The 70079-nt window shown below is 43.3% G+C and overlaps 4 protein-coding genes and 2 pseudogenes across 14 annotated transcripts in view; 1 reads left to right on the top strand and 5 right to left on the bottom strand.

Annotated features, from left to right (window-relative positions):
* NSUN4 (NOP2/Sun RNA methyltransferase family member 4) overlaps positions 1 to 16113 on the bottom strand; it is a 26294-nt gene extending 10181 nt beyond the window's left edge. For all 3 annotated transcript variants that reach the window (XM_011367636.2, XM_011367637.2, XM_011367635.2), the window contains exons 1-4: positions 15941 to 16113; positions 11736 to 12079; positions 9157 to 9311; positions 6313 to 6473 (exon numbers count right to left, since the gene is read on the bottom strand). In XM_011367636.2, the coding sequence (XP_011365938.1) occupies positions 6313 to 6473; positions 9157 to 9311; positions 11736 to 12079; positions 15941 to 16033 (753 nt within the window). In that variant the 5' untranslated portion in view covers positions 16034 to 16113. The remainder of the gene's footprint in view (positions 1 to 6312; positions 6474 to 9156; positions 9312 to 11735; positions 12080 to 15940) is intronic.
* LOC111744492 lies at positions 3127 to 3243 on the bottom strand (annotated as a pseudogene).
* A 2072-nt stretch (positions 16114 to 18185) lies between the features above and the next one.
* LOC105297147 (cytochrome b-c1 complex subunit 6, mitochondrial) lies at positions 18186 to 26854 on the bottom strand. Of its 2 annotated transcripts, XM_023534948.1 has the most exons (5): positions 26652 to 26854; positions 23701 to 23727; positions 23066 to 23213; positions 22795 to 22956; positions 18186 to 20684 (listed from the first exon to the last, which is right to left on the bottom strand). In XM_023534948.1, the coding sequence occupies exons 3-5, from the start codon at positions 23126 to 23128 to the stop codon at positions 20652 to 20654; spliced, it is 258 nt and encodes an 85-aa protein (XP_023390716.1). In that variant the 5' UTR covers positions 23129 to 23213; positions 23701 to 23727; positions 26652 to 26854; the 3' UTR covers positions 18186 to 20651. The 2 variants fall into 2 exon arrangements, with proteins under 2 accessions (XP_023390716.1, XP_011365931.1); XM_011367629.2 differs by lacking the exon at positions 23066 to 23213.
* A 154-nt stretch (positions 26855 to 27008) lies between these two features.
* Positions 27009 to 44828, top strand: LRRC41 (leucine rich repeat containing 41). Of its 4 annotated transcripts, none has more exons than XM_011367622.2 (10): positions 27009 to 27346; positions 30998 to 31084; positions 31716 to 31786; positions 37662 to 38805; positions 41841 to 42101; positions 42659 to 42823; positions 42911 to 43009; positions 43596 to 43718; positions 43949 to 44024; positions 44146 to 44828. In XM_011367622.2, the coding sequence occupies exons 1-10, from the start codon at positions 27148 to 27150 to the stop codon at positions 44363 to 44365; spliced, it is 2445 nt and encodes an 814-aa protein (XP_011365924.1). In that variant the 5' UTR covers positions 27009 to 27147; the 3' UTR covers positions 44366 to 44828. The 4 variants fall into 4 exon arrangements, with proteins under 4 accessions (XP_011365924.1, XP_023390709.1, XP_011365927.1 ...); XM_011367625.2 differs by lacking the exon at positions 27009 to 27346 and adding an exon at positions 27747 to 28042; XM_011367623.2 differs by lacking the exon at positions 27009 to 27346 and adding an exon at positions 28204 to 28402.
* LOC111744463 lies at positions 39788 to 39906 on the bottom strand (annotated as a pseudogene).
* Positions 44739 to 67971, bottom strand: RAD54L (RAD54 like). 5 transcript variants are annotated; one of them, XM_023534942.1, is made up of 19 exons: positions 67842 to 67965; positions 67319 to 67322; positions 67149 to 67235; positions 65603 to 65722; positions 60338 to 60398; positions 59473 to 59608; positions 58972 to 59041; positions 58572 to 58860; positions 58240 to 58364; positions 53730 to 53880; positions 51567 to 51693; positions 50254 to 50328; positions 50015 to 50145; positions 49378 to 49488; positions 49102 to 49225; positions 48656 to 48734; positions 48156 to 48335; positions 45241 to 45404; positions 44739 to 45154 (listed from the first exon to the last, which is right to left on the bottom strand). In XM_023534942.1, exons 2-19 carry the CDS (start codon positions 67319 to 67321, stop codon positions 44944 to 44946), a joined length of 2244 nt encoding a protein of 747 aa, XP_023390710.1. In that variant the 5' UTR covers position 67322; positions 67842 to 67965; the 3' UTR covers positions 44739 to 44943. The 5 variants fall into 5 exon arrangements, with proteins under 5 accessions (XP_023390710.1, XP_023390711.1, XP_011365929.1 ...); XM_023534943.1 differs by having other exon boundaries at positions 67901 to 67916; XM_011367627.2 differs by having other exon boundaries at positions 49438 to 49488; positions 67319 to 67971.
* Positions 67972 to 70079: the final 2108 nt, after the last annotated feature.

Raw genomic sequence — 70079 nt, 5'->3', positions numbered from 1 at the left:
TAAAGGCATCCAAGTAGGAAATGAAGAAGTCAAACTGTCACTATTGGCAGATGACATGAGTTTCTATATAGAAAACCCTAAAGACTCCACAAGAACACTGCTAGAAACAAAAAGCAAATACAGTAAAGTCTCTGGATACAAAAATCAATGTTCAAAAATCTATAGCTTTTCTATACTCTAATAATGAAGCGTCAGAAAAAGAAGTAGAAAAAATAATTCCTTTTGCAATTGCAACAAAAAGAATAAAACACCTAGGAATAAATTTAACGAAACAAGTTAAGGACCTATATAATGAAAACTATAAGACCCTATTAAAAGAAATCAAAGAAGACACAAAGAAGTGAAAAGATATTCCATGTTCTTGGATTGGAAGAATCAACATAGTTAAAATGATCATATTACCTAAAGCATTATACAGATTTAATGCAAACCCCATTAAAAACTCATCGGCATTTTTTAAAGAAACAGAACAAAAAACCATCAGATTTGTATGGAAGCACAAAAGTCCCCGAATTGCCAAAGCTATCCTGAGAAAAAAGAATGAGGCTGGAGGCATCACTGCCCGACTTCAAATTATACTATAAAGCGATAGTAATCAAAACGGCATAGTATTGGAAGCAAAACAGACACAGACCAGTGGAACAGAATCAAGAGTCCAGAATTAAACCCATATTTATATGGGCAAATAATTTTTGACAAAGAAGCCAAAAACATAGAGTGGAGAAAGGAAAGCCTCTTCAATAAATGATGATGGGAAAACTGGAAAGCCACCTGCAAAAGAATGAAACTAGACTGTTGTCTATCACCACACACCAAAATTAACTCAAAATGGATTAAAGACCTGAATATAAGACCTAAAACAATAAAATGCACAGATGAAAACATAGGAGCTAAATTCAAGAGGAGGCAATAAGACCTTGGACTTAGAGAAGATTTTATGAATTTGACCTCAAAAGCAAGGGAAGTAAAAGCTAAAATAAATGAATGGGACTACATCAAACTAAAAAGCTTCTGCTCTGCAAAAGAAATCATCAACGAGGTAAAGAGACAACCATCCGAATGGGAAAACAGATTTGCAAGCAACACCTCTGATAAGCGCCTAATATCCAAAATATACAAAGAACTCATACAACCCAATAACAACAACAAAAAAAATGATCCAGTCAAAAAATGGGCAGAGGACCTGAACAGACACTTCTCCCTACAGGACATACAAATGGCCTACAAACATATGAAAAGATGCTCAACATCGCTAGCTATTAGGGAAATGCAAATCAAAACCACAATGAGATACCATCTCACACCTGTCAGAATAGCTATAATCAACAGGATAAGGTATAACGAATGTTGGAGAGGATGCGGAGAAAAAAGAACTCTTATATATTGCTGGTGGGACTGCAAATTGGTACAGCCACTATGTAAAACAGTATGGAGGTTCCTCAAAAAACTAAGAATTGATATACCATATGATCCAGCAATCCCTCTACTGGGTATTTACCCCAAAGACTTGAAAATATATATCCAAAAAGATATCTGCACACCGATATTCATAGCAGCACTATTCACAGTGGCCAGGACATGGAAGCAACTGATAGATGATTGGCTGTGGTACATATATACAATGGAATATTACTCAGCCATAAGAAGAGATGAAATACTGCCATTTGTGACAACATGGATGGACTTCGAGATAATCCTGCTAAGCGAAATAAGCCAGACAGAAAAAGTTGAAAATCACATGATATCACTTATATGTGGGCTATAAACCTAAAAGCAACAAATGAGCAGGACAAACAGAGACTCATGGACATGGACTACAGGCTAGTGGTTACCAGAGGACTATAACTAGTGGTTACTAGTGGGGTAGGGGAAGAAGGGGGAGGTAGATGGGGTAAAGGGGGTCAAATATAGGGTTTAGGGGGAGGGTGAAGTGGGTAAACGGATCAAATATATGGTAGCTGAAGGAAACTGGACTTTGGGTGGTAAACACACAATAGAATATACAGATGTCAAATGATAATGTACACCTGAAAAATATGTAATTGTATTAACCAATGTTACCCCAATAAACGTAAAAATTAAAAAATATATTAAAAATATATTGTATACATTTATCAAATCAATATGTTGAACACCTAAAAGTAATACAATTATGTCAATTATATCTCAATTTTTTAAAAAAGAACTCAATAGATACATTTAACAACAGCATATTAAGACAGCTAAAGAAAGGACTGGTGAATCAGATCAAAATAAAATATCAAGATTGAATAATGAGGAGAAAAAGGAGAGAAATACAGGAAATAATATAAATTATATATAGGATATGGTGAAAAAGGCTAACATACATATAATTAGAGACCTATAATTATACGTGAGAAAAAAACAAAGCAGAAAAAAAAATATGAAGAAATAATGGATGGGAATTTTCTAAAACTCATGAGAAAATCAAGACAGATTCAAAAAGCACTATGAACCCCAAGCAGGGGATATATATATCACCTTTAAAGGAGTTTTAACCCATTTCCCATTTAGAAAAAAAAAGTACAGCTCACTGCCAGTGTTAACATCATGTGTAGGAATGCTACGTTTTTCTAGGATTTGACATTTTCAGTGATGGAGAATTACTATATTTTGTAAATGGAAATACCACTACTAAAAACAGAATGCTATAAATAGAATTTCATTTGTTTCCAAAGACTATCGATATGCTAGAGTGATGCGAAAATAATAATAAAAGTGGGATATTTTGTAGCAATCTTTGGGGCTAAGATTAGGACTGTAATCCACGAGTTATCTCAGGGTAAATGCTCGCCGGTGAGTATTCTTGAGGCAAGCGGAAAATGGGTTAATAGGATTTATAACTGACTTCTCAACAGAAACAATGAACAGCAAAAGAAATGAAATACGACCTTCAAAATGCTGAAAGAAAAACTGCCAACATAGAATTCTATGACCAGTGAAATTATTTTTCAAATTTGTTCTTTAAATTAAATGTAATCTTGGCAAAAGCCCTGAAGATTTTTTTTTTTTTTTTTTTTTTAAGAAAAGGCAACCAACCCTTGGTTGACCTCACAGATTGCAAGGATCGTGTCAGTTTACAATCCCTTATTTTTTTATTTTTTACGCCTACAGCACCTGGTCTTCCTAGGTGGTCTCCCATCCAAGTACTAACCAAGCTCGACTGCTTAGCTTCCGAGATCAAACGAGATCAGGCTTGTTCAGGGTAGCATGGCCATAGACAAGCCCTGAAGATTTTGTTGTGCAAACTGACAAACTGATTCTAAAACTTATGAAAATGCAAAGGAGCAAGACTAGCCAAAAGAAACTCAAAGATAAACACAGCTGGAGGATTTACTATACCAGATATCAAGACTTATTCTAAAGCTCCAACAATTGAGACGTGTAGTTTCTTGCAAAGAAAGACAAACGGGTCAAAAAACAGAAGAGTTTAGAAACAGACCCACAAATATATGGATACTTGATTTATGACAAAGGTTACCACAGCAGGGCAGTGGAAAATGAATAATCTTTTTAATAACTGATGTTGGGTCAACCAGGGTCAAATGGATTGTAAACCTAAGTGAGAAAGGTAAAACAAAAATGTTTCTAGAAGATAAGAGAATATTTTCATTACCTTAGGGTAGGAAAAGGTACTTTAAATTAAGACCCAAAAGCGCTAACCATAGTGATAAACTGGATTACATTAAAAATAAGAACTTCTGTTTTACCATTAAGAGGATAAAAAGGTAAGTCACAGAGTGGAAGAAGATATTTAAAATACATATATGTTCAATAAAGGACTTATATGCAGAATACATCAACAACTCTTACACAATAAGATAGACAACTTGATAGAAAAAAATAGGCAAAGTACAAATGTCCACTTCAAAAAGAATGGCCAATAAACACATAAAAAGGTGTCCAAATTCATTAGTCATTGTGAAATAAAAATTACAACTGCAATGCAAATTACACCATTATCCACCAAAATGGCTAAAATGAACAAAGTACAATATATGTTGATGAGGCTATAGGACAACTAGAATTCTCATACACTGTACATAGGTATGTAAACTGGCACAATCACTTGGAAAACTGTTTGACAGGACTGACTAAAGTAGAACATACACATATTCTATGACCCAACAATTCAACAGACATGGGTACATAAGTGCACCAAAAAAGAAAATTTACAAGAATCTTCACAGCAGTGTTTTTTCTAATACCCCCAAACTGGAAACAACTCAATTGTCTATTATGAATAGAATAGACAAATAAATTATTATATATACACATTATGGGATATAATACAACAACAATGAACAAACCACTGCTACAGGCAACAATATGGATGAATTTCACAAACATAATGTTGAGAGAAAAAAGTCAGACAAGAGTACATACTACTATATAATTACATTTATATAAAGTTCAAAACATACATGGTTTTAGAAGTCAATAGTGATTACCTCTGGGAGGGTAGAAAGGGGCCTGAGATTTTCTGGAATGATGGTTAATGTATTTCTTAGTAATAATGGTAGGGTAGTAATAATGTAAGTATATTTCATATAAGACAATTCGTAAGCAATACACTTGATTTGATCACTTATGTTATGCTTCAATAGAAAAGTTATTAGAAAATTATGACAGGTTACAAAAATAACCACAAAACTTAAAAAGGAAACAAGCCTCCTTGAGCAAGAGTTAGCAGAAACTATAACCAGTAGAATTAAATCCTCAGTTTTGATAATGAAATTATTTAATGTAGAACTAAAATATAAACCTTCCTAAATAACAACAGAAATTAAAAGAAAACCAAAAGAGCAAAGAAAAGAGGTCACATAGTAAAAGAAACACAGTAAATAAACATAGTAAAATAATTTGACAGAGATGAGACTAAATTTATCAGTGGCATCAACTGTTTTAAAAGAATAAAATTTACAGATTCTCTTACAAAGCAAAACCCAACTCTATGCAGTATGTAAGAGACACATCTAAAGGGAAGTGATTCAAAGGGATGGGCAAAGGTATAACTGCAATGCATATAAAAAGAAAACTGTGAGCATGGAGGGGGATAGGTATCTAGCCATGAACTTGCAGAGCTCTGGGTTCCCGAACTCATTCTAACTCATGGCCAGGTAGAGTTGGGAGAGGGATGTACCTACAAAGAATGTGTGGAGCTCTGAGATGGTATTCATTTATGCATAACGTGCTTAACACATACCTAATGCATAGTATACTGCACACAACTATTTTTTCAACAAATAAATTAACGAACTGCTTTCAACTGTCTAAAGCACTTTCAAGTAAAATAAGAGGCAGCTCACTCTATAATCTTCCATAAAGCATAGCTGGGATCAATGAACAGAAACAATAATATAAATAATAATGATTGTGATAATAACAATATTATTAAGTAGTTTCTACATGCCAGGAACTGTGCTAAATGCATTCTTATTTAATCATCACCTATGAGATAGGCACTTATTATTGTCATTTAACAGATGAAGAAGCTGAAGTTTAACTGAAAGGTTAACTTGCCCAGACTTCTCCTGGTAACTTGCTGGTAAAGTGACGGAGTCAGAACTCCAAACAAAGCAGTAACCTCTGTCAAAATCTTAAATGCATATAACTATTATCTAGCAATTATATCTCAAAAACATAAAACTAAAAAGAAAAGGAATATAAAAAACATCATTCCTATTTTTTAAAAAATACACAGAAATTTGTATATACACAATATATTTTCAAGGATACAGAAGAAAATATAAACAATGGTCATCTGCAGGGAAAGAAAGTAGATGGCTGTGAGACAGGAGTAAGAGGGCAACGACTTTTCACTGGATACCCTTTTGTGCCTTCTTAATTTTGCACCATGTACTGTATTAATATTGAAAAATAAAATGACCTCATTCATACTTATTTTAATGAGTAAAACAGCGAAGTGAGTTGAAAAATAAAATAAGCCTAAAAAACTTTATTTCCACTGAATCAGATTCAAACTCTCACTTGTGAACAGCCAAGTGAGTTGAAAAATAAAATAAGCCTAACAAACTTTATTTCCACTGAATCAGGTTCAAACTCTTTTTGCTGCTCTCTCTATTGAAGATGGCAGCCAGCCATCTAAGCTGAACTGACAATTCTGCAAATGACTATTTTCTCCAAATCACTCACGGATTGCTGGCTAGGTCCAGAAACAGCCCTACATGCTTAAACATGTAGGGCCAGATCCTACTGCTTTAGGGCCTGGAGTCAGGATGAAGAGGCCAGATTTGCCTGGCTGGATGTCCCAGGTCAAGAATCACTCACCCGGTCATAGGTGTCCCCCTCCAGTTCTCCCCACTTCCTGCCATCCCATGAGGTGACTCGAACTTGACTCCTATCCCTAATATCTTGAGGTACATAGCTGTGAAGGATCTTCTGTAGTCTGCCTGTTCGAGAGGTGGAGAGATCATTGGCAGCAAGATTGCCTGTGGAAATATAAATTTTAGGATTTTTTTTCTACTACTGTAAAAAGTGCCATTGAAATCTTGATAGAGATTGCACTGAATCTATAGATGGCTTTGGGTGGTACAGACATTTTATGCTTGTAGGAATAAAGAAACTTCAGTGGCCATGGCCCAATGAAACATCTCACCAACAATAGTGCTAATGGAGAGTCAGACCAATTCTCAGGCATAGCCAATAAATGCAGACTCCAGGAGCAGGGGCAAGTGGAGGACAAATGTTTACCATGTGCATTGCACCATACTAGACACAATGGAGCAGGGGCTACAAAGACCAGAAAGGTTATGTAAATAAAGCAGACCAGATAAGAATATTTACTTCTAAAGAAATATGCCCTCTCCCACTGTTCTTGAAACGTGTGTCTCTCTTCATCTTTGGTAGACACTACACATTTTTTATCCAAAACTTATCCTCCTCTTATTTCTTAGTAATAGAACACCAATTTTATTTGAGGGAGTGGAGAGCAATGTGCCAGCCTCATTTTACAAGTAAATATGACTGTATGACTTAGTTTTGGTTAATGGTTGTAACAAAAATTACTGTGTGGGACTTCTGGGAAGATGTTTAAAAGAAGCCAGCAATATTAGGAGATGTGCCTCTCATCTTATCTTTTCTTCCTGCCTCGAATTTGAATGTGATGGCTGGAGTTCCAGCAGCCATCTTGGACCAGGAATTCTGAGAATGGAAGCAATAAAATAAGTTACAAAAAGAAAGAAGACGCCCAAGTCCCAGACGACTGTGGAGACTCCATACCAGCCCTGGACTGCTTATATCACAGTTTCTCTCATGTAAGAAAAAAATAAACTTTTCTTCTTTAATCCAATTAGATGGGTTTTCTATTATATATGACCAAACATAATTCTAATTGATTCATCATCTATCTTTCACTTTCCCTTTGTGACAGACACAAGTTCAAGAAATGTCTCACTTTGCTCTTAGTTCTATAAGAAGAAAAAAATTTTACTGCAAGCTTGAAGAATAGCGTCTGATACCTGGCCTCAGAGTCAAGGAGTGAAATGGAGATGGGAAGTGTGGTAAAGAACTAGAGTGCACATCCCTTATCTAATAGAAATGGTCACTATATGAACCAGGTTAGTGTTCCCACAAATAAATATAGTCCCAATTTTTGAGGACACTCAAAGAAGTAACAATTGGAATCTCTGCTCAAGAGGAATTTGCAGTTGGATTTGAATGGAGAACAGAAAAGCTGGGTTCAGTCTGGCTCTACCTCCAACTTACGTAAAAGATTTTAAGTTATTTAATCTCTCTAGGGCTCAATATCCCCCTCCATAAAGTATGAGGGCTGGACTAGGTAAAATCTAAGTTCCCTTCTTGCACTGAAATTCTCATCTCCCTGGGATCAAGAAGTCAGTGGGATAAGGTGAGGTGCTGGCAATTCAGCACACCTTAGAAGAGCAACTCTCAAGTAGTTCTCCTTGGCCCTTCTCACTCCTCTTAGTTCAAATTCCTCCTCTACCAAGAAACACTACTACTTTCATCCCTCTTCTGATGGATTCCCACAGCACTCAGTAAAATTACCACAGCTCAGCACACAGGCTGGGCTCTCTTGCATTAGACTCATTAAGTCACATCAACATCTTTTCTCCTCTCCCTCCAGACTTCAAAAGTCTGAGATCAAATGTGGCACCTCTCTAGTATCACCCATGGGGCCTATCATGAGGCTGGAAGCTAACTCAAACTATGCAAGTTGGCTGATGAGAACTGTGCAAGAAGGGTCTAAGCCCAACAAAAAGGCTAGGGCACATGGCAAGAGGAGCATGGCTGAACTCCAGGTAAGTGTGAAAACCACAGTCCCCTTGTGGGTATCTATCAGGTCCTTAAGGAGAAAATAACACCTATTTTAAGGCAGGAAGTAGGCCAGTGGATGGCTGAAGGGCACATTTACAATACAGAAGGCCCAGGCTGGGTTACACAACTGAAATGAGTAAGACTTGGGCCTGTCCCCAAGGAATTCATAAGCTTGAAGACAAGATGCACACCCAGTAAAGCTCCAACACAAGGCTAATAATGTGCTAACAGTTGAAAGGGTGATGCCCACAATTAGGTGCATAGGAGACAGAGGCATCATTTCTCAACTGGCCAGCAGAAATCATGAGGGAAGATTTCCAAGTGGTATACTTGAGGTGAGGCTTAAAAGCTAAAAGGCCAACTAGGAGTGTGTAGAGGTATTCTAGAGCGAAAACATAATATAAGCAAAGGAGGAAGCTAATTGGGGCAATAGAGAGTCATAGGATATCACTGAAGCAAACAAAGCCTGGGGAAAAAGAACATGTAAAGCTACAAAGGGTTGCTGCAGCCAGATCTTACTGCTTTAGCTGGCAGGCTAAGGAAAAGGAGCTTAATCTTAGAGAGATGCAGAAGGCTGAAAGTGTCATGTGGTAGATTCATTGGGGCCCTACTTTCATCTGCCTTCAGAGACTTTGCTCTGCTCAGCAACCTTCCTTGGCCAACTAACAAAGAAATAGAAGAAATAACCACAAACAGAAAAAAATACCCCAGCTTAGCAAGCAAACACTATCCATCCCTCCTCTGACCCTGAGACCAAAGAGCCCATCATACTCAGTGTGTACCTGACTAAGTGAGGTAGGAGCCCTCCCTGCCCAAGACACCAACCCTCTTACTTACGGCAACAGCCAGTCTGAAGCAATGCTAGTGTCTTTCCCCCAGGGGCTGCACATAGGTCAAGGACAGTGTCACCAGGCTGCAGGCCAAGGGCCAGGACAGGTAGCAAGGAGGCAGCATCCATTAAGTAGTAGTCCATGACACCCAGGCTGCCAAGCCTAGAAGAGAGAAGAGAACTTTATCATCAAATTACAAGTCAGAAGACCCACTGGGTGTCAAAGCCACCAAGCACATGCGTTTAGGGGTTACTGAGCTCTACTTAGCAAAAATTTATTTCTCAGATCCACACTCATTTATTTACTCACTCACTCATTCACTCACACTCATTCATGTACACAGCAGGCAGAGTGATCCTTTTAAAACAGATCAATTCACTCTAATCCAGCCCCATTAGCCATTTTGCTATTCCTTAATCAAGCCATGCATGCTTCTCTCATGCTACACCTTTTGCCTGCAACACTCTTCCCCCAAATATCTCTCATTTGCTTCCTTATTTCTTTCAGATCTTTCCTCACAAGTTACCTCATCAGAGAGGCACTGTCATTCCCTGACTACTCTATCTAGAAATAGAAGCCCCCTACTCTCATCACCTTCTATCTTGAATTATTTTTATTTAAAGCACTTGTTCTTCACTTTAAATGTATAGATGTGTGTGTGTGTGTGTGTGTATTTTTCCAGCTCTATTTCTCTCTGTTAGAATGAGGGCAGGGATTTTGTCTGCCTTGTTCATCGTAATAACCCCAAAACCTGAAACAGTACCTGGTATCTAGGAGGAACTGCGTTATTACAGAGTTACGTATGAGATAAAAAATGCTTTGTGAGTTCAGAGAAGAGTGCCATCAGTTGTGCCTATCAGAGTTACCTGAGTTAGGCCTGATGATGGATGGAATAGGCCATCAGGTAAAAAATAATTAAAAAAATAAAGAAAAAAGGAAGAGAAGCATACCAAGCAGAAGAAAAAAGAACAAGGAACAGAAGCATGCAAACTCATAGCTTCTTTCAGAAACAGGGATAAATCTAGTGTGGTAGAAATACAAGCTGCATGAGATTGAAGTTGGAAAGCAAACAAGGCCAGATTGCAAAAGGTCTTAAACCCTATGCTAAGGATTTTGGACTATAACCTGTAGGCAGTTACCAAAACTTTTTAAGGAAAATGACGTGATCAGCTAGACAGAGTTTTAGAAAGCTAGATGGGCTAGAACAAACAAATGAGAAATAGAGACACCAGTGAGAAGGCTATTACAAGAGTCCAAGTAAGAGCTAACCAGGCATGAAAAGAGGCAGCAATGGTATGGGGAGAGAGAGATGGATGACAGACAACAATCTGATGGTCACAGAAGGACTCCTCACTCCCAGGCCAGTTGTCACAAGAGCAACTGGTAGTACAACCATTCCCCTGAGACACAGCTCTGCTATTTGGGACAGACTCAAGGAAACAAAAACTCAGTCCTTGTTGCTCTGACAGGAAAGTTCTGAGAGGAAGATGTGACAGGACATAAGATATAGCACCACTGAGGATCAGCTACAAGAGCTACAATCCCCAGTAGTGAGGCTGTGATAGTTCCTGCATTCACAAATGGGCTCAGGTTATGACAGGATATTTTCAAAGTTAGATCATGAAACCATGTGCTTTATGCCTCACAAAGAAAAATGACAAGAAACTGAGAAATCTGAGAAAACCACAGAACTGCTATCACACCAGCACTGGCTCTCAAAACCCATTCTCCTCAAGTTCCTTCCTTTTGGAAACATCACTCTTTAACCTTTTTTTCCATTCACAGAAAGTTCTGAGAATCTGTTGAAAGCTACCGTCACTCTTTCCAAAAAAAAAAAAAAAAAGGCACAACAATTTTTCTGACAATTTCAGGAGATTCTTTAGACTTCCTGCATACATCCTTAAACTCCTAAGAGGTTAAGATCCCCTTGATTTACAGGGAGCCCATCAAGAAAAGAAAGGAAAAAAAAAACCCAAACATATAGGGGTTACTTCATATATATCTAAACACTGAATCCAAAGACTGGAAGTTCTCCTTTTTTTCCAGTCTGCTGCTAACTCTGTGACCCCAAGCAAGCTCCATTTCCCAGGCAAGTCCCAATTCTTCATTGGTACCATGTTACTGTCCTACTCACTATGATGTGTGGTTATGAGGGAAAAATGAGAAAGCAGTGTAACTAACACTGGAAAGAGTATAGTAACTGATCAAGTAAGAGGTGGTTGTTTTCTGTTGGGGGCAGTAGAGCAGATCAGGTTCAAAGTGCAGGTACTGGTGTCAGATCACTTGGGTCTAAATACTAGCTGTACCACTTACCTAAAGAACCTAAAGCAAGTACATACTTTAACTTCTCTAAACTTCAGTTTCCTCAAATATAAAGAACAATAACATTACCTACCTCCTTGGGCCACAGACAGAACAAAAGGAGATAACGTATATACAGCACTTAGAAAAATGCCTAGCATGTATGAGCACTCAGTAAATATTAGTAATATTATGATTTTAATTAAAGAAGGCAAGACCTGGACCTCTTCCTGTTTACTTTCGGCAGACACACAGAACAGCCCCAGCCATGGCTCCAGGTCCTACCTGGCAGGAGGGAAACGGCTGACATCCCCTTTGGTAAAAGTGAAGCATCGAAGGTTTGGACTACAGTCCCAGGAAGCTGGGAATGAAGCTGTAGTTTGGCCATTCTCAGGCTCCAGTTCCCCATGAGAAGGGGCTTTATTCACAAAGTCCCTGGCATTCAGTTGCTCCAGCTCAGCACTCACATGATCCCAGGAAGCAAAGTTATTGACCAGTGCACCATACTTCTGCTCTGAGAGGAGACTGACCCGGATTGATGGCCAAAGATCCCCAAACTGTACACCATAGGTCATGTCAAAATTCTGCAGAGCCAGTCGAGTGGCAGGAAATTTGGGTTCTGTGGCAGCCTGAAAGGGAAAGAACAGGCTTATTGGTCCTCTAGTCTTGTCTCTATCCCCTACTGCCTGACTCTACCAATACCAGTTAGTGTCCACTCCCACCTTTGTACCCTGCTCCTGCCTGTCAGAGAAGTGTGGGAGAGAAAAGTGGTAAGAACTGGTCTATCTCAGGGCTGTGAGAGAAAGGAAGCTGTAGCTCTCATGGTAGCATGTGGGGGTCGCCAAGAAAGGGGACCCTCCTTGAGGCCAAGGGGTAAGAGGAACTTAGAATGGGAGCTCAGGAGAGGACTTGAGGAAAATCTACAGAAGATTGGGAGAAACTGTGGAGGCCTTGTGGGAAACTTCAGACTTAAAAACAAAAAACTCTTTCTCCTGAACAGTCCTTCCATTTTCTAAAGTACTTTCATGTCTCCTAGCTTATGTGAGCACCACAATATAGTTCAGTAGGATACAAAAAACATCAACCTTCCACATTTGATGGAGATGAGGGTAACTTACGTAAGGTGATGGAGTGGCTGACACCGTAATGCAATCACAGGGTTGAGGGTCATTTGGGGAAAGTTCCCAGACCTCAGGAAAGTGGGAAAAGGAGAACTCACAGAAATCTTGAGGTATGAACCAAAATGGGATCTTCTAGGATGACTGCTATGGGGGTAGCAGAGAGGGACATCAGTCAGGCTTTGGAGAGCATAAAAGTAGATTAAAAGGAAAATGAAGACCTCGGTTGAAGAGTCCGTAAGTTAGTCCTGGTTGCCACAGCTGGGAAGCTTACTATGGCTGGCAGTCCTGTTCCTGTCCGTGAATTTTGCTCTGGCCTGGATTTCTGGTTTGTTCAGAACTCTTGTTCCATCTCTCATTTCTCATTCTGGTGGGGACTCTTACGCCAACCACGATTTCCGCTATGGTGGGGACTCTTGCTCCGGCTCCTGTGGTGGGGACTCTTGTTCTCCCTTTTGCCATGGCGGGGACTCTTGCTTTGGCTCTGACTTTTGCTATGGAGGACACTCTTGGCCAGCCCCTGACTTTTGCTATGTTGGGGACTCTCACTCTGTCCCTGATATTTGCCAAAATGAAGACTCTCACTTTGATCCTGATTTATGTCTTGGTGGGGACTACTGCTCCGGCTCTGAATAATGCCAAGATGAACACTCTTGCTTTTACTTGGACTTCTGCTAGAATGGGGACTCTCATTCTGGTTCCAACTTCTACTTTGGTGGGTATTCATGCTCTGGTTGTCACTACTCTGGTATTCACTAACAACAACTGAACTACAGCTGAGATTAGTGCTAGAGTTGGAACTCGTGGATGAAGGCACTGGACAGCTGTAGGGGATCTGGGGGGACACTTTGCGGGGGCTTTGAGAAGCCACAGAGTAGACATGGAGGCCACAGGGCATAGTATGAGGGTGACCCCAGGGTCGAGGGGCAATGGGTAAAATTTGAGGGTCAAAAGGTGTTCTCAAAGGGATAAAAGAATAGATGTGGGTAGAACATGGAGGTGCCACAGGCTGGCGATGGGGTTGGGGTGGGCCCCTGGGAGTGCCATAGGTGCCACAGGGGGGCACCACAGGCTGGTTATGACACTGAGGGGGACCTGTGGAACCAAAGAGTGGGCAGGGATCAGGTGTGGGGGGAACCACAGAATATGTATGGGTATTGCAAGGGGCTCCTGGAGAGGGTCCAAGGGGACGGCTCTGAGCATAAGGAAGGCGGAGAGGAAGGGAAGTGGGGACAACAGTTTTGAGGGTCCTAGTGACTAGGGTAGGTAAGGTAAGTTCTTTGGGGCAGAAATTTGAGCAACTTGTGATAGATGTCACCATACAAGAAGGACCAGAGAGACCAGAAGGGTGGGAAGGAAGTGGAGGAGAGATGCTGACCTTAGGGGCTCTTGGTTGGTCACGAGATGTGTTCTGGGCAGGGGTGACCAGAGAGCGACATCTGTGGGGAGCACATGGCCGTTTTAACTCTGGGGGTTTGGGGGACTTCTCTTGGGGGCAAACTGGGGTAGGGAGAGGGGGTTCATTATAGCTTCTACAGGGGGATGACTGGAGTGGAGATATAAACTGGTTGCCCAAGGGTGAAGGGAAGAAGGCAGAATAAGGACAGTGAGAGGACTGGGGAAGAGGTAGTTCCTCGGAACAGGGAGGACCAGAAACAGTGGTGTCAGAAAAAAGGTAAGAGCTCCCACCAGTCTTCCAGGGGAAAATGGACTCAAAACAAGGCTTCCTGGGAGCCTGGGACTGGGGTGAGCAAGAAGTACCAGGACTACCAGAGGGCTGGTAGATGACGCAATAAGGGCTCTCAAGGGCAGATATGTGGTTTTCTGGAGAAAGATGGGAATAGTGATATGAGCCCTCCTGAGGTGATTTGGGACAGCCAGACACACCTGCCTGAGAAGAAAGTTGGGAGTCACAATTTTTCCCAAGGAGAGGGTCAAGCTGTGGTTTAGGTTCACAAGAGTCTGCAGGCTTAAGATGGCCTTGGTAAAACCTGCCAGTGGGTGGGGAAGATGCTGAGGAAACAGGAGGATCATTATAACTTTTCCCTGAAGACCAAGAAGGATACAGAGACGAGATCTGTTTGATCTCCAAAACCCTGTGAGAAAGGGATGGAGAAGTTACAGGTCTGGTTTCCATGGGCCGGCGAGCAAGAGGAGGTGAAATCACGGGGCCAGTTTCCAAACGCACATAAGTGAGGGGAGAAGAGGTCACTGGGCTGGTTCGTGGGGGCCGACGAGTGAGGGGAGGGGAAGTCACAGGGCTTGTTACCACCACTGAAGGGTATTCAGCATTGTAACAGAAGTAAGTGCGGTGGTCGGTGTAAGGGCTTCGGGGACAGGGACGTGGTGTTCTCGGGGGACTAATCCAGCTGCAATAAGGGCTCCGAGGACGGAGAGGGGGTGACCCCAAAAGTCTCGACCGGTCAAAACAAGGACTCGGAGGGGGCGAACCCGAGGGGATTGGCTCGCGGTAGGAGAGCCTTCCGAGTGGAGAATAAGGTTCAAAAGAACTTCTCACCAGGCGCAGGGGAGGCTGTGTGGGTGGAGAGGGGGGAGGTGGGGGCGGGGAGGGAATCCGTCGGGGTAGGGAGTGGGGCGTGCCGGTTATAGAAGAAATTCCAGGGCTACAGGTGAGGCCAAAGAGAGGGCCTCTGGAGGAGTGGGGAGAACCCAGAGGGTAAGGAGAATCCGTGCACCCTTCGCCCGGGTTTGGGGAAGGGCCGGAGGTATGGGCAGGGTGGTCGCTGTAACCTTTCGTGGGCGCCAGAGGCAGATCGAGATGGAGGAAGGGGCTGAATCCTTTCCTGGAGGGTGGCGGAGACCCAGGAAGGAAGGGGAAGTTGCTATGACATTTTCCGTGGGGTGAGGGAGGCCGGGATGGAAATTCTATCAGGAAAGGAGAAGTAGAGGTCATGGGTTGGGGGGAGGGGACGGGGGGAAGGACGGGATAGGAAAGGGGGGGGACGGGGAGAGAGGGAGGAAAGGAAGTGGAATGGGTAGTGGGGGCCAAGGGGATAGTAACCACGAGCTGGGAAACAAGAGGTGGTGACATAACTGGAAGAATGAGGGCGGAGGTGATGACGTAACTTAGAGAGGCGGAGTCTGGAGCAAGCGGGTGTAACAAAGGAGAGTCAAAGACTTGCGGCGAAATAAAAGGACGGACAGAAGCGACGATGCTACAAGTGTGAGGTAGAGGAGCCTAATGTCGCTACCTGAAGGGCGGGGGAAAGAAGCCAAACACGTTGCAGAAGGACAGGAATAGAGAACTCAACTGAGAGGGTCGCGAAGTGGAAGGGCCAGAGAAGTTTCTCGAGGGGCGGCAGCCGGAGGCCGCTGTCACAATTCCCTCCTGGGCCTCCAGCTGGACCTTACCCACTTCTTCTTATATCGATATCTCCGCGGGACCGTCGCGAAGTCCGCACGCTTCAGCAGGTCCCGAACTCCTCTCACTACTAGCGCAGCCATACCGGCTTGCGCCGCCGGGTAATTCCGACCGGAACAACAACGCGAGACCTGCGGGTTCCCGAGAGGTAGTGCGCGCCACTCCGGACGAAAAGGGGAGGGATTTGCGGCTGACTCCTCTCTGAGCTCCGCCCACCTTTACATCTCTGCTGCAAACCCCGCCCCTTTAGAGATCTTATGAAGGTGCTGGAAAAGAGCAACCATTCGCACAGAACGGTGGATTCGTCTGGATGCTTGGAGTTTTGGGAGAGAATCCGTAAAAGTCCCTAACCCAGTTGAAGGAATCAGGGAGAACTGGAAGCTGGCAGTTGAGTAGTGGAAGAGTTAGCTAGGGAAAAAGGGGCGGGAAAGGCCTCCAATGCAGAAGTTGGATCCTAAGGTAGAGAAAAACGAGCCTAGATGGATAAGCAGAGACAGATTTAAAGTGAAGCTAATGAAAGCTTAAGTTTCTGGACCTGTCATTTCTACTGCCCGCCTCAAGGCCCTGTACCTAATGTATTATTTTTCTTAAAGAGGACCTCCCGAATTGTGTAAGTTTTGGGTTCCACAAAACTCGACTCCACCATAGGGAGCTAGAAGAAAGGAGAGATATGATCAGATACATGTTTTTAAAGGTGATCATCTGACAACTTATTGTAGTAAGATGAGAGATGATTGTCTGGATTAGTGTGGTGGCAGTGAATATGGAAAGAAAAGGGTGGATCCCACCTAGAATTAAGAGAAATTACAGGACTCATTGAATGATTGGCCCGTTCTAAAATAGTACATACTATACCACCTGTTAATAGCTGTCCTCTTGCTCTGCTTTCTTATAACATTACCACCTGACATATTTATTTTCTTATAGCCTGCTAAGTTATAATTTTCAAAAGGTGAAAACATAACTCACATAAATATAAAATGAACCGCATGCCAAAGATTTTTCAGCATAATAAACTGCTCATCCATTATTAAATGAGGGAATCAATAAGATGGTAGGACGTGTTCAAATAAGAATGAGTTTCGAAAAAATAATCTGAGTTTCAGAGATTTAGATTATCAGCTAAAGGAACACTGAAATGAATTGGCTAATAGTTGCAAAATCAATATCCTATTAACAAACTATAATGTTTAGAATTACCTTTTACCAGATGGAAATCAACTCCATCTCTACTGGACAAAATTCATGCCTATTGCTATGGACAAGAATCATTTGCATTACTCTCAGATAGGAATTATTTGCATTGCCATCAATTTCCTACAAGTTAGCCTCTACCCCTACAAAGCTGTAAGGTATCCTAGTCAATCAAAGGTATACCCCAACACTACAATGAAAAATCGCCCAGTAATCCTCTTCTACCCATTTATACGTTCTGGACAATTTTTCTGGACATGTCTTCCCTCACTAGAATGTAAAATTTAAAAGAGCAAGGATTTTAATTCATTGCTGAATTATATCAGCACTTAAAACTGTTATGGTACATAGTTGGTTCGATAAATATGAATTGAATGAGAGAAAGATGAGAAAGTAGAAATGTGAGCATAAAACAAAATTTTCAAGAAAGTTTGTTACAGGGACCTGGCAGTTGTATGGTGGAGGGAAGTATGTGTATAGAGAAAGGACATTTTTTGTTGTTTAAGTTTATAGACATTTAAATTCAGATAAGGATCCAATGAAGCTCTAGAGATTGAATACACTAGAGAGGAGATATCTCAGCCACAGGTTGTTAAAGGCTTACACCAAATATAGAGTGCCAGACCACAACCAAAATCTTGTAAAGGACCCCTTCCCACTCCAAGCCCCAGTTTACCCATCTATAAGGTGGAGGAGTAAGGGTTGGACTAGATCAATAATTCTCAAAACTTTATGGTCTCAGGACTCCTTTACTCTCTTAAAAATTATTCAGAATTTTTGAGCTTTTTGTCTATCAGTATTGACCATATTAGAAATTAAAACATTTTAAAGTCATTAACAATAATAAACCCATTACATGTTAAGTATCTTTTTAAAATATTTTCTCCTAAAAGAAATTTAGTCAGAAAAGTGGAATTATGTTAGATCTCTTGCAAATTGGCTTATTAGAAAGCTGGATTCTCATATCTTCAGTGTGTTGTTATGTTGTTCTAGTTGAAATGTGTAGAAAGTCCAGGCTCACAAAGATATGAAATTAGAAAAGAGTATTTTAATAGCCTTTATTTATCGGTGAATATTCTTTAATACACTAAAATTTGACAAATGATCATTTCCTTAAAGGTTAGTGGCAATGTGGAATCTGAAACCATGTCAAAGAACTTTCCATACTGTTACATTAAGATTCATTGGTCTGGTACTCTGAATGAATCTTTTGCCCATGAATGATTTTGTCACACATACAGTAGTTATTTGGAAATTATTGGTTCACTGAGTTATACAGATCCTGCAAATGTTTTTACATTCATTATATTCTTAAAAATCACATTCATTTATATCACTACCAATCTCAAGAGAAAGGTCTTTAAATGTTAAGAAGCTTTTAAACTCACAATGGCCATTGAGTTTTTTGAAATCTTAATTTTTGCTTGAAAGCTTGTATTTTCTCTGGCAGCAAATACTGTCAATTGTTTTTCTTGAAGTGAAAGGCATACTTAGTTCATTTTTCAAGAAAATGCTAGTATATTAAAATATTATTGATTTTTGTCTATTGATTTTATATCCTGAGACCTTGTTTCAATTGTTTGGTAACTTTTTTGAGAACTCTTTTTAGATTTTCTGCAAACAAGGTCATGTCTTTTCTAGTCACTTTTACTTCTTTCCAATCTGTATGCCTTTTCCCCTTGCCTTTCATTGCTTTATTCCACTGATTACCATTTACTTCTGAATCCAAGTTGTAGTGCTATTGACACCCTTGCCTTGTTTCCGTTCTTAGGGGAAAAGCAGTATTTCACCATTATATATGTTAGCTGTAGTTTGTTTTGTTTTTAGTTCTCTTCTATTCCTAGTGTGCTGAGATTTTTTTAAAATCATGAATGGTTGATTTTCTTCAAATGCTTTTCCTATCTATACAGGTTTATTTTTTTAGTTAATATGATGCATTATACAGATTTTCAAATGATGAACCAACTTTACATTGCTATAAAACACTAATGATGTATTATTTCTTTTAACATTGATATATTACTACCATCAAATAGATTCAAGTTTACCAGTTGTCCCAATAATGTCCTTAATAACAAATGATCCAGTCTAGAATCATATGTTGCATTCAGTTGTCTTATCTCTTCAGTCTCCTTCTATCTGAAAGTTGTCTTCCCTTGACTTTCACAACCTGAACACAGTGAGGACTATTTTGTACAATGTCTAATTTTATAGACTGTCCTTCAATTTGATTTATCTAGATTGTTTATATTTTACAAAAATTAGTGATGCTTTTTTGCCTCATTGCTGCCTGTGGGTAGTAGTAACTTTTCCCATTACTGATGTCAGCTTTCATCTAAGATACTGTCTGCCAAGCTTCCCCAGTGCACTTTCTCCTTTAGTAATTAATATGTATCCCTTTCCTCACCAAACTATCGATTCACTTATTTTTTTTATGTATGGATTCATGGATTCCTATTTTATTCAATGGGTTATAATCTAATAATATCATCACATATTTTGATGTCCAAATTGTCCCAGATTTGACAAGTGGTTTTATATACTTTTGATATGTCCCTATCATTCTTTGAGCACTTCTTTCTTTCTGAAACAACAAAATGTTCAGGCTTATCTTGTATTTTCCGTGCCCAACCCTGGAGTCACCCATTTCTCCAAGGAGCCCTGGTTCCTTTTATTGGAGAGGAAGCTCTTTGTGGGCTGAACTAGAGAATATATGTATTCCCTACATATATACATATTGGCATGTATATTTATTTAGCTTATACCAATACCTTAACACTGCAGGGTTCATTCTGGTTTTTTCCTTTTCCATATTTATAACTCCATTCTCTGCTAGCTCCCATTATCTTCAATATATTCATTAGGTCAATCCCTCCTGTATGTATATAACCAATCTCTCATTGCTAGCACCACCTACCCAAGTGCCCTCTTCTCACTCTGCTTAGACCTCTGTACCCCTCCATCTATAAACCTACACCTTCCTTACACTCTTCTTTAAAAAGACTTTTAAAGAAAAGCAACCTTGTTGGACACTGAGACCAAAAACTGTCGAAAGTCACTTTTGGATAAGAGAAGCTTTTGTATGAACTAGGTATTTAATAATGTTATTAAGCAATTACTGCTAATTTTAAATGTGATAATGCCATCAAAGTAAATAAAGAAATTAAAATAAAAAAATTAAAAAGTCCTTATCATTAAAGACATACTTGCTAGATGATAGGTACAGAGGCGTTGATTATTATTCTATCTATTCTTATATGTTTGAAATTTTCAAATTAAAAAAAATTCTAATTAAAAATAAAAGATAGGTGGCAGGTCTGCAGATCACCGGATTTTATTTAGATGGAATCACTGCTAATTACATAGAAGCTACCTGCCTAAGCCAAAATCCATGAGGTTCACATGAACTTACAGTTACACAGATAAGAAACAAATGGCATGTTCAAAAACATGAAGAAATATCCTGATGCCCAGGTGATGAAAGCTGTGGTGAATGAGTCTGCACATTTATTTCAAGCTGTTAAAAAGTTTGTGGGCCACCTAGATAGGAGAAAGAAGTCATTAATTGGTAGCTTTAATGTCATGGCTTACAAGGTCCTTCATGACCTGGAACAGTCCTGCTCCTTCTTGTACCAATACCCACCTCACACCCCCACACCCCTCCTGAGCCTTAGTGAACTCCTTTCAGTCGCCCAAATCTCCCTTCTGCCTGGAACTGTTCCTCACTTTTTTCCATCTTTTCCTTTAGAATGTAACATGTCATTTCCTGTGAGCCTTCTCTAAACAAGCTCAATCTTCACACAAATCTGTCCCTCTTCTGTCTTCCCCACAGAAACTTATATCTCCCATTATCACAGTGCTTATTAATTCAACAAATATTATACATCTACTCTATGTCAGGTACTATTCTACGTGCCGAGTTACAACAGTAAACAAGACAAGAAGACAGTATCTCTTTCTTATGGAACTTAGAGAATAATAAAAGAAATATATACATAATTTGAGTGATAAACACTGTGAGAAAAATAAAACTTGGGGAGACATAAAGCAGCTTTAAATAGGACCAAAGAAGGCCATACTAAGAAAGTTACACCCAAGGGACTTACTAGTTTACTAACTGTTCTACTTCTGTCTCCTACACTGGCTCATAACTCAGTGAAGGGACCATGCCCATGTTCCTCTCACATCTTAACCTAGTGCTTTGCTTGTAAAAATATTTAATAAAACATCATTTTAACTATTCTTAACTATGTATTTTTGTGGCATTAAGTACATTCACACTGTCCTGCAATCATTAATCTCCAGAGTTTTTTGCCTTCCTAACCTGTAACTCTGTACTCATTAAATAATTATTTCCCATTTCTCCCTCCCATCAGCCCTTGGCAATCACCATTCTGTATCTATGAATTTGACGACTTAAGGTACTTCATATAGGTGGAATGATATTTATCCTTTTGTGATTGGTTTATTTCATTTAATATATCTTAAAGGTTCACCCATGTTGTAGCATGTGTCAGTTTCCTTCCTTTTTAAGGCTGAAATAGCTCATTATATGCATATACCACATTTTGTTTATTCATCTATCCATTAATGGACACTTGGGTTGCATTTACCTTTTGGTTATTGTGAATGCTGCTATGAACATACATGCACAAATATCTTTTCAAGTCCTTGAACAGAGTCTCAATTATTTGGGGTATATACCCAGAAGTGGGATTGCTGGATCCTTTAAGTAAAGTACTTGATTTCTTTTCATTGCCAAACAATATTCCGTGATATGGATATATCATATTTTACTTATCTATTTATCAGCTGATAGACAGTAATGTTGTTTCCACTTTTTGGCTATGAATAATGCTTCTATGAATACTTGCGTACATGTTTTTGTGTAAACATGTGTTTTCATTTCTCTAAAGTATACCTAGGGGTAGAATTGCTGGATCATAGAGTAACTATGTTTAACCTTTAGAAGAACTTCCAGAATATATTCCACAGGACTGTACCAATTTACATTCCCATCAGCAGTGTATGAGGTTTCCAATTTCTCCACATAGGCCAACACTTGTTACTTATCTTTTTGATGGGAGCCAATCTAGTGCGTAGAAGCGGTATCCCATTGTGGTTTTGATATGCATTTTCCTGATAGCTAATGGTGCTGAACATCTTTTCATATGCTTCTTAGCCATCCAATCAGTTTTAACATAAGCAGCCATATCAAACATTACCTAACCTTACTGTTATATGTAAGAGAGTCAAATACAAGTTTACTTTAAAAAAAAAGAAAACTTTTTGGATCAACTACTATGTAAGAGACATACTGAAGGACATAAAGTATTTTAAAGATTGGCCTGTTACTTAAAGGTACAAAATCCAGCTTCTCCACTGTTTAGCAATACAAGTTAGGACATCATTTCTCTTCTCTGAGCTCAGTTTCTTATCTGCAAAATGGGGATGATGATACCTGCCCCCAGTGAAAATGGTAGGATTAGGTAAGATTGCTTATATAAAATGCTCAGCACTGTATCTGACATATATTAGGCCACAGTAAATGATTACTGATGAATCAGCCCCTAGGATGGAAAGATTGTCAGCACCAAGTATTTCCTGGCCACTGTAAGGTTTTCCCCTTCCTGACTTTAGGCTAACTTACACAGTGGTCCCTTGCATGCAAGAAGTCAAAGAGCTCCTCCGTGCAATCCTCCTCTGTGTGTGACCTGGAGGATACGCGCTCATCACAGAGCTCTAGCCGCTCCCGAGCCTTTGCACATTTCTCCGACTGCTCGCATTGCTCTCTCACTGTTGTTAAGGGATCCTGAAGGCGAAGCATAAAAAAAACAAAAATGGGGGTTTTAGGAGGTGCTCCATGAACCATACACTTTGATTAACACAACCACCAAACCAAGGTGCTGCCTCTGAATTACCGTGCAGAAGGCCAGCTGGCAGAGCCACACTGCCGCCAGAAATGGCAGAATGGGGTCTCCCATTCAATTCTGATGCTAAGTAGTAGGGAAAAGTTTCACATTCCTGCCTTCCAAGGTTGCCAGTATGCACTGAAAGCCTCAGTCCTATCTGAAAAACAAGGTGGTAAAGGAAACCTGGCCAAACTTGAAGTAGATCTATAGGAGGCCTTACTTGTTAACACAGCATTTTGGGATATGTGACATCTGTGAATTTCAATTCCCCTCATCTGACAGCCAGGCCTAGGCACCCCAGCTGCCTAGCTAGAAAGGCAATGTTAACATAAGAAGGACCATCTAAGAAAAGTTCCTTCCAGAATTTTTTATTAAACCACAAACAGCAGGCAATTGAGTGTCAGGCTCTCAAGATGCTGCTCGGCTCCCTGACACAACTGGAGAAGTCCCAAACCCAGAAAAAACTCAGCTCCCAGGCCCATATCCCCAAACAGTCCACTGCACAAGAAGGAAGCACTAAAGGCTTTTTCCACTCCCATTCTCTCCAAGGTGTCAAGTATAACACTCCTTAAAATGGCTTCAGAGTTTCCTGAAGCTCAAACTTCCTTTTACTGATATGGTTCCAAACCTGAGACAGCTCTTACCACTAATTCCTCCTCCTCCTCTTCCTCCTACAAAAGGAAAACAAAATTAATGTCAGCATCAATTTTATGACAAATATTCTCAATGATATTGATCTTGTAATTACTGAGGACAGACATTATATTAATCATGTTTTTAAAAATTCTGTATTTTATGATACTTTGACATTTTAGGGGCTTTGCTAATCCTGGAGAAAAAGCTCCTCCCAGGGCTGGCTAATTTGTAGAGATAGCAAACAGTGTGCTGTGGGCACGCCTCTCATATGCAACCCAACCAATCCAAAACCCTTAGCACCAACAATTTCCTTTATCTAACTCCTACACTAAACCAGTTTTTGCCCCCACCCTAGTCACCTCAGGGCCAAATACCAAACAACTAGGGACCACCCCAGTAGCCCACAGTCCACAAAAATGATTTAAACTACCTAATCCTAAACTTGCTAAATATGCCTATCCTGACTCACGCATTCCACTTGGAAATCAAGAGTCTGGTATCCCTTGCTCCTTCGGCTCCAGACTGGCCCATGAACTTCCCCATTTGGCCCTGGGTGGTATGGCCTGTCCGCTTCTTTTGGGAACTATAAGTGATAAACTCCTCTTTCAAAAACACTTGTCTCCATGTCTGTAACCTTACTATACCTAATTAAAACAAGTCCTGGGTACATTTCAACAAGGACACACTATCTTACTTTCATTAGTAACAACCTAAAGAGTACACAACACTATAAAGTTTATAAAGCACTTTCATATCTGTAATGATCAGATTAATCACAAGAGCTCCTAAGGGACTCCCAGTTGAGATAACAAACACTAATCAGACATTTTCTGATACAGATTCAAGCTGTCGGGTGATCATATGGAACCTACATAACTTAAAAGTATTTTATTCTAAATTCTGGTGGGTCCGATTATTACCAGAAATAGCTAAATTTAGTCCTTATATCTCAAACCAAGTTAGGAGGAAAACTAACATTTTTTTCTAGATTCTGAACTTGAATTGGGAATATGAAAATGGCCACGCCTAAACTCTTCTTTAGCCAGAGCTTAACTAAAGACGGTCACAGCCACGGCTTTTTGGCTTACTGAACTCCTAGAATTCTAAGATGACTATCAATATAAGTGCACCAAAGGTCTACACGACTCCATTCATAAGCTCAGAAACACCAGTCCCTAGCTATTTATTTCTGATTCAAGTGCCCAATCTCAAACTTAGTTTCCTTTCTTCCAAGGAAAACAGTGCAAAAAAATTCCCTGTGAGAACATCAGCATAGGCCTAAACCTAGGGCACAACAGAGTCTATCTGATCAGTATTTTGACCTGCTAAAGTAAGGTGTTTGCCTGCCTGTGCATACAGGTGCACATTTGGGGGATGGGAAGTAAAAGGTATAAAGATAAATAGAACTAGCTCAGCAATCCCGCATGACGTTTTCAAAATTCTAACACAATCTACCTCATTCTCTATCATACCCTTCAGAGAAGGGAGCAAAGCTCATGAAAGTAGGGAGGGACAGGGCAGGTTCAACTGTAACCTAGGCTATTTAGTCCCGCAAAGGTCTCTTCTAAACACGACAATGTTATTTAGGATGTAAAATTTTAAGTTTTCATAAATTAACCTTGCTCTTTAAAAATCATACTAAAAAAATTTTCCCAAAAAACAAATCACATTCCGCCTGAGTTAGAAATTAGAAATTAGTATTGATCTACATTGATCATTTTGTGTCTTTGATAATTTTGTATCAAAGTTTCATGGTTTTAGAAAAAAAATCCAAATATAAGTATGAATATGGGCTACTTCATGTAAAATTTCCAGTCAATGAAAAAAGCCAAGATCACACTAAATAAAACGATTTAACCTCCAAGAGGTATAGGTTCTTCATAAAAGACCCTGGTTTTCTTAATTTTAAAATTGACTACTTATTTACTTTATTTTTCTCTTACTGCTGTGCTAAGCCCCACTGAACTTTCTGGTATACTTCCTGCTGAATTTCCTGAGGCTGACTCCATGTCTCTCTGGTCCTCTTTCTGAAAATAATAAGACTAGGAAAAATTATCAGATTAATTAGTTTCCAACTATTCTGAACCCATAAGCACAAAATTGCTGCCCTGAAGTGGCCAGAGAACAGAATAGATAGGAAATGTGATTGGAAACAAAAGCTAGATGGCTTCTGTAAAGCTGTGTAGCACTGTGGCTAAGTCTTAAATCTGGAACCATGCTGCTTGCTTCAGTTCCTGGCTCCACCATATGAGCTGTGTGTCCTTAGGCAAGATATTTAACCTCTCTACGCTTGTTTCCTCAATTGTAAAATGGCAATAGTACCTAATACCTCAAAGGACTATTGTGTGGCTTAAGTGAATTAGTACACATAAAGCACCTGAAATAGTAAGTAGCCAATAAGTAATCATTATTATATTGTCATTCTTACTCTGGTAAAGAGCACGCTCTTTCATTACAGAATTATACTGTACATTCCCACACTGTCCCCAAAGATACCTCCCCCCAACCCCCACAAAGAAAAAAGCCCCACATTTTCACAGGAGCTAGAGTTAAGGACAGATTGCTGGAAACTCCGTAAAAGATGTGGCAGGAATTCCAGACCTGAGCTGAGGTGAGGGCTAGGGTTGATCGCTTGCTTCCCAAACCTGACAAACCACGGACTCAGGACACCCGATTGACTAAAAATATAGATACTGCTTTTTACAAAAGTTTGGTCAACAGTGTTTTCGCTCTTATTAAATCTCCATCATATTCATATAATGGGGAAGTCGAGGCCCAGGAAAGACTAGTCATCTACTTGCCCAAGGACACTCGACGAATTCTGGGGAAGGGTAGAGGGAACTAGGTCCCCTGACCCTGAAAACTAGTGGGCAAAGCAGGGCCAAGAGGGCCCCGGGCGTGTTTTAGCGGGCTAGGTCCTGACCCTCGGCAGAGGATCGAGGCGATCGCCTTGCCTTACCTCTTTGGGATCTCCAGACCCAGTCAGCATCTTTCGCTCGTCCTCCAGCCCCATGTCCCGCTACAGTTCTGGATTCAATACCAGCAGTAACACCGGCACCTATTCCACTTCAGGATCAAGAAGGACTTGTAAGGGTCACTCGACGGATATCCGGCGATCTGGCCGGAAGTGCGGCAGACTCGTCGTAGTCGCGAACACACTCTCCGATTGGCATGTACTACCGTCCACAGGCAAGGTATAGGGGTGGCTCGTATTTGCACCTGAGGAAGATTTGCTAAGACATATCCCTTTAGTCACGCCAGACCCAAATATGTTGACCTACGCATTTATTTAAATATTTTCTTCTAAGAGACTTAGGAACTATGCGTATTTATTCTCCGTTCTTTTAGCGTAGTTCTCATTCTTACCCACATTGCTGATGAAACCGTCCTAACTGCTGACCTTTTCAAGATGGCGGTCCGCGGCTGCCACTCTCGAGCTCGCGCACCTCCCCAAGATGGCGGCGCCCGAGGCCTGGCGCGCCCGGAGTTGCTGGTTCTGTGAGGTAGCGGCGGCAACGACCATGGAGGCCACGTCCCGGGAGGCGGCGCCAGCGAAGAGCTCGGCCTCGGGCCCCAGCGCTCCCCCCGCCCTGTTCGAGCTGTGCGGGCGGGCCGTGAGCGCCCATATGGGGGTTCTGGAGAGTGGGGTGTGGGGTAAGTCTCGGGGTGAGGGGCTACCTCTGGCAACGAGCGGAGGCGGCCCAGCGGCCGGGGGGCGCGGGGGGCGAGGCCGGGAGGCCCGGGGCAAGGCCCAGCCCCGGGCACTGGAAGACAGACCGTGGAGTGGGAGTGTGAATTCCTTGACTGAACGGGCTGAGCAGAGTAAAGACAGGGCGCAAACCGGCAGGTGGACCCGCACCAAGGCCTGGCTGGGGGTCGCGGGGGGCGAGGCCAGGAGGCCCGGTCTTGGGCGAAGCCGTCCGGGCCCGATAGAAGCTGGACTGACGGACTGGCCCGTGGACACCCAACTGACACTCGGGCTGGACGGGGCTGGGGAGTCTCGGATGTCGAGCGGACAGGCAAGGATGTCCCGGCTGTTTGGGGGCGGGGGCCGAGGTTGAGAGGCCCGGCCTAAGGCAAGGAGGCCAGGCCCGGGGCCACCCAACCTGACTGACGGTGCGAGGCCTCTGGTATCTGCCTGACACTCCATGGGTGTCGAGACCCCGGAGGCCAAGCCGGTGGGCGAGGGTAGCCCAGTGGATTGAGGAACGAGGGAACGGGGCTAAGGGAAATTTCGGCCGAAAGGCTTGGGGCGCCGAGGCCTGTCTGACCGCCCGGGGCTGAAGGGAGCGAACTAACGACCGGGGGCCGCGGGTGCCAAGCTAATTGAGCGACGGACTGACGGGCAAGGTAGGGAGCACTGGAGGCCACTCGGATTGGCCTGAGCAGCGAGGAAAGGTCCGAGAGCGGGTGAAGGGAGGCACGAAGCCGATCAGCGATCGAGGGAGGCTCGAATGACGGACAGGCGGGAAGGGCCAAGGAGGCCCCAGGCGGGGCCACGGCCCGGGGATTTCGGACTGGGAGGGGGCGCGTCGCCACTAGGAGGCCTTGGTCCGAGTAGGAGTGAAAGGAGGCCCCAGGCCTGAGAGCGGCCGGGACCCACAGGCCCGGCTCCGGCTGTGGTGGAGGGCGCCCAGGCTGAGCAGCAAAGGGAGGCGGCCTGGGTGCTGGAATGAGGGGCCAGGGAGGGCGAAACGATCAGCCTAGCTGGTGAGCCGGGGAGCACCGCGGGCTGGGGCGGGCCGGGTAACGGAGGAGAGGAGGCCTGCAGCCCGATGGGCACGAGGAGGCCGGGCCGCGGGATGGGCACTGCCTGTCGCAACCTGGTCGCTGATGAGGAAAACTCGGGTCGGCATCATGAGAACTAATAGAGAGGAAAGTGAGGGCCTCTGCAGGGTAGGCCTTCCCGCACAGAGGACAAGGGAGGCCTTGGGCCTGGCAAACTGGTGGTGTGAGGGGGTGGGGTCCAGAGGCCAGGGCTAAAGTTGGGTGAGGAGATCACAGGCCAGGCCCAGGGCCCAGAGAAGGGGGAGGGGTAGCAAAGGCGGCCCTGGGTCTCGTTGGGGTAGGGTGGGGGGAGGGGGTTATAGAAGGCCTCAGGAGTGGTGGTGGTGTCTTTGCCAGGAGGAAGGCCCTAGTAAGGTCAGGAAGGAGAGAGAGCTTGTGGTTCTGGAATGAGAGTTTGGGTTGCACTATGAGGAGGGATATGGAAAAAAGGAGGCCCAGGAGTTTGGGGGGTTGGGCCTCTGGGAATAAGCTCCAAGGCTGTGGAGAGTGTTTAAGGAGGCCCAGGGATTTGGGAAGGCCCTTAATGTGGTGGGGATAGGGCACAGATCCTGGAGAGGCGGAAGTGTCTTCATGTACTGGGGAAAGACTTAGAATATCTCAGTCCTGATGGGGGGAGGGGATTGTGGAGGCCCTATGCCAACAGCTAAGAGAAGGGTCAGGCCGACCTGGGGGAATGGGAAAAAAGTCTAAGTGGAGCTGGGCAGGGGCTCAGAAAAGTCCTGGGGAATATGGAAGAAGGCAGAGAGGATTTGATTGTGCCAGCCTGTAGCTTCTAGGATGATAAACCTGGCTAAGAGGAAAGAAGACTGGCTATGGAGACCCCAAGTTGAGAAAGGGAAGCATTGAAGGTGTGTAAGCTGGAAAGAAGCAAGGAAGAGCTTGGCTTAAGAAACATGGAGAAAGGAAGAAAGGAGTTTGTGGATAATAGGGGATGAGAATCACTCTGGCCGTGAGAGGGGATGGCTAACCAGAGTGGAGCAGATTGTAAGGACAGAGGAGGAAGAGCTCCCACGGGCCCAACCCAGAAAAACAGTCACACAGCAAAAGCTGAATCAAATTAGGCCTTTTAGAAGAGCCAAGTAAGAGGCCTGCTAAGCAGTGCTCTTTTGGAGGAAGGTCGCAATGTGGCCTAACAGCCAGAAAAGGCTTCCTGGAGGTAGTAGACTGGTTTTGTTTTGTGTAGGGAGAGGAGGGGAAAGTGAGTAGAAGCAGCAGGAAAATATACAGTTGGGATACTTAAGTAGAATAGGTATGATAGACCTTGAATGCCAGGATATGGAGCTTAGACTTTATCTTGAATGCAGCAGAGAGCCTTCATTAATGTAATAGCATAGGGAATTAGTGCTTTCATTCAGCAGGTACATTGAGTACCTACTATGTACAAAGAATTATGTTAGATTCTTGGATAGCAGGATTCAGTTATTCCACAAATAAAGATAAAGAGATCCTGGAATGGAAGTTTTGAAAGATTATCCTTAGATATAGTATACTCCAAGATCTTAGACTTATTCTTGGCTGGACAGAGATGCTATTGACACGATAAGAATAATCATCAACATTTAGTGAGCTTATTATGGCCAGGCATGGTCTTAAAAAAAATTACAAGCATGATTTCCTTTAATTTTTACAACAATGTTATGAGATATTCATTATTATATCCATTTTAAAATTGAGGAAATTTAGCCTTAAGGACGTTAATTTGCCTGAGAATTCACAATTACTAAGTGGTACAATCAGGATTTTACCCAGTTTTGTGCAACTCTAGAGACTGTACCATTTAGCCATGAAATTGCAATGCCTCTCAGATCTTGGGAAGTCAGCAAGCAGGTTTGCTTTTAGGATATATTGAATTTAGAGTATAATGCTTAAGTATTTCTGTTCTTCATAAGAAAGTGCTAGTTCAGGTTATAGTAGCAGCCCAAAGGATGGAAGTCGCCAACCTGGAAGAGTGGGAAGGGAATTCAGGAAAGGCTTAATAAAGAACATGTGATACTTGAAATATGAGTAGTTGATAAGCTGAAAGTGGCAAGGATATTCCTGGTGGAGAGAACAGCATGACAAAGTGAATCTCATGCACAGAGGCAGAAAGCAGTGTAACATTAGATAAATGAAAAAAGTAGTTTAGTGTAGCTGAAGTGTAGGAGGCAGAGCAGGCAGCTGGAGAAGTTAGTGGGGCCCAGATTACGAAGGACTTTCTTATCACACATATTCAATAGGACCTTTTAAATACAGAATAGTTCATTATGCTAGGCAGAAGTGAACTGACCAGCTCCTAAATGAGCATATCAATTTGCTTTGTGGAATTACCTCACCCTTATAGACGTGTGTGGCCCTGAAATTCCAGCTACCAACTAAGTAGCTGAAGATAAGTGGACCAGAGTTTAAATTAGATTTAGATTAACTTCTATAGGTTCCATTTGTCAAATGAGAAGTCTGCCCTTCTATTTTCTTTTCCAATAGGATAATTAATGTTTGGAATCCTTGAAGGAAAAAAATTTTGTGTTTTGGTTTTTGTAGCCCTCCCAGGCCCAATACTTCAAAGCATCTTACCTCTGCTCAATATATATTACTTGGAGAGAATTGAGGAAACTGCCCTCAAGAAAGGTGAGTGTCTTTCTGTCTCCTTCCCAGTCAGTGATTTATAAGCAAGGGACCGTAATCTTCAGGTTAATGTTACACCTGACACCTGCATGCTTTTCAAGAGTACCCTCACACCTACTTTCTGATTCCTCACGGTGTCCTGTGAAACACAAAGCAAGTATATCATCCCTGTTGTACTAATAAAAGTGAGACCACAAATGCACCACAATTAATAGCAAAGCCAGACTAGAACCCAGATTTAAATCTTAGCTTTTCTATTTTAGCAAGCTGCCTCCCAAACCCCTCATTGGACACATCTGTTAAGAGATAATATTTATCTAACCCTGACGTGCCAAATACTGTCCTAGGCACTTTACCTGGAGAAACTTATTTAATCTTTTCAACAGTTATATGAAATAGCTATTATCAACTACATTTTACAGATATAGAAACTGAGGTACAGAAAAGTTAAATAACTTGCCCAAGGCTACACAACTAGAATGTGGTTTGTGATCATTTAAACCCAGGCAGTATATCTTTAGAGTTCTTTACGACATTGCCACATTGCTCCTGTGAACCCAGAGAAGATCAACATTATAAGGCCATTGATGATGGCCAAGGAGCAGCCAAGTAAATGTGATATTTCTCCCTACAGGCCTCTCCACTCAGTCCATCTGGCGCCGACTATGGGATGAGCTGATGAAGACAAGGCCTTCCAGTCTGGAAGTAAGTTAAGGCACCAGGTAGAATTCTGGCCTGTCTTTGCACAGTGAAAGCAGGAGTTGCACACAAACATAAGATGGGTACTGGTAAAGTGCAGGGGCAGGATGGCATGAATTTGAGAGGAGAGCTCTGGTGGCTTGTTATGAGGTGCTTTACCATTTGGCATTTGTCACTGACTTGCTGACTAACCATGTTTGCAGGTGACAAAAAAACAGGGAAAGGTAGTGATCACAATGGATGGCAGACCCCGGATTCATAGAGGTCTTCACAGGGCTGGAGCAATGGTCAAACTTAAGATGAAATTTAACAGGATAAACCAGCTCTTCACTTGAGTCTAAAAAATTCCAACTGCATGACATCAGGGTACGGGGTGGATAGGTCTGGCTTAACAGCAGCTTTTGTAAAAAACGATTAAGGAGTTTTAGTCTACAGTGTGCTAAAGCCACTCCTGTAAAGACTGTACCCTGAGCCATATGAATTAATGTAACTATAATATAGTCCAGAGGACAAGGGAGATCATAGACCCGCCTGGTTCTGCAGTGGTCAGGCTACTCCTGGAATATGGAGAAAGACGTCAAAGCCACACCAAGTGAGTCACATTTGGAAGACTGGAGAAGTTTTTCCTGAAAAAGAAGACTTGGGGAACATGAACTGTCATGGAATATTTGAATGGTTGTCTCATGAAAAAGGGATTAATAGAGTTGTTTTGGGTGGAAGCTAAGGGAGGATAATTTTTACTAAACTTAATGTAGAAATTTTAAACTCTGAGCTTATTGGTAATGAAACAAGCTAATTCCAATGGTAATAAGCTTTCTATCTCTAAATGTTCGGACAGATCCAGGATAACTACAATTCAAGGGTATTGTAGAGGAAATTAAGCATTGTAAGAGATTGGACAAGATGACTTCTAAGGCTCCTTTTACCCTGAAATTCTGTTATCCATTGATTCAGATATAACTCACCAGAGCTCTCATGTATGCAGAATTTCTTTTGCTGCTCCATAAGTAGGTGACAGGACAGATTGAGTTCAATAAACATTTCCTAAAACTTACCACATACCGAGGTCTTAAGCTAGATCTCGGAAGTACAGACACAGTCCCTAACCTTAAGTTTAGTGGGGGAAATCTGCAAATACATCATGTATGGTAGAATAAGTGGTGTGATAGAGTAACAAGGAGGCCGAAGGTGAAGGGAGCAAGAAAATCTTTCCTAGGAAGGAGTATTTGAACTGGGCTTTATATGGTGAATGAGGCCAAATGATAAGAAAACAAGCTCTTATCAGAAATTAGAGATTGACTTTCTGGGATGCACTGGGTTCAGTAACATTCAGCTCCACATCCTTCAGCTTTTCCACTTCCAGATCTGGACACAACCCATGGAGTTCAGTGTGGTGACACTAAGGCCCAACAAAATCTTCAGGCATTATATAGAGAAGTTAGGCCTTATGAGGAAGCGAAGTTAACACCAGAATATTAGAAAACAGTAACAGCTTCCTGCAGCCTTTAAAGAAACATGAGATTCACTGTGTCCCAGTGTTTCCCAAGAAGTACGGTTGACTAGTCAGTGTTGGAGATATAATATCTTTCTTTTTGAGAAAGCTTTTTTCTCAACACTATCTCAAGCTTCCTGGAAAAGAATGTCTATTTGTTATCTTGTTTTTCTTGTCTCAGAGCATTTCAGAACATTTATGAAGCCCTAGGCTTGGTGACTTAATAGTCACCTAGAAAGAGGTCCTGACTTAGAGCATATCCATTCCAGAAGGTGTCTTATTCTGCTTCCCATGTTTGCATGACAGTGACCTTCACTTCATTTATGATTCAATAACTTATTGATTTCCTACTCAGTTCCAAGCACTATGCTAGGTTCTAGGGATACAATGGTGAGCAAGATAGACGTAGCCCCTGACTGCTTGTAAAGCAATAGTATTTCTGTGTAGTACTAGTTTGTATGTATTAAGAGATCTGTAGAATAAAATAGATATTCTGGAGACAAAGCAATTTGTAAATGAAAGATTATTCAATAAATGGTTCTCTAATAATTGGTTAACCATTTGGAAAAAATAAAGTTAGAGCCTTACTTTACAGTATACTCAAATAATTTCTATATGGATTAACGATTAAATTGTAAAAAAGAAAAGCACAGAACAACTAAAAAAAGAATAAAGGTGACTGATTATCTAATCTCAGGATGGAGAATGCTAATTATTAAGTGGGCAGGACCAAATTAAAAAATATGGACATACTTGACCATATGAAATGCCAACACTATACAATCTAAAAGGTACATAAACTGGGAAAGAATGTTTGTAACAATATTTGAAAAAAAGATACAGAGAATAAGACAAAGGCGAACATCCCAGTAGAATAAAATGAGTAAAGATTTGGATAAGTTATAAAATATACAAAAATCTCCAGCAAAGTGAAAAATGTTCAATCTCAATAAAAAATGGGAAAATAAAATTGTACCTCTTATATTGTAAAGTCTTGTTTTGATTTGGTTTTAAAAAATAATTCCTTTTAAAAAGGGTAAAATTGCATTACTGTTGGTGGGAGCAGAAATGTTATAACTTTCTTGGTGGGCAATCTAGTGATAATTGTCAAGAATCTTTAAAATAGTCAAATCAAATTCTTTGAATAGAAGTTCAACTTAGAATTTATAATACATAAAAATTGAGATACTCATGAGGATTTCCAGATGTTCATTACAGAAAAGTTTAATATCAAAAAGCTAGAAACAATTTAAATATTCAATAATACAGGAATTATTAAATATAATACATCCATATTTTCAAAATATTAATAAAGTCATATTTCAAAAATACTTAAATACATGGTGGTAAAAATATTTAATAATATAGTGCTATAATATTAAAAAAAAACTAGCCTTTGAAACTGTTCAGAATTGTTTCAGCGTTATAAAAACAAGTATCTAAAGCTATTCACATATATGTACTCCAAAGAGTTGGTTTCCACATGATTTTTGACTTGCTTCTTTATTTTTCCACAAACAATATTTCTATTAGAAAAGCAACAGTGGCCAGTAGTTTATATGAATATTTGCTGGCTCTAACAGTTTAGTACAAGAAAATATTTAGCCCTCCCTAGTTTGTATACACACACTTCTTCCTCCCCCACCAATGCCTGTGCTGCCACCCCATTGTAGATAGGCCAGGGATTGATTGTTGGTAGGTAATTGTCATTTCACTTCTTTGGTGGTGCCTCATTTCCCCTACTGTCACTCAAAAGGAAGTATTTAAACCACTTTGCGTTGTCTGAGTTATAGTGTACAAATCCACAAAATGAGTGGCTTGGACTAGATCTCTGAGGTATTTTTCAGCTCTGAAGGTTTAGCATAGATTGTTCTAAAACAAAATGCAGTGAACTGCTGTCTGCTCATGCATTAATTCATGAGGAAAAAGCCATTTAGATAGTTGTCATAACTAACTTTACAGTCATTTAATCCTCACAACTCTGATGCGGGTGTAGTATCTTCTTCACTTTACAGATGATGAAACTGAGGCAGAAGGAGGTGAAGTGACTTGCCTAAGGTTAGTTTGTGAATGGCAGACCCAGGATTCAAGTCAAGGCAGTCTAGCACTGGAGTGCATGCTTCTAATCACCGTCATGCAGCTCTCACTGTAGTTATGTCTGCAGTGTTCCAATTTCAGATTGTGTCTTCATCGACCAATAAAATGTCTGAAAAAGCCCAGTATTTAGTTATCTGAACTATGTATTTCGTATGCCTCATGGTTAGAAACAGCCACGATATCTTGGTTCACATCTTTGTCCATATTTTAGACCCAGCTCTATAATAACCATCTGACTATCTCATTTGTGAAGTTGAAGTCTTGTTAGGGATACCTGCCAGTATTTTTCAGGGCTGTGAGTGTGGGCCATTGAATGCATAAGAAAAGTGCTAGAGTAAGGTAGGATTTGAAGGATTCAGGAATACCCCCTCTCTTTCCCTTCAAGGCTGAGTAGAGATTTGGTTGCCAGGTGTTTTTTCTTGCTCCCTTAATGTCCCCACACTGCTGCTGGTGACAGAGGTCCTTCTCTCATTGCCATGCAGTTATCTCAAACATAAAGTCATTTATAATTATTACAGCAAACAGCCTTGGGGAATAGTGAGGGCAAAGGGAATGATACTTTTGCCTAATAGGGGCCCAGCTCCTGCCAAGAACCTCAGATACAGATTATGGGTCACTCTAGTATGAGGGAATACATAGAGACAGGGTAAGTACCAAAGTGTCTTATTTTAGTCTTAGAGAACCCTCCAGCCTCCACTACCTTTGCTTCAGGCTGAATAAGTTGCCCTGCTAAACGGGCTCTGCCTCCATCAAGTAAGTCCATTTCACATTGTCCATCTTGGCTAATGATCAGCAGCAGTGAAAGTAACATTTTGTATTTGACAATTTACAAAGTGGTTTAACTTTCACTACATTTGATCTTCACAACAAACTTGTGAAGCAGGTTTTACAGATAAAGAGAGGTTCAGAAAGGTCCAGAGTATAGTGGCAGAGCTGGCACCTGTATCAAAGTCAGCACTTTCTACTGCATGTTAGGAGAGAATGGGGACTTAGGGAAGTATTTGTTTTGGAGTGGGTAGCAGTAATTCCTAACCTCTGATATACACTAGAATTATTTGGAGGGAGGTTTTTTAAATAATGATATACAGACCTTATCTCAAATATAACATAACAGAATCTCCAAGTCTGGGTACATGGCACATGAATTTTGGAAAAAAGTCCCACAGTAAATTCTGATGTGCACCAAAGGTTCAAAATCACTTGCACTCAAGAGTTCTTATCTTTTCATAAACTATGTAAATGTCTAAGCAATGTACTGTATGCTTGAAACTAATGGTAAAGCGTTTTTTAAAAAGTTGTAAATGTATCAAAATAGTCTGATGCAGTCTCATCCATCAAAGCAAATAACTCTGGCCTTGAAAAAAAACAAATCTACGATTTGGTCCCTGTTCTCCAGGCATTTCTGATCTGCACAGGCACTCAACCCCATGAGGCATGTCTACCAAAGTCTAAGACCTGAGTGGTCCCAGCAAGAGAGGCTGGGGTGGGGGTGGGGGGTAGACACAGAAAGAAACGCTAACAGCCTCAGGGAGTAGAATGTTAGTAGGTCCTTTCAGAAAGTAGTTTGGCAATGGAGAGCATTTCTGGCAGATGTAGGAAAGGACATAGAAGGCAGGTTTGAGTCAGTGAGGTGACCAGTTAGGCCAGAGCAAAGCATTCTTGGAGCAAGATATGGGAAATAAAGCTTCTCAGGTAGGCAGAGGTCATATTGTAGAGGGCTTTCCCTGCCAGGTTGAGGAGCCTTAAATTAACCCTAGGCAGTGGGAAGACATCAGGGGTTTTAAAGTAGAATAATGTAATCAACGATGTTTTAACAAAGATTAATTGAATGGACTTGTGCAGGGTAAAAGGGAACAGAGAGAACAATCAGGAAGCTAATGAAGTAGTCAAGTGTGAAGTGGAGGTTTCTAAACAAAGGTGGTAGTGTAAGAATGGAGAGTTGGGATCAGGTTCTAGAAACAAACACGGAAGAATTCACAGGATAGTGTTTTACTTGAGAGGCACTATAGCAAACTGGTCTCGAACCAAATTTCCCAGGTTCAAATCATGATTCTGCCACTAAGCTGTGTAACCACAGGCAATAACCTTTGTGCTTTGGTTTTCTTACCTGTAAAACAGGGCTACTGGTCATATATGCCTCAATAATGTGAGGATTTAATGAACTTTTATAAGTTGTTTAGAATGTTACCTGGCATAGTAAATAGCTATTGGAAGAGAGGAAACTAGTATGATGATGGTTCCATGGGTAGCACTCTCAATGTCACAGCTGTCTGGCATGTTCTCTGCTTTCAGAGCGTGACCTGTTGGCGAGCCAAGTTTATGGAGGCCTTTTTTTCCCATGTTCTACGTGGGACCATTGATGTGTCTTCTGACAGGCGTCTTTGTGACCAGCGCTTCTCACCTCTTCTGCATAGCTCTCGCCATGTCCGACAGCTCACTATCTGCAACATGCTACAGGGTGCAACTGAGCTGGTGGCTGAGCCCAACCGCAGGGTTCTAGAGACCCTGGCCAGTTCCCTTCACACCCTCAAGTTCCGCCACCTGCTGTTCTCTGATGTGGCTGCTCAGCAGTCACTTCGACAGCTGTTGCATCAGCTTATTCACCATGGGGCTGTCAGCCAGGTGTCGCTGTACTCCTGGCCTGTGCCTGAGTCAGCCCTTTTCATCCTAATTCTAACCATGAGTGCTGGCTTCTGGCAGGCAGGCCCTGGTGGCCTGCCCTGCCGCCTCTGTGGAGAGGCCTCCCGAGGCCGGGCCCCATCCCGAGATGAAGGGTCCCTACTGCTGGGCTCACGCAGACCTCGCCGGGATGCTGCTGAGCGATGTGCTGCAGCCCTGATGGCTTCCCGGCGAAAGAGTGAAGCCAAGCAGACGGCCAGAGCCGCACCTGCCACTAGAGTAACACGCCGGAGCACACAGGAGAGCCTGAGAGCGGGCGGGATAGACACTAAAAGGGAGCCACACCCTCCAGCCACCTCCCATGAGGCTCCTGGCACCAAGCGGCCACCTTTTGCTCCAGCCACCACCTCCTCTGCCTCTCCCTCTTCTTCCACATCCTCATCCAAACGGGCTCCAGCTAGCTCAGGCCCACAGCCTAAGCCCCTGAAGCGTTTTAAGCGAGCTGCAGGGAAGAAAGGCGCTCGTACTCGTCAGGGGTCCAGTGCAGAGTCTGAAGACCTGTATGACTTTGTTTTCATTGTGGCTGGTGAGAAGGAGGATGGGGAAGAGATGGAGATCGGGGAAGTGGCTTGTGGAGCTTTGGGTGGATCAGATCCCAGCTGCCTGGGACTTCCAGCACTGGAGGCCTCCCAGCGATTCCGCAGCATTTCCACCTTGGAGCTGTTCACAGTTCCACTCTCTACAGAGGCGGCTCTGACACTATGCCACCTGCTGAGCTCCTGGGTGTCTCTGGAGAGCCTCACACTATCCTATAATGGTGAGTGCCCTAGAGGGGCAGGGGTTGAGTCTCCCAGCAGCACTAACTATATGCCCAGTCCTGTGGAGGGGAACAAGAGGTATGATCAGGAAGCTGGAGATGTGGCCCTGCCTGCACACACATGTAGTAGCAGACAGTGCTTGGGAAGAGGAACATGAGGTCTACAGGCTGATTTACAGTTGAAAGCAAGGGTTCCTGAGGGGCGGTGAGAACCTGAAGAATGTGTACATTTTAGATAGTAGGCAATCCAAGGGCAAGTGGGAGTGTAGTGTATGGAAGCCCAGCCAGAGCTGAGGCTGGATCCCACCAGTCACATTAAAGCAGCTGTACAGACAAGGAGGTATGGGACATATTTTATCAGACCAGCAATCTAAAGCAGTGCTTTCCTACCTGGCTGTGCCCAGCTAGTCAAACTTCAGCTCTGACTAAATCCAGCAGTCTGCCTAGGTTGCAGAGCACTGCTAGAGAACATCACAACTGTGCAGACTGGTGCTACTATACACTCATAGTCATCAACCTTAGATAAATCCTGTGTTTGTAACATCAGCTCCCATTCCTACTGTACCACTTCCAAACCCTTCCCCCTTTCCTTTCTCAGCATGATTCCACCTCCTACTTCACAGAGAACATAGAAACCATCACACATGAACTCCTTCAGCTTACTATTAATCAGCCTGTACTCTACTACATCTGCATTCATCCTTTCCTCTTTCACCACAGTGGGAGAGATCACCATCCTATCTAAGGCTAACTCTTCTACTTGGGCTCTGGACCCATACCTTCTCACCTTAGCTTGTTTCTTAAATGCCTTAATAATAACTAACTTTATATACTGCTTAGTATATGTCTGGCCTATTTTAAGTATTTTCATTAAGTTAACTAATTTTTTTTTTTTTTAGGCGAGGCAACCTTTGGTTGACCTCACAGATTGCAAAGACCTTGTCAGCTTACAATCCCTTATTATTTTTTTTTTTATTTTTTATGCCTACAGCACCTGGTCTTCCTAGGTGGCCTCCCGTCCAAGTACTAACCAGGCCCGACCCTGCTTAGCTTCCAAGATCAGACGGGATCAGGCTTGCTCAGTGTGGCATGGCCGTAGACTTGACTAATTTAATCCTTACAACGACCCTATGAAGTCAAGTAAATTGCCCAAGATAACCTTGCTAGTAAATTGTAGAGCCAGTATTCAAACCCAGGCAACCTGGCTCCAGAATCCACACTTTTAAACCACGACTTAATGCTGCCTCCCTTCTCTTCCCCATCAACACTGAAACATTAATTCAGGTATCCACCAAAATCCACCACCACCTCTATCCCATATTAACTATTATCCTATTCTTCCCTACCCTTCACAGACAATCTTAATAATCATCTGTGCTCTCTCTTCTCTCAGCCCACTCCAGCCTTGCTTATAACCCCATTACTGCATGGAAGACCTAGGTCACCAAGGTCCTCTTGCTAAGTTCAATATATGCATTTCAGTTCTCACATGAGCTCTTGGCAGCATTTGGTATTACAGTCTTCATGAGATACTCTCATTCCCACTATCTCAAAATCTGATTTTTTTCCTCCTCCCTTTCTGGACATGACTTCTCAATATTCAGAGTTCCTCAGAGCTCACGTGCTGTACACATTTCCTGGACAATTTTGTCCATTCCCTTGGTTTCAAAAGCCAACTATGCCGAAGACTCTCCGTTATATGAACTTAGCCCAGATCTTTATCCAAAACTCCAAATCCATTTATCCAGCTAACTGCTTGATAGCACCATTTCATTAACCACAAGCTCCCCAACCTGAATATATCTTCTCCCCTCTATACAATGCTCCTGTTCTCAGTGACATCACGGGTGACTCAGTTGCCCAAAAGAAACCTGGATTCTTACTCTACATATATTTGGTGACTAGGTTCTATCTTTACAATCTTCCTTTCAAGTCCATTTCTCTATCTCCACATCCTTAATTCAGGCTACCATTACTTCTCATCTGGATTCTTCATTTCAACAGTTCCTGACTCCGTCTACGTTGCCGCCCAAGCGTTTTTTCAAATCTGCCATTCATTCATCTAAAAACCCTTCAGTGGTTTCCTGTCACCATGTCTTAACTTCACTTGGAATCATTCATGTTATCACTCCTGCTTACCTCTGTAGTTGTATATTAAACACATTACCCCCTCATACTTTACACACCAGCCACTTTGAATATTTTTCAATTCTTGGAACCTGCCACTCTCCTTCAGGCCTTTATATATGCCAGGTTCTCTCTACCACAGTCACTCTTCTCCCTCCTTTTAGCCTGTCTCCTTATGTTCTTTAGGACTCAACTGAAAAGCTTTTATTGATGTAGACTGAAATGGGTGTTAAGTACCCATCCTTTGTATTTCCACAGTACTCTAGTCCCCCAGTTCCTGTCACTTTTTTTTATCAGGCTATATAGGTAAGAACGAGATCTGCTGCTCACTATTGTCTAGCAAAACAACCTTATTTACTAAGTGCTGGGTTTTAGTTGAATCAATCAACAGGAGACTGCTCAGACCAAGGGAGGGATAAGGGAGGGAGTTCCAAGGAATTATTTGCTATGTGGCATTAAGCAACTACCCCCTAACCTTCTGGATCCTACTCCCTTCTTTGGGATGGGATTATCTTTTTCTGCCCCATTCCCACCCAATGAATCTTTTAAAGTATTCCCTATTGGGTCATTGTTACTCTCCTTAGTTTTCAGATGCTCCCTATGACCTGTAGAAAAAGTCCAGATGCCTCTTGCTGTCTGGATCTATTATCCAGCTGGCAGCTGCATGCTACCCCATCACATCCTATCTTGTTTTGTGACTCTGCCCTGACTGATGCTTGAGGGCATGGCCCAACACAGTAGACATCAGTTTGCTGGTTACCTGAGGAAAAAGACAACAAATGAATAGTTGAGACAAATGTTTTAAATAATCTAAAATTTGAGATTTAGTAGTTATCATTAGAAGTACTTGGAATTGTCTCTGAAAGCTACCCTTGCTGATACTGCCACATTACTCTTTCCTGCCATAGGCCTGGGCTCTAACATCTTCCGCCTACTGGACAGTCTGAGGGCTCTGTCAGGCCAGGCTGGATGCCGCCTCCGTGCCCTGCATCTCAGTGACCTGTTCTCACCACTGCCCATCCTGGAGCTGACACGTGCCATTGTGCGAGCCTTGCCCCTGCTGCGGGTCCTCTCTATTCGTGTTGACCACCCCAGCCAGAGGGACAACCCTGCTGTGCCAGGGAATGCAGGGCCCCCTAGCCACATAATTGGGGATGAAGAGATACCAGGTGAAGCACTGCGTGTGTGCATGTGTGTATGTGTGTGTGTGTGTGTGTCCACACAAACGTGCAGGTGCATTTGTGTGAAGGCAGAAAGACCTCTAATTTAGGCCTGCCACCACTCATTCCTAGCTTATTTGGAATCTGTTCCCTCTTTAGCCTGCTCTTTTTAAAGATAACCATGGGCTGGATGGGGCCCAGACCATAAGCCCCATGACCATGGCAGATCAGCTTCCAGAAAAGGGGTCTGAATTAGGAACAGAACTGTTAGACTACATAAGTTCTCACTGCTGTATGTCCCATTAGTTCCTGTGTCTCCTAGCCCACCTTTCTGCATTCTCTGCTTTTGTCTAGTCTCCCTAGACTAAAAGCTCCATAAATGTAAGGACTAAATTTCATATTTAGAAGTCTATTCCCAGAACCTAGCACAGTGCCTTAGCATATAGTAGGCACTCAGGGACAAGTAGCCATGATTTTTTTAGTGAATCCCTTTAAGGATAGGGTGGAACTTGGTATGGGAATGAAGTAGATAGCCAGCTAGAATTTACTCTCCCTATCATGTCCAGAAAACTGCCTGGAACAGTTGGAGATGGGATTTCCACGGGGAGCCCAGCCAGCCCCACTGCTCTGCTCTGTACTGAAGGCCTCAGGTTCTCTGCAGCAGCTGTCCTTGGATAGCGCCACCTTTGCCTCTCCCCAGGATTTTGGACTTGTGTTGCAGACACTCAAAGGTAAGACTCAGCTAGAATGGTAAAGGGAAGAGGGTAGGAGGGAACCTTGCATTGTTTGTAAAAGTTAGGGCCTCTGTCCCCATCCAGAGTACAACCTAGCTCTGAAGAGACTGAGCTTCCATGACATGAATCTGGCTGACTGTCAGAGCGAGGTGCTCTTTCTGCTACAGAATCTGACTCTTCAAGGTAAGTTCTCATCTAGAACCTGACTGACATTCCTGAGCCTTCATTGTGGCTCTGTCACTGTCTCACTGAGCAAGCAGTTTTTTTTTTTCTTGGCCTTATGTCCTCACCTACAAGATAGTTATAGGACCTCAATGACCTTCCTTCTTAAAAGATCCCAAACTTGACTCCTCTTATACTACACGTGGTAATTAATTTTAGAGTGCCTCACCCAAAAGTTTTCCCTATCTTCCAAAGACTGACAGAAATGATGGTAGAAGAGAGGAATAAATGTCCTTTCAGAACCCTCTCATAGACTTGTCTCCAATTCCCACCCCTGCATAGAGGGGCAGTCCGTGGATGAGGGAAAGAAGGAAGTGGATGAGGAATTGTCTTTGAAGAGACCCTCCCTACAGTGAATATCTAGGCTCTGGTTTGAATACTAATTTAGTTTCAGCCTTAGTTGGGGTCTTACACAAATTCCTGTCTTTCTGGGCCTCTATAAAATGTTCACACCCCTAATTAAGACCAACTAGGACAAGAGGGGCAGCAGACCATAAGCCCCAGTTCTAATGCAGCCATCAGAATTTATCCTAATTTCTGTTGACAGAGATTACCTTCTCCTTCTGCCGTCTGTTTGAGAAGCGCCCGGCCCAATTTCTGCCTGAGATGGTTGCTGCTATGAAGGGCAACTCCACACTGAAGGGCCTCCGGCTGCCAGGGAACCGCCTGGGTGGGGACAGGGCCCTGGGAATGGAGAGGGAGAGGGGGAAGGAGCCAGTCCTTTGACCTAGAAACTCAATGGGTAAAAGCATAGACCTCTCTCCTGGGAACATGGAGGTTAGAATAGTTGTGTGCTGGGACTCCAGGAGGCTGGGCTTCTCCCTAGCCAGAATTAGGCTGGGATACCCTTGTTCCCTGGTCTTGGGTGGAGGTTACCGACATATCTCCCCTTCTCCTCAGGGAATGCTGGTCTGCTGGCCCTGGCAGATGTTTTCTCAGAGGATTCATCCTCCTCTCTGTGTCAGCTGGACATCAGGTACACGTTGGGGGTAGGGGAGAGGTAGGCTGGCAGGGGAAGGAACAAGGGATAGAGCTGCAGGGACAAACGCCAGGGATTATTTGCTTCCTGGGTGTCTAATCCATCTCACCCCTACCAGTTCCAACTGCATCAAGCCTGATGGGCTTCTGGAGTTCGCCAAGCGGCTGGAGCGCTGGGGCCGTGGAGCCTTTGGTCACCTGCGCCTCTTCCAGAACTGGCTGGACCAAGACGCAGTCACAGCCAGGGAAGCCATCCGGCGGCTCCGGGCAACCTGCCACGTGGTTAGTGACTCGTGGGACTCATCCCAGGCCTTCGCAGATTATGTCAGCACCATGTGATGGGGCCCATGCCTCACAGGCCCATGCCCAGCACCATCAGCTTGCAGGGGCTGAGGCATGGGCTGCCCAGAACTCCCAACCACCAAGTCTGTCTTTCTCTTTCTGCCACCTTTTTTTCTCTGTTTTCCTTCTTCCCTTGCACTGAGGTTCTGGAGGCCTTGATGGGGCCCAGCAAAGGCATTCCCAGAACTGCATTTAGAGCCTTTGGGCCCCTTACAAAGAAATCTGGGAACCCTGGGCCAGGAAATTACAGTAGTCATCAATCACTGAGGATAGCCCCCTCCCCCTGCCGCCTCAAGCAGGTACCCAAGCTTTAGAGAAGTATAGGAGTGCCCACTACCAGGCCTCTTCTCTGCTGGGCTCACCATGCTGCTCCCAGGCCTCAGTCCCTTTCATACCTTTATTCCTTTCTTTTTTTAACCAAAAAAGTTTTTCTTATAAAATAAATTTTGGGCAAACATCATGCAGCCCTTCTTGATTTTTCTCCCAGAGAACAAAATTCAGCAGGGCCCTATGGGGCAGGGAGCCCCTTTTCCCTGTCTCCTTCCTCTAACAGCTATATCCAGACCAGCTGGTTATCAGTGGAGGCCCCGCTGCTCCTCATGGGAACGCTGGTGGAAGACGAAGGTGATGGCAGTGGTGGCAGCATCCCATGCAGCCTGGAGTACCTCATCTTTGAGACCCCGCTTATCAGTGCTGTGGTTCCACTGAGCCAGGTCTGAGGTGCAGTCAGAACCATCAGGGGGTTGCCTGACCTGATGGTTGTTGACACAGCGGCTGCAGCGCAACCTGGGGGCAGAGGATAGAGCTGTGGTCACTATACATCCCATCTCCATATTATGTGAGGAGTTCAGAGATAATGGCATTCCACCAACCTATCGTGTGTATCACTGAGGCTAGCCTCATCCAGGGTAAACAGCTCCTTCAACTCGCCCAGAGAAAAGTGCCGCTCCACATCCTGTTCCTCATCCACCACACAGCTACTCAGTGCCTTCTTGTGGCTCTGACGCTGAAAGATCTTCTCCTCAATGGTTCCTGCCTAGGGGGTGGTAGGGGAAGCCAAAGGAGCAGGGCTAGGTCATCCTCATACAAAGGGGGAAGGAAAACCCAGGGATTAAAACTGTAGCCACCCAGGAGAAGGGGTGATAAATGAAAAGTAAGAATTCTGCAGCAACACCTCTGCTCAGCTGAGCCCACTTCCTAGTCTTTCTCTTGGGAACATGACTTGGACATGTCCACCCAGGATATTTTTTGTATTAATGGAGCTTTTCAGGACCTGGCTAAATTCTTTCAGGGTTTGTGTGAAGTTGCTACACCAGGCTTCCACAGCAAGCCCAAGTTTCACTCTCAATAACTATAATTTGGATAACCTATACCAGGCTCCGTGCTAACACTAGGATATAAAGAAGAATCAAATATGATCCCTATTCTTGAACTCATAGACTCGTGGGAGAGACAGAAAAACTAATTGGTAAAACAATAGAAATCTGTACAGAATACCCAGGAGTACACGAGGGGTAGCAGAGTGGAACAGTATTGAAAAACTTGAAAGTAAAGATGATCCTTGAGCTGAATCTTGAAAAATGAATAGTTTACAAGAGAAGAGTGAAGGGAAGGCATCCACCGCATAGGAACAAAGGAATCAGCCTGACCGACTAGAGGACTGTGAGGGGTTCAGCCAGTCTAGAGGATGTTGAAAGTGTACTGGAACTGAAAAAGTCAGCAGAGGCCATGTTGAAAAAACTTGGAGGCCAGGCTAAAGAGCTTGACCTTGTCCTGGAAGTGATGAAAAGCAATATCAGAATTTTTGGAAAGCTCATTCTAGAAGCAGTGTGTGAAGAATGGATAAAGACCAAAGGTAAAGAATTAGGAAGCTGTTGTAATATCCAAATGAGAGATTACTGTGACCTTAAGATAGGATGGAGAGGAAGGTTAGATAAGGAAATTTCAAGAAGGTAAAAATCAATGGTAACTGGAATTTGGTTGTTCGGAGACAGAATGGTCAAGTAGAATGATGCCCAGATTTGGGTTGGGTGGATAATGGAACCACTAAATGACAATTCAGAAGGGCAAACAGTTAAGTCGTGATGCATCTAAAATGTTCATAAAATATTCAAGTGGAAATGTACAGTGCGTGATGGATATATGGGTCTAGAACTCAGGTAAGAGATCTAGGATAAAAACTTCGTTAGTTTATCAATATAATGAGCATATATAATTAGAGGTGGGAATACCAGAGTGGAGTTTCCAAAGAAGAAAAAAATGTCAAGATTAGTAGTCAACAGTGTCAGATACCCAGAGGAAAAAATCGAGCCTCTAGTTTTGGCAATTAGGAAGCCAATAATAGTGTATTCAAAAGGTTCAGTCGCACATGTGGTCTGATGAGTGAGTGGTATGAAGATGAGGCAGTGAAGTTAATCTGTAGGCTTTGGAAAAATTTGACAGTGATGAATGAACGGGAAGTAACCCAAGGTAGTGGCTACAATAAGACAGATTTGAGAAATTGTTTTTAAGAGAGCTACTTGAATATGTTTATAGATATCAGAATAAAGGAGAAATTAATCAGCTAAGGAAGGAAATGATGAGAATAGGTCTAGAGCAGAACTATAATGATGAGCCTCAAGCAGAGAGGAAGGGAATGATCTTCCTCTGAGATGGGAAGGGAGGAGCTGGTTAGAGATTTACTAAAGAGAGGAAAGCGGGGTGGGGGAGAGAATTCGAGCCTGGTAGCCTACATTTTTTTTCTATGAAGTAGGACAAGGTCTGCAGAAAGTGAAACAGGGTTAGAAACGAAACTGGAGGGAAGTGGTGAAGGCTTGAAGTGGCCGTTGAAGGAAATGAGATACAGCCCAGCTCCAAATGGTGAATGTGAATTTGTGGTAGTGCCAATCTGTAAATGAAAATTTTATCTGGTATAGAAGCTGAGAACAGCTGTAATGACCCAAGTGGAGTAGATATTAAGGGAGGAGTGGTGAAAGGATGCAGTTAGGATCAGGCTGAAAAGAAAAAGAGTCAACCCAGATTTGAGGGCCGGGGGATACTAGGGACGTTAAGTTGCACAGATGTAGGAGGAATGAGAAAGGGCAGGAAGTGATAGCTATTACTAATGACAGCCATTAAAATTTTGGGTACTATGTAAAGTTTTTGTACTGTTAAAGCTCCACAGTGTAGCCTTGGGAGTAACTAAAATAGGGAGAAGTCATTAGAGGTGAGGTCAAGGAAACATAAAGGCCAGAGTGCTAGGTAACTGCATGGTCCTTGAAGTCCGCCAGGATGATAACTGGATTGGAGGAAGAAATGAAGACTGAGCTGGTGTCCAAAGTCATCAATGAATTAGTAAAACAGCAAGAGGTAGATGACTGTAGCAAGGAAAACAGGGTATCAAGCCAGACAACATGAGCTTCAAAAGAAGAAGTATAGGATGGATGGTCTGAGTGATTACTGAGAACTTGGAGAATGCCAATACCACTTCTTAGCACCAGGGGACATGGAATATGAGAAGACTACAGGCAAATTGCACAGTAAAAATCAGGTGTGAGGGAAAGCAGATGTCCTGTGAAAAGAATGGGGCCACAAGGAAGTTTGTTAACTACTGAACAGGCATCCAGAGGGCATTGTAAGGGTTTGAAAGAATGGAGAGAACAGAATAAAAGGCTCCAGGCTAAGCCCATAGCCTGGCCACTGCTAGGGGCAGAGGGGCCAAAGAGAGGCACTGAGAAACAACCTAAGATGGTCCTGAAGGTCTTGTTCCATTACCCATCCCTACTCTAACCACTATCAACATTCTTACAGACAGCAGGCGATAGATATAGCATGTCTTCTTTTGACCGTCACGCCAGACCCGGGCCATGGCTTGTTCATCATTAGCTGGGTTCCAGTCAGGGTCAAACATGACCAGTCGGTTAGCCCCAATGAGATTGAGGCCACAGCCCCCAGCTTTGCTGCTCAGCATGAAGACAAAGTCAGGGCTCTGTAAAGAGGAAGCAAGAGAAAAAGAACCTCTAGCAGCCTGAACTTGAATCCTACTTAGCCCAGCCAACTGTTCTCTCTCAGGCATCTGTACTCCTCTGCTCAGACCAATTATGAGGACCACCAGTTTGCCTACCATCCAACTTCCCAGCCCACAGTCATTTCCCAACTTGGCCATCACCAACCATCCTAACCCTGCAACAACCACCAGAAAAAAATCCAGGAAGACCCTAGAGCAGAGTCCCTTTATAGCTTCTCTCTCAACCCTAAATTTTGATGTTGACTGTATTGGTGGTGTAGGAACAGGGGCTGTGCATTTACCGACGGACTGTTGAAGCGCTCCACAACCTTGGCTCGCTTCTTAATGGACATTGTGCCATCCAAGCGGACATACAAGTACCTAAAGGGGAATCCAAAGATTAAAACCCAAGGAAGCAGCAAAGCCCCTAGGAGCCAGCGCTACTGAAGGGGCTGAACTAACCATGCCTGAGGCTGTTCATGCACAGTCTGAGATCCCATACTCCCAAAGGAAGGGGCAGGGAGCTAGGGGCCAGGACTCTGTCCTGTGGGAGCACCTGAAGGACTAGGGGCTATTCTGTTTGGAGATGAAACTAGGATCATTGTAGCAATAAGGAACTAGACGACATCTGGGAAGTCCCTCCCGCACCCATATCTTGGCCCTTATCCACCATCAGAACACCTCCTCTTCCCAGAGGGGACAGTAGAGGAGGCACTCCTTTGGCAGGCTTGTTTAGGCTCTTCCCTACCTTCGGGCCCGGCAGAGCTTCTCAAAGAGGTCTAAAGTCTGGGTGTAATTGGACACTAGCACTACTTTGTCACTGCTGCGGCTTCGGGTCACTGCCAGAATGTAATCAAGGACCAGCATCTTACCTGGGGAGATGAGAAATCATTAGCCCCCAAGGGGCCTTCCCAATGGCCCAGGATTCTTACTCTTGATATCCTGCCTTGAGACAGGATAGGTCTAGGACAAAGACAATTTCCTCCTCCCAGAGAAACCCAAAAACTGGTAGGAAAGGGCTCACCTGACAGCTGGGGCGCTATAGTCTTAGAGCTATAACCAGGGGGAAATATGTCCAAGGTACCTTCAAAGCCATCTTCCTCTTCCACACACTTGTCATAGATTAGAGCTGGATCTGGGGGGAAAGAAACAAAATGCCAGCTACGCTGCTTTTGAAAGTCTACTTCAGTGCTCATTAGAACTTCCTCCAGAAGCCTACCCAAAAGACCTTCCCCAGTACCAGATTTACTTGGTCCCAAATTCCAGTGTGTAAGCAGTGGCACCTGGGACCATGAATGGACACTCTCACTCATTAGTGTGTACTCCCAACAAGAAGGAAGCTCTACCAGAGAAGGTAAGGTTGATTATTTTCCCTCCTGTCCAACATTTTATATGCACAAGTGTGCACAAACACACACACAGTCCCATATACCCAAGCATCAAGCATGGGCTGGGCAGAGGATAAGCTAAATTTTTCAAAGCAAAGGGTCTGACTTACAGAGTATAAAATGCAGAGCTCATGCCTTGGAGAAGGATGGAATCGTATGTGGCCTCTGTGAGGACTCTGGACAAGTTTTAGTGAAGGTGGCTCTATCACCTGCAGGAGGTTACCCTTCCTTGCTCATTTTCACAGAGGAACCCAGAGCACAGAACCAACTCACGATTACATAGCTTCTTTAGTGAGGTAATGGAAGAAAGGGAAGACACACTCATCTTGCCCTCACGTAACTCATCTGCTGGCTTGGCCTGTCTCAGAAACCTCTGGTATAATTCCGTCTGAAGGGGTGTCAGCCTGAAAGAAAGGCAGCTGAGTCAGTGGCTGGACCACACTTTGGCCCTCTGAAGACACTTTGAGAGCTGAGCTCTTACCCACTCCACACCCCTCAGTTGAGTTTAGTACCTACAACAAACCACCTGTTCAAACTTCACAGGCAGATATTTAGAAAGGATATCAGATGTCCTCCGTATTAGGCACCTGGAGAGAACAAGATAAAGAGGCTGGTAAAACTGCCATGTGAACTACTGGAATAACAGATACCACCCAAAGCAGGGGTCCTTAACCTCCGGGCCATGGACCAGTACCAGTCTGTGACTTGTTAGGAACTGGCCTGCACAGCAGGAGGTGAGTGGCAGGCGAGTAAGCAAAGCATCTGTATTTGCAGCTGCTCCCCAGTGTTAGCATCACCACCTCAGGTCATCAGGCATTAGATTTCTCATAGGAGCACCAGTGCCTGGTCCCAAAAAGGTTGGGAACCGCTGACCAAAAAGACCAAGTCTGAGTAAGAGACCCATCAGCTCTATGGCACAGATATCTATATCACAGGCTCTGTCATGGAAACAGAGACCCTTTCAAATAGTCTAGCGTTGACTAACAACTTTCTCTTCCCCTTCAAAAGGTTAGCTAGTCTTCAAGAAGAGGCCAGAGTCTCCCATTGAGCCTAGTGCTCTAACAAGGAAAGCAAGTTGTAAACCAGTTAAGTCCCTAGGGGAGTTTCTGCTTGCATTTGCCCAAATGCTTGTTGTCACATGGCCCAAGGCTCAATGAAATTAAGCCCATACCTCCTGGCAGACCAGGAAGGACAAGAATCAGTTACCTAAGCAACAGCTCCTAACATACCTCTCCCTCCTGCCATCTAAAATTAGGAGAGAGAGGTGGCAATTGGGAAGGGCAGGACTCTTTAGGATATGAATCATCAAGTGTGTATACCTATAACAGAAGAGTCCGGAATGTACCTGCCCATGGGCTATGTGGCCCCCATGGAAAAAGCCCTCTGAGCCTGGGAGCCACACCCATCCATCAGATCTACCTGTGAAAGAAGGCTGTAAGGCCTGAGAAGGGAAGCCTGGTGCTTTAGGTCTGAGACCAACTGACAAGAAGCTTCCAAAGTACTAACATTGCTCCAACAGATATTTTGCTCAAGAAGTTCAATAGCATCAGAAAAGAGCTTCCTCAGTAGCAACCTGCTAAGCAACCCAATACCAGACCACAAGGCCTAGGCCAGGAAGAAACGACTAGGCCTGCAAGACCCCTTCATTTATTCAGCGGCTATAGTCAGGGCATAGATCCCACTCTCTTTTCAGAATCCCAATCCTTATAGGCCAAGGCTCCAAAGAATTGGCCTTGGATGGCTTAGGAGGCAATTCTGATGACCTAACTTGGAGGGACCCAAAGAAAGGTGCTGCTGTTTAGCCCAGCCTTCACCCTGCTATTACCTATTCACAATGCTGGTGAGCTCCCGCAGTCGCTCCTCTCCTAGCTGCCTGTCTGCCTCAGTGGCAGCTGCATCTCTGCCCTTTAAAATTGGCAACTCAAAGTGCTTCTTGAACTCATAAGCAGTTCCTAAACACAGGAGAGAAGGGAATATTAAAGAATATAAAAAAAGAATGATTTCCCCACTGCCAATAAGGGCAGACTATTTTGTTATAGAGCAACCTTCCTGCCAAGAACAAAGTTGAACAAATAATAGGCAATTTGTACCAAAGTAGTTAAGATTTAAAATGCCTAATAGTGAGATAGTAGATTAAAACCCAAATATATAACCAAAATATATTTAATCACAAATATAAGTGCACCAAATAATTCAATAAAAGACAATCCAATTGCAAAACTGAATTTTTAAAAAAGTCTACCTATAGGCTATTTGTAAAAGATGAAATAAAAGGTAATCAGTACAACGAAGTACTGATAAGCCTTGAAAATATTATGCTAGGTTAAAGAAGCCAAAGACAAAAGGTCACATATTGTATAATTCCATTGATATGAAATATCCAAAATAAGCAAATCCAGAGAGACAAAAAGTAGATTGGTGGTTGCCAGGGGTTAGACGTAAGGGGGAAATAGTGAGTGAATGCTTAATGGGTATAGGATTTTCTTTTGGCTAGGAATAAAAAAAGGTACTTCATAAAAGAGAATCTCTAAATGGCAAGTGACCATATTAAAAGGAGTCCAACATTCAACATTTGACAAATGCAGTGAGATATCACAAAACACCAAGAGAATGACTAAAATAAAATTTTTTTAAAGATAAATACTGGTGATAATATAGAGCAGAGGTCAACATCAGCCAACCACCTGTAAATAAAATTTTATTAGAACACAGCCATGCCTTTATACTTTATGGCTATTTTCATGCTATAATAGCAGAGTTAAGTAGTTGTGACAGAGTTTGGCCTGAGAGCCTGAAATGCTTACTATATCTAGGCCTTTAAGAAAAAAAAATGCTGACCCCTGATGTAGGGACACTAGAATTCTCATACAGTGCTGGTACAATCACTTTGGAAAACTGGAGTTATCTACTAGAGCTAACACATGCATAACAGATGACCTGGCGATTCCACTCTTAGAACAGAGAAATGAATACTATACTCAGGTAAAGATATGTACAAGAATGTTCACAGCATCATTATTCAAAAGAATAAAAAAACGAAATAACTCAATTGTCTATCAGCAGAATAGATAAATTCTGATATATTCATAAAATGGAATAGTATACAAAAATGGAAAAGAACAAGCAAACTACAGCTACAGGCGACATCATGAATCTCATAAACATGATGTTGAACAAAAACCAGATGCAAAGGAATATATACTGTATGATTCCATTTATATAAAGTAAAAAGATAGGCAAAAACCAATCTTGAATGTCAGGAGAGTTTTTACTTCGGGAGAAAAAAGGAGGAAGTAGTGATTAGGGGAGCAGGGCTGCTGAGATGGTGTGAGTAACCGATCTGGTAGTTGTTACTCAAATGTGTTCACTTTGTGAAAATCTAGCTACTCAGCTGGTTCACTGCCTAAAGTGATTTTCCTGAGCACTGGCAAGTTGGGGTGGCACTAACAAACCCTTTCACAGTTATCTCTGTGCAAGAATTGCCCTAACTGTGGTTGCCAGGGACTAGGGGGAGTGGGAAATAGGGAGTTATCGTTTAATGGGTAGAGTTTAAATTTTGCAAGATGAAAAAAATTCTGGAGATGGATGGTGGTGATGGTTGCACCAACAACATAAATGTACTTAATTACACTTAATTGTACACTAAAAATGGTTAAAAAAAGAAACTGCCCAAGACAGTCTGCTCTGAAGCCAAAGCTCTTGTAAGGCAGCTAGGGTGTGATGGGCAAAAATGCCTGGGGGTAGTATTTCCATCCACAGCTCACGGTGACCCCATGCCCTGTATAGTCTGCCACCTCTACAGTGGAAAAATGGCTAGGGTGGACCTTGCTAAGTTGCTCGGCAGAGCTCCCAGTGGCTCTCCCTGACAAAAGAAGTCTTCCTACAAGAGTGCCTGGTGACCCACACACAACTAGCATTCACTTTCTCTCCTCAGCTAGAGTTACAGGTAAGGCTCCTCTCCATGTAGCAGACAAGGCTGGATTCTTACCCAGGATGCCCGAATTAACGAAATGTACCAAGCTGAAATACTCAAGGAGATCATTCTGGATGGGAGTCCCAGAGATGAGCACCCGCCGGCTGGTGTTCAAGCTGTCCAGGGCCTGGTAAGTCTGATTCTCAGAGTTCTTCAGCCTGTGTCCCTGAAAGGAAATTAATTCTCAGTTAGGCCTGGGCACAGTGCTGCATCCCTAAAGGTAACAAAATCTTGTGTAGACAGGAAAAGAGGAATCATAAACATTACAGGTCCTAGAGCCTGGGGAATGGGGCAGTGGACAGCAAGAGTGAGTTTACCCACTTGCTTGGGAAGAAACATCAGGCTCAGGAGATAGAACTTCAGTTTCCAAACAGTGCTACACAACCATAAAGCAAAGATTCCTTGTTTCCTCCCCTCCTCTTCCTTGCCCCAATTTCCAGAGCCTCAGCAGCCTGCCTATCCTCTTCAGATATCATTCAGCAATGTTAAAGACCTGTGTTAGGGAATCCTCCCCACACCAGCTCAACCAAACTAGACCTCATGAGCCAAATGCCTTTCATATCAGTCTCCAGGCAGTGTCGAGGCTGTCAGTGCTAAAAGGACTTGACCCAAGCTCCTCCTCCCCTCTTGCTACAGAATTCACACAGTTCCTACATTTAAAGAAAGCCCCTCTCTGCCTCCCTTTGCATCTCTTTTCCAACCCTATTTCTCCCTACCTCTATCTCTGTCTCTCTTGCTCTCTCACACATACACCATTACATGCCTCTGTTACTTCACTCTTTTAAGCCTTTTTCAAGAAAATAGTAAAAAAACCCTATCGTCTCCCCTCCTTTCCCAGAACCATATGGGCAAGATCAGGCCTGTGCCATTTCTACCCCCAGCCCCCACTCACTGGGCTAGGCAGAGAAAACAAAACCACGAGTGTAAAATGAACCAACAAGCCAGACTTGCTTCCTCTGGTCAGTCTTTCACAATGCAGTTAAACACAGACCCTCCACTGACTCTCCCTACTATAGGATCAAGTCCAAGCTCATTAGCTTAGTACTTCTCAATAAGGCCATAGCTAGCTTCTCTGACACTCTCCACAGCTTGTCATAGTCCAGGAAGCCATTAACTCCTCCCCACTCCTAATGCTGGATTTCCTTAGGTCTCTTTGCTCATGCCACTCTTCTGCCCAGAATTATCTTCCACAGGCAAATTCCTCACATGTCACCTCCTATGCAAAGCCTTCCCCAATGACCCAAGGCTGTTGGTCTCTCTCACTTCTGTGCTTCTATGGCACTCTGAACATACTACCTGTTTACTGAATCCTTTTAATGTGCCAGGCACTGTACTAAGGACTTTACTGTATTCTCTTCTATATTCTATATTCCAGATAACAATCAGATGAATGGAAATTATAATACCACTTTAGAGAAAATGAGGTTCAGAGAGGTGAACAGTTATCCAAAATCACACTGGTAGAAAGTAGCAGAACTGCGATTTGAACTCATATCTGTGTGATTCTGAAGTCTGGGTACAGTACTACTCTGCCTCTCATCCACTGCTATATATACCAGAGTACTAATCACACTGTATTGCACTTTATCTCCTCACTCAGGCGAGAACTTCTTAAGGCAGAGACCATGTCAGATTTGCCTTTATAACTCAGTACATAGGACAGAGGCCCACACAGAGCTCTGCTCAGTCAATGTTTGCTGAAAGAATGAATGAATAACCAACATTACTATTAATGAAGAATTAGACAAACCTAGAATTTAAATTTTTAAAAAACGACTTGATGTTGTACACCTAAAACTAATGGAATGTTATATGTCAATTATATCTCAATTAAAAAAAAAACCATTTTTTAAGACATCCAAAACAAACAAAATAAAGAAAAAGGACTGGAGGCTCCAAGCACTAGCCCTGAGAGAGACTAAGACTTCTGAGCTGAAGAGGCAAATAATACTTGAAACTTGTGAGAAAATTACCCAAAAGGCCCTAGGAGAAGAAGCACCAACATTTGAGTCCCTCTAAATTGAAGCTGCCCAAGGGCAAACATCATGGGATCCCCAGGGCCCACACATTTATAGGTACTTAGTAAATATCTCAATGAAGGAACTAGGCTGACAAGCTATCCACATGGGTCTCTGTGGAAGGGAAAGCCAACTCCAGCTCCCTATGGCACCTCCCTGGCTCCAAACCCAGCTCCTGCCACTATCGCTCATGGATTTAAAACCGAAACTCTGTCATCTCAGCAAATCAAATGTTTGGCCACATGAAAAGTTGTCAAATCTCATTTATAAGTTGCTGCTGAATTTCTATTCTGGCAGAGTGTTTTAACAACAACAACAAAATGATCCAAGATCAAATACCACCACTTCTCTCTGAAACAGGAGCCCTATGAGTAGCATTCTCATTTTTTATTTTTTCCCCAGCATTTTCCATCTGACTTGCTTTGTATTCTAACAATTATATAGGAACATACATGGGTCTGGATGAGGCACTCAGGGACAGTCCTTCCATATCTAAGTCAAGATTCTTCCTACGCCACGTCTGTGTTACATCAAAGATAGTAAGAGATAAGAGCCAGGACTTAAAATCGCAGACCTGGATTCAAGTCCCAGCTCATTATGCACTTACTGGGTATATCTGCCCAAGTCATTACACTTCAGTCTCCTTATCTCCAAAACTGAGATGATGATGATGATGTCAGTCCCTCTCCTATTCATACACTTTACAGAATGCCTCCATATATCCTCTCTCTTGATCCAGATCATGTCCCTTTCAGATAGGCCCTGTGTCATCTACTCTACAGATAAAGAAACTGAGTGTCAGAGCAGTCTCATCTGCAGTCATGCTTATAAGTGGCAAAGTGAAGGCTGATCCCAAGTCTTCTGATTTGCCCTAACTCAGACTACTTTGAAGACCAAGGATTTTGTACAGAGTTATTATGCAGAACTGTGTGTTCCAGAGAAAAGTATGAGCTAGAAGGAAGCAGGAACGTGAAATCCTGGGGTGGCACCTTTCCCTTCCACGGTCTGAACAGGACAAACTCTCTCCTCCTAGAGCAGGCTGATGATCTTTCAGGATTTTGGCTGAAAAGTTGCTGACAAATGAAAGGTAGATGTAGAAGGGAAAGTCAGGATGCTTCAGTGTGGCAAGAGGCAGCCTGGTCCCTTGTGCCCTGCAGAGCCAGCTCAGAAAACGAGAGAGTGAGAAAGAAAAGAAAGAAATACTACAGAGCAAATTAAAATCTGAGTCCTCAAGGGCTCAACAGCTACAGCCTGCCTTCCTCTCCCTCAATGCCCTGGCCTCTGGATTAGACTCTTCAGACAGTCCCCGGCCTCCATGGTGACGAAGCACATACCAGGGTCGTGAGCTGCACAAGGTGGTCATGCACATACCCAACCTCAACCTGCTAAATCCCTTACTCTTACAAGAAACAGCCAGTGAAGATATCAGAAGTTTGCAGACATGCCAGATAGTGACTGACTCTTCAAGTACAAACAAAGCCCAACTAGGAAATAGCTGACAATTCACAAGTATGGCATCCTAAAGTAAACTTTTCTTCTCTGTGCTCTCCCAAATGACCCTCAGATACTGGGGTAATTTAGTCCCCACAGGAATCAAACTTGCCAATAAATTGACAGTTGGGCCAAGTCTTTCAACTACCTTTCCATTAAAGCCCCAGGTATATGGTAAAGTGACCTTAACTCTCCCCAAGAAGCACAAACAAGTGCAGCAGCCTCGGGGTAGCCAAGCTCCTTGCAAATCTGGACAATTTTTTATACTCACAAGCTCCCAGCCACCCTCACTTCTTCCTTAGTAGCATCTCTACCACCATTCATGCGTAGTGCTAGAAAAGGCCAGGAAGTAACTATTGCCATATTTCCTTTAGTCCCAGAGAGGCAACCCAGACTACTACAAGGTATATGGATTGTCTACACTGGACCTTCCTGTCTGTGCTTCTGTTCACATGAGTCCCCCAGGCCTAGAATGAAAACCAGATATTTACCAAAGTCTTAAGACATACCAGGCACTGCAATAAGAGCTTCTCTCGATCACTTCATTTAATTCTCACAATAATCCTATGATGTAGATATTATCACCCACTTTACTGACACAGAAACAGAGGCTCAGCTGGTTAAATAACCTGTTCAAGGTCTATTACTGGGAAGTGGCAGAGCCAGGATCTGAATAATGTCTGACTCTAGAACCCATCCCCCTAAACACTGTATCCATGTCTCTCCAACCATCCAAATCCCTCCCATCCTTCAAAGTCCTTCTTTGATCTAGGAATACTGTCTGGGGGCAACAGAACCAATCAGCCCACAGCACTTTGCCCTCTTTAGAGTTCCAAACACTGCTTAATCCTTCTTTTGGCAGACTAGAATCATGGGCTCTCCCTCTTACTTGCCTCCTCTGAGGCAGCATGCTCTGTCAGCATTCCCCAGGGACCAGCACAGCCTTTGAATGGTAGTTCTCAGTGAGGAGACTGTGACAGACTTTCTCCTACTACCTAAACTGCTGAGTTATGTACCTCATCACATATGACCAGTCCAACGCTCCCTTTCTGAAGGACTCCAACATGAAGGCGGAATGTCTCATAGGAAATGATGAGGATGGGAGAAGGCACTCTGGCTCCACGCTGGTTCATGAATCCTTCTACAATATAAAAGGTGTCAACAGAACCAATCTTAGACTATCTTGGTGAAAAAATCAGTTTGACAGTTTAGCCTGAAAATAATTATTCAACTATTTTCCATAGGAATTCTCCTCTTCCACCCCTCATTGTCCTCAACTCTGAGCATACACATAAGAAAGGAGCAAGTTGTGTAGAAGAGTGCGGATATCTTTGTTAAGACTCCATACCCAGCTTTTGATCTATCTCGTCCTTAGAGCCTCCATCAATGGCCAGAGGTTGGATCCTCCCTCCAAGCCATTTCCCAACTTCATTGTACCAGTTCTTCACCAGGCTGGAGGGTGACACCACCACTGCCTTGTCAATTTCTGGCTTGCACTCTGGACTCTGGCGCAAAAGTGTCCAGATCAACGTGATGCACTGCAGTGTCTTGCCCAGGCCCATCTCATCAGCCATGATGCAGCCGTGGCTGCCAGGGATGCGCCGACTGGTGACACACTCCCACAGGAACTTCACTCCCTAGGGAAGAACAGCACTCAGCCCACTTTGGCATCTACATGGCTGCTGCCCCAGGGATGGCAGCCTCCTGCGCTCAGATCCATACCTCATTTCCCCCGCTCTCCCATTTACCTCTCTCTGATGAGGCCGCAAGACTTTACTGAGAATAGGATCAACGACCACATGGACAGGGAGTTTTTCCCTGAGAAAACAGCAAAGAAAACATGAAACCCAGACATGGGCAAGGGCACGCCCTCAGGAAGTTGTATCCTACTGATCCTGAGGCTACAGAGGCAGCTGCCTAAGGACTTTTGGGCCTGGTAATCAAACCATAGTAAATTCCTGCTCCAGGCGAATTTAGAGGAGGGGGATGGGTTCCCTATGTCATCACCTCAACTCCTGCTCCTTCGTGGGAAAAAGTGAGAGACCCCCACCAACTAGACATGTCCACATGCTCTTCCCCAGGCACTGTCCTTCCCCACCTACCCAGTCTCTGGGATGGTACAGTACCCATGACAGCACTCTGAAAACATACGGTAGTTCCAAGGAAAAATCACACCAAATGCCCGCGGCCCTTCCACTATGTGCACTTACAGAGGACCAGAACTGCTCAAGAAATACCAACACACATACTTGTCAAGCTTCAGCTGGTCATGGGCGCTCAGCGGGGGAGGCTCGTACAGAACCAAGGCACCTTCTTCCAGGGGGTCATGGAGGGCCCGGCGGACCCCAGCCCTTTTAAGGCCCAATGCCCGAGAGCCCAGAGGACCTAGAAACCAACAATATGTTACTTGAACCTCTGTGCTGAGGAGCTCCAGCAGGCCCAGGTCAAAATGCTTATCCTTCTCATAACCTTTCCTAAGCTTCCACACGACCCTCTCTCTCCTAGAACCTCTCCAAACCCAGTTTGGGCACCTCTATGTGACCGTTATCCCAGTCTGCCTCAGATCAGAATATTCCCCTATTTTACTTTCCCATTCAACTACAAACTTCTAAAGGACTGGGTCTTGTTCATCTCGACTAAAATCAATCCTGGAAAGGTCTGAAACCCTACAGGGGTCTTTCAGGACTGGGAGCTCTTGAGAGTTGGCCTCTTCCCTGCCCAGCCCCAGTTTGCTAAATGCTAAGCCCTACATAGGACAGGGGAAAACTCTGTAGAACCTAGGCCTCCAAAAGAGTCGACTTCAAAAAGGAGATGCTACTGAACTCACTTGGACTTAATGACACTTGGACCCATCAGCTGCCCTGACCCACTAGGAACTTCCTGAGCACTGGCACATCCCCACCAAAAAGAAGAGCAATCGGTCTTGGCAGCCCTTGCTGAAGCTATCAAACACAGCTTTCATGCTGGCTTCAGGGGGGTCACCCCATACAAGGTCACCATTGGACTAGGATCTTCAATTCCAGAGTAAGCTTGTATGTATAAAAGCTGAGGTTTTCATCTATTAGGGCACATTCACACATGACTGATTCAAAAAACAGAAGTCTCTATTTTTACCTTGATAATTTGGAATGGGGATCTTGAAAGGCTTTGACAAAATGCTTCGAATAAATGCTTCCTAAAATGAAAGAGAAGAAACAAGGATTTGGAGATGTTATGGAATATTTTTACAAATGCAGCCTAAAATGCCCATTTAAGCATTGTAATACAGTGAGAGCATTGTATTTTGATTACATCTCATTCAGATGCAGCTAGAACATAGAGATGTGCTCAATATTAGGTTTTGTACAGTAGCTTTCCTCTTCGAGGCTTCACATAAGGTTCTACAAATACCCAGGTACAGCAGAGTGCCACTGGCAAGTGCCTACCTCAGTCAACCACAAGGCTCAGACCCATTAGCTCATGAAAGACCATGCCAGTGTAGATACCTAATTACTCCCCAGGGTGCAGCACCTTAAGAAGAAAGTACCGCAAACTTACCCAATCCCAGTACTAACAAGGAACTCCAATGCCCGGATTCAACTACTATCCTATAGAGCTTCACCTTCCCAAGCATACCTCATATTTCCTTTTTTTGTCATATCAATTTTGCCTATCTATTTAATTCCCACATCAGCCTCCTTGGGAACCAAACAAGCCTTCAAAAAGTAGTGGTAGCAGTAGCGTTAGTAGTGTTAGTAAAGTAATAATATTAACGACAGCAAAAATGACAAGAATGATGACTAACAATGTATGCCAGATGCAGTGCTAAGCCCCATGTATTCATGTTATCATTTAATCTTCACTAACAGCCTATGAAGTCCATATATTACTGGCCTCCCCATTCTACAGAGGAGTAAATTTAGGATGAGTGGTTGTCACTTTCACAAGTCACACAGCCATGACAGATGTAGGACTTCCCTGATTCCAGGACTCTTACTTGTAGCCAGTAGGCAATATGGTGTCCTAACCCAACCTGTTTTGAGTTTAGCCATATGGATCAGTCCAGTCAGCAGCTTCCTGCCATGGGGAAGGCACAAGAGAGAGAACATGAGAAAAAAACACCAAGAAAAACCAAATGGGAAAGGGTGACAGGAATCAGATATACATAGGTCCTAGAAAAGGGTGGTCTTGGTGCTTCCATTTCAGGGCCTGTAGGAAGACCCTGTGCCACCGTGTAGGCCTGGAATCAGCACTGGGCTATGGGGGGTCGAGGCAGAAGAGGAGGCAGGGGTGTCCATAGCACCAGCTCCTGAGCTAACTCTGACAACTCCATTGAAATTCTGATCTATACACACCTGAGCCCTCTGCGAAATTACAATAGCCTGTGAACCTCAACAAAACGAGAACTGGAACCCAAGAGAGCAAGGAGAAAGCAAGAAAAGAAACCCTAAAGGTAGTTGTAATGGAAATACATTAGTGGAAAAAGAAGTAATGAAAAATACTCCCTTCCAGTAAAAAGGCAGTTTAATAGGAAAAAAAGCAAGCCTGTCTCGCCCTGAAATTTTTACATTTTTATTCTGACCCATTTCTATACAGATCATTATAAATTTCTATACAAACTCAATGTACTTTAAATAGGAAAAATGTAATGAATATATTTGGCAATCTATTGGAAGATAGAAAAGAAATGGGGGGGAACTGAACATCATTATCACACTAAACATGACAAGGGCAGGGTTGGAGAAAAGCCCAAATTCTTTGTTTATCTGCATATTTCTCTGCAGCAGAATAAAATCTTTTATTGACTATTTTTGATACCATGATTACTGTAATTATGAATAGCAATGATAATGAGAAACTCTAAATATGAAAGATGCTAACAAAAAGCTACCCTTAGGTCAAAGGAGAAGAAAAGGAAGGAGATGGACTCTTAATTTCCTTTCTAATTTGGCATCAATGCTGCCTTCAGTTCTAAAACTGAAATATTATTTTCAAGATTAATAATACAAGAGACTAGATTTCAGGTTCTGAGTAGCCAAGAATTTATGCTCCAAATTTAAAAAGCAAGACTGTCAATAAGACCCAGGAGCCGCAGGTTCAGAAGAGAGAACTGCAAGCTTGTGCAACTAGCACAGAAAAATGTGGATCCTTGGCCAAAAGCATGTCAGGACACAGCCTGCAAGACTCGCAATGGCCAGCCTCTGGGAATTTGGTAATATCTGTGAGACTCTAGCAGAGGCAGGGGAGAGAACATGTTCTCACTTTGTTCATTTAGTTACTGAAAATTCATATCATCTTTTCCTTCTGATAGAAGAGGGAGAGCATCTCCCTCTTTTACCCAAGGTCAAAGCTTTCCTCTCCCAGAGAGATTTACTCTGTCAGTTCTGCCTGATCTTTCCTTTATCTAGGCCTCTCCCTCTCTACTCTCATCAGCATTTAAAACATGCTTTAACTCTCCTATCTTAAAAAACAAAAATTCCTTTGACCTCTTATCTCTTCCCCTTCAAACTTCTAGAAAGAACTGTCCCTCTCCCCTTATCTCCCATTCCTCCAATCTATCTTAGGCCCTTCCACTCCTCCGAAATGCCTCTGACCAGAATCACCAATAGCCCACAAGACCCTAATTCCAATGGATGTTTCTATCCTTTTCTTACCAGACAAACCTGGCCACTCCTTCTCAAATATTCTCTGCTTTTGACTTCCATGACACCACTCTCCCACTATTCTTCCTCTCTGGGACCTCACACCCAGTCCCCTAGTGGGCTTTCTCCTTCCTCTGCCTAACCCCCTTAAAAGTCAGTGCTCCTCAGGGCTTAGCCCTTAGCAATTCTGACTACACATTCACCCTAACACTCCAATACACTTTAGAGGTATTAAATATCATCAATATGCTAATGATCCCAAATCTATTTCCAGTCAATACCTCCCTCCTAGGCTCCACATCCACACTTGCAACCACCTCCAAACCTAGACATCTTGTGGGACTTCAAACTCATCTCATCGTGTCTAAGGCAAAAGTTCTCATCTCCAGGGCTATATTATGACTTTTGTGGGCCCAGGCACTTTTGCCTTTAGAGTCTAAAGGGAAGCCGAGTTTTTGCCACCCCAAAATATGACTTTTGAGATATTATTTTAGGTTGGTTATTTTTAACAAACAGCAGACATAGAAGCTCTGAAAACCAAGTAGAAGTTACCCTTTGTAAAAGGACATTTACTTTTGTAAGGGAAATCTCCATTTGTAAACAAAGGTATTTCCCTCGCTGAACCAGGCCTGCCTCCACTATCATGGAGGCATGGATTTATCCGCAGACCTCCATTTACTGTGCTTTTCCTGATCACTTCTCCTAACCTAGTCTCCTCCCCCAACATTTTTTGTCTTTAGCTAAAAGTGGTATTTAAGGTGATGGCTTCCACCATTTTCGCGAGTTACTCCGTTTTCCTGGGTCTCTACCATGCATATAGAAGGTATATAAAGTTATTAAACTTTGTTTTTCTGCCAAACTGTCTCATAACAATGTGATTAGTAATCTAGCCAGAAGAACCTAGGATAGAGGAAAATTTTTCCTCCCTGACAGGCCCCTTCCTCACAGCTTTCACACAGGCCATTCCCTCTATCTAGAACATTTCCCACCCTCTTCACCTGGCTGACTCCTCATATTCTTCAGGACTCAGCCTAACCAACATTTCCCTCAGATTCAGGTCTTCACCAGCCTCCAGATGGTTAGGCCCCCAGTGCGTATCCCCACCATCCCCGCACTTAAGTAAGACAGTTACAAAGGACAACTTGAATGAATCCTGAATGAAAATCGTCTCAGAGGACTACATACCATTTGTATATCTCAATATAATTATATACAAATTATATTACATACAAATGGTAAAACTACCACGAAAAGGAAGCAATGATGAACATAATTCAAGATAGTGGTTACCTCTGGGATTGATTGGGAAAAGAGATGACTTTGATGATGTTCTAGTCCTGGATGGTGGGTTCACAAGTGTTTGTGTTGTATCTCTTACAATGCTATATATGTATTCTTTTGTATTTATCAAACATTATGTAAAAATGTTTTAAATGTCAGATGAATGCACACATAACTAACCTCCATATTCCCATCAAGAGATTCCCATTTTTCCTTCAAAATGTCCCTGTAAAGGAAAAGCACACTCCTGTGTATCTCCTCTACTCTCAATACTACACTACTTCTGACACAGAACCAGCAATTTTTTGGCACCAACTGAGTGTCCTACAATTTAACTGAATTCTAACATTCTCGACACAAAGAAAGGGTCAGATCCTACAAGTTAAGGATTCACAAGACTGCCTCCTTCCCACCACTTCAGATGGCAATCCCAAAACCAGGTTGCTACCTGTGCTTCTGACTGACAGGCTATACATCAGAGGTTCTCACAACCCCCTCCTTGGGTTCAATGACCTTGGGAGGGCGACTCACAGAACTCAGAAAAAATTTACTTACTAGATTGCTGGTTTATCGCAAAGGATATTAAAAAATATGACTGAACAGCCAGATGAAGAGATACAGCGAGGTCTGGAAGGGTCCCAAGCACAGGAGCTTCTATATCCGTAGCATTTCGGGTGTACTGTTTCCTAGCACGCAGATGAGCTCCTGTTCACCAACCCGGAAGCTCTCTAAACCCATCCTTTTTGGTTTTTATGGAAGTTTCATTACAAAGGCATGATGGATTAAGCCTTGGCCATTCATTGGTGAGTTGGTTCTCCTGACAACCAGCCCAAGGTTAGATCTTTACAGAAGTCATCTCATTAACATAAACTCAGGTGTGGTCAAAAGCGGTTTGTTATAAATAACAAAAGATACCATTATCAATCTAGTCACTTAAGAAATTCCAAGAGTTCAACATCACAGTCCCTCAGAAAACTTGGTGGGAAAAGCTTTGAATGGAGCTAGGCAGATCTGACTACTCTGTAACTTTGGGCAAGTTAACCCCTCTAAGGCTCAGCTTCCTCATCTTGAAAAATGAGAGTTACATGAGCTACTACACAGAACCTGACATGGTGATGATTGCACATGAAAGTTGTAGGACTCTGGTACTTTTTAGAGCCATATACAGAGTCAGAGATTGAGCTGGCATGCAGTGCCTTCCCTCTCCTATACCCTCGTGTCCTCAGGAATCTGAGCCACCTGAGATCTGGTGCCTAAGTAGCTATAAACAAAGAGGACTCCAAATCAGCACACATCTCTAAGGAAAAAGGCCAGGCTTCTTCCAGGCCCTGAGAGCTGAAAGCAAGCCCAAAGCCCCCACCAAAATCTGTCTGCTGGCTACTCTGTAGAGCCCTGAGGGAGTCTTCAGGGGTGCGAATCTCCCTAAGCAAAACAATAGGACACACACATACATCGGCAAGTTGAGGTTCTGACTTACATGGTGACTACTGTCCAGACAGTGTGGTCGATTCGTTAGTTGGGTCAAAGTTTTCCGAAAAGGAGACAGGAGACACTCCTGGCTCTGGGTCTCACTGCTGGATTTCCGTTTCTTAGGAGTCTATGAGAAAATATTGGAGAAAGTGAAGTCTGGAAGACAAGAGTTCACCACAATGGCAACTAACATTTAAAATACTTATTAAGTGCCAGACACTATGCTAAAAAAACTCTTCATACAAATTATCATGTATCATCTTCAAAGTGATCCTATGTTAAATGTTTATTATCCTTATTAAATAGGTGAGAAAACTGGAGCTTAATGAGGTTAAAGAACTTGCCTGATCTGAGATGGCACACTGGAAGAGGTGAATGAAGTCAATGTATGAGAGTAAGTCCACCAGTGTAGCATGCTGCCCCAAATCTTCACTCCAAAAGCCCCAAAGAATGATCAAGCAATTGTTTGCTTCCCTCTCTGAGTTTCCCAAAGCAGGGACAAGAGTACAGCTGCCCTCAACTTCTAGGCCACCGAAGCCATTCTCCAGTCATTCCACAGCATGACAGTGAGGACCTTAGTACCAAAAGCATTTTCAGGAGCAATCAGCAGCAGATAGCACCATTTATGACTCAGCTGCACCAAGTGCTGTCCAAGTTCAAGTCTAAAACCCATGTAATTGGCAAGGAGCAGCCAACGGGCCACCCTCGTAGGTAGAAGAACCTCCTGCACACCAGCAATGCAACTAGAGAGCAAGCCTCACTGAGCCATGAGGCAAGAGCCCACTTCTACCAGCTTGCCAAGGTATTTGAAGCATCTATGATCCTATAAGGCCCACCTGAAACAGAAACACCAGGCTCCTTCTCTTCTCTCTGTATGCTTTCAGTCACTGCTCCTACTAAAAACTGCCTTCTAGACCTTCCTTAGCTAACCTCTTCCTCAAATTTCCAGTGGTCAACCCCTTGCTTCTTGAACTGCTGTCTCTGAAATACATGCTGTACTGTCCTATTGATTCTAGTTTACATAGGTCCTGCCCACAGCCAGCTCCAGAAAGCCTTGAAGGTAGGAAGCAGAGCACAAGGCCTAGTCCAAAGTCGAACATACTGTACTTGAGTGTTAGCAGAGATAGACGGGCACCACCCCTCCGATCTAGGCCCAAGTGAGCTCAGGACCCTAAGGTAAGCCCAATACAATCTGTTCTGTGACACTGGGCAGGGGACAAAAAGCAAAAGAGCAGGCTGCTACTTGCTGTTGGAAAGCACTTTTTTTCCCCAAGGGAGTCAAAGGGCCCAACTCAACATGCTCTTTTGCTTTGGAGTACTCCCCCTACCAGGAATATTGAGGGTATATTAGCTTCTAGTGAGCACCTTGAGGACAAATACTTTATTGATCTTGTTCAATGCCTCACACATAGTAAGTATTCTTTAATACTGAGAGACTTCTGAAGGTGACTGGGTTCATTCCATGTAACCCCAGAAACCAAGTACAGGGTTCCTTTCTGCCCAAACACTCCTGCATCCCCAACTTCCCTATCCCCTTGAAGGCAGAAACTCACCACTGCCCCAGGCTGCCAGTCTTCATCATCAGAGGATCTGCCTTCTGGTTTTCTCTTGGCCAGCTGGCTGGGAGCTAAGCTCCTCCTCTGAAAGGAGAGAATGGAAACTGAGCACCTGCAGGAATCCTACAGCCTGAGCTCATTTAGGTCCAGACAGACTACACACTTACCATCCTAGACCCAGGAGGATAAAATGTCAAGTACCCATCAGCCAAAAGTCAAAGGCACCCAGTAGCTGAGAATACAGAACCAGGGCCTGGTAAAGAGCTGGCTGCTATATTAGTGAGAGCATGGGCTAAAGAGGGAGCGTGGAGGGAATTCAGCCAGGGGCTGGGGTTGAGCTCAAACCGTCTGTCGTCAGTTAGATCAGGCGGCAGAGAAGGCCAAGAGGAAGTATCCAAGAGGAGGTGAGTTCTAGGATGGGGGGATAGATGGACTACCAGGCTGGGCAGAATACAGCCAGGATAATGGTCCTACGTGGGCGTGAAGGGAGAGCGCAGCTGTGAGGGTAAGGGGAAATCACAGGCCAGGAGAGAGAGGCCGGGGTGAAAATCAGAGGCCTGGGGAGGACGAAGAGCCCGAGCCCGGAGAAGGGGGATTTCCCAGGTCTGGAGTGCAGAGAGGCTCAGACTGAGGGAAGTCCAGCAGGGATCCAGACAGGACAAGTAAAAGACCCGGACTTGGGAGGGGAACCTCAGGCAGGGCTGAACAGAGCGGCAGAGATGAATTCGGCCCCAGCACTCCCCCTTAACCTTCCTCTTCCCAAAGCGCGCGTTAACAGCCGCCCGGGCTCCTAGGCCCCACCAGGCTCAGTGAATCGAACCTCCCGCGGTGCTGCCGCCACGCCACCCATTGGCTGCGTTCGATGCGTTCGGCGCTCGCGACCCAAGGAAGGGGTGGGCCTAGTGATGCGACCGCCGAGGGACCTGAGCAGTGGAGCTGAGGAGGCCAAACGGACTTTCCAGGAGGTGGGATTTAGGCGGAAGGGCGGGGCCAACAGTGGCGGGAGCGGTTGGCCAGGTGGGCGGAGCGAGTGAGCCCGGCAGGATTTTTGTGCCTATTGGCGGGACTCTAGTTCTAGTCCCCGGGCGTTTTTGTCGGAGGCAGGTGATCTGCGCCAGCCGCACCTCTAGTGACGGTTTTCACTGGGCTGGACTGCGAGAGATGCCCACCTGTCTGCAAAAATCTGAGCATTATAAAAGGAGACACAGGTCTGCATCTCCCATGAGCCTGACCTGGAGCGGAGGTCCGGTTTGGAGTCAGACCTCGCCATCCCCGGGGCAGTGGGGTGGGGATGAGGGGGAAGTCATTCGGTCTGCTCCGGCAGTGAGAGACCCCAGGGGACGTGTTCTTTTTGGTCCGGGGTGTCTTGGAGGAAGTTGCCTTTTGCTAGACAAAACCGGGTTTTGGAATTTGGGGGGCACTTAATAACTCAAAATCTCTCAATCTGTCAGTTTCTTCATATCTAAAATGTGCGTTATATTAGTACCTTCTCCCATAGGGAAAATTAAGTAATTTAATGTGTTTAAAGTATTCAACCTAGTGCCATGCACAACCTAGGTGCTCACTAATAATTATAAGAGTATATACATAACACTACTAGGCACTTCCAAGATACTTAGATAATTCGTTTAATGCTCACAACTATGAGGTTTATTATTGTCCCTTTTTATAGGTGAAGAAACAAACTCAGAGAGGCTAATACCTTGTCCAAGGTCACACACCTAGTGAGACTAGCCAGATTTGAATTTAGGCAATCGGACTCCAGAGTCATTGCTCTTAACTACCATGCTGTGTACGGTAAGGAGGAGTAGAACCTGGTTTTATGGAACTTAAAACTTTCCTAAGTACTTGTTGAGACAAGCTGAAATTAGATACACATACTAATATTTCTTTAGAATGAGAAAAAAAGAACACCCAATATGGTCCCTTTCTTCTGAAATCTCTCTAGGCAATTTATCAGAAATGCATCCTGTTCCAATCTGGCTTCTCCAGAATTAGAACACTGATTACAAATCCCCAGTTAACTTCCAGCACTCCCAGGGGCTGTGCAGGTGGGCCCTGAAGCTTGCCTTTACTGCCTTTGATGGTAACTATTACTATTTGGGGGGTAAAGGATGATAACTTTTTATTTACTGAGTTTTTAAAATTAAACTATTTTGAGATAATTGCAGAGTCACATACGGTTGTAAGAAATAATACTGAGAGGTCCTATATACCCTTTTCCTGATTTCCCCCAGTGGTAACATCTTGCAAAACTATAGTACAACATCACACCAGGATATTGATAACAACACAGTCAAGATACAGAACATTTCCATCACCACCTAAGAATCCCTTCTGTTGCCTTTTTATAGCCACACCCACTTCTCTTCTACCTCTACCCTTTTTTAAATCTGGTTATCTGTTCTCCCCTTCCAGTTTTGTCATTTCGACAATGTTATATAAATGGAATGAAATAATATGTAACTTTTTTAAAGTGGCTTTTTACACTCAGCATAACTGTCCAGAGATTCACCTAGATTGTTGCATGTATGTGTATCAATATTTTTATTGCCGAATAGTATTCTGTAATATGATGTACCCCAGTTTATTTAGCTATTCACATTGTTGAAGGACATCTGGGTAGTTTCCAATGTTGGCTATTATGAACTGCTATAAGCGTTCACATACAGATATTTGTGTGAACATGTCTTCATTTTCTGAGATAAATGCCCAGGAGTGCAATTGCTAGGTTCTAGAGTAATTGCATGTTTCGTTTTTTTTTAAATGACACATTGTTTTCTAAAGTGGCTGTCCATTTTACATTCCCACCAGGAATGTATGAGTGATCCAGTTTTTCTGAGTCCTCACAAATTTGGTATTGTCACTTTTTTTAATTGATTTATAATTGACATATATAGTTTCAGGTATACAACATGATTCTATATT

The sequence above is a fragment of the Pteropus vampyrus genome, unplaced genomic scaffold, assembly GCF_000151845.1.
Source record: "Pteropus vampyrus isolate Shadow unplaced genomic scaffold, Pvam_2.0 Scaffold135, whole genome shotgun sequence".
In the NCBI taxonomy this organism is placed as follows: domain Eukaryota; kingdom Metazoa; phylum Chordata; class Mammalia; order Chiroptera; family Pteropodidae; genus Pteropus; species Pteropus vampyrus.
The sequence above is the reverse complement of the archived record's forward strand: the minus strand, read 5'-3'. Positions and strand labels throughout refer to the sequence as shown.

Excerpts from the sequence above, each read along its gene's own strand:
- LOC105297147 (XM_011367629.2), bottom strand. The coding sequence starts at position 26,705 with ATGGGGCTGGAGGACGAGCGAAAGATGCTGACTGGGTCTGGAGATCCC. Across the intron at positions 22,957-23,700 it reads AGGAGGAGGAGGAATTAGTG|GATCCCTTAACAACAGTGAG; the intron begins GTAAGAGCTGTC and ends CTTCGCCTTCAG. Across the intron at positions 20,685-22,794 it reads TGCATGCAAGGGACCACTGT|GTGGCCCACAAACTTTTTAA; the intron begins GTAAGTTAGCCT and ends TCTCCTATCTAG.
- LRRC41 (XM_011367622.2), top strand. The coding sequence starts at position 27,148 with ATGGCGGCGCCCGAGGCCTGGCGCGCCCGGAGTTGCTGGTTCTGTGAG. Across the intron at positions 31,787-37,661 it reads CAAGGCCTTCCAGTCTGGAA|AGCGTGACCTGTTGGCGAGC; the intron begins GTAAGTTAAGGC and ends CTCTGCTTTCAG. Across the intron at positions 44,025-44,145 it reads CTGTGTCAGCTGGACATCAG|TTCCAACTGCATCAAGCCTG; the intron begins GTACACGTTGGG and ends CACCCCTACCAG.
- RAD54L (XM_023534942.1), bottom strand. Across the intron at positions 59,609-60,337 it reads CCCCATTCCAAATTATCAAG|GTCCTCTGGGCTCTCGGGCA; the intron begins GTAAAAATAGAG and ends GTTGGTTTCTAG. Across the intron at positions 58,861-58,971 it reads TGCGGCCTCATCAGAGAGAG|GGAGTGAAGTTCCTGTGGGA; the intron begins GTAAATGGGAGA and ends GTTCTTCCCTAG.